Consider the following 72,089-nt stretch of genomic DNA (forward strand, 5'->3'; position numbering starts at 1 on the left):
GCAGGTGAGCTGCACTGTTCACTCTCTGACCCCTCCCCCACAGGCAGCGTGGCATCGCAGCAAGAAGGGTTGCCCCACCCTGGTGAACACCAAAGGCCCTGCCCCCTTACAACTTAACAGGTGCCCTGAACAAAGAAATAGGACCCAAATGAAAGAACAGAGCAAAACCTCAGAAAGAGAGCTAAGTGATGAGGAGAGAGCCAACCTACCTGATGAAGAATATAAAGCCCTGGTAATCAAAACGCTCACGGAACTGATTGAGCTTGGTCGAAAAATGAAAAAACAAGTGAAAGATACCCAAAAATGAAATAAAGTAAAATATTCAGGGAACCAACAGTGACAGGAAGGAAACCAGGAATCAAATCACCAATTTGGAACAAAAGGAATAAATAAACATCCAACCAGAACAGAATGAAGAAACAAGAATTCACAAAAGTGAAGAGATTCTTACAAACCTCTGGGACAACATGAAACATTCCAATATCCGAATTATAGGGGTGCCAGAAGGAGAAGAACAACAGCAAGAAATTGAAAACTTATTTGAACAAATAATGAAGGAAAACTTCCCCAATCTGGCAAAGGAAATAGACTTTCAGGAAGTCCAAGAAGCCCGAAGAGTCCCAAAGAATTTGGATCCAAAGAGGAACACACCAAGGCACATCATCATTAAGTTTCCCAAAATTAAAGACAAAGAGAGAATCTTAAAAGCAGCAAGAGGAAAGGAAAGAGTTACCTACAAAGGAGTGCCCATAAGGCTACCAGCTGATTTCTCAAAAGAAACCTTGCAGGCAAGAAGGGACTGGAAAGAAGTATTTGAAGTCATCAAAAAGACAAGGACCTACATCCAAGAATACTCTATCAAACAAAGCTTTCATTTAGAATGGAAGAGCAGATAAAGTGCTTCCCAGATAAGGTCAAGTTAAAGGAGTTCATCATCACCAAGCCATTGCTATATGAAATGTTAAAGGGACTTATCTAAGAATAGGAGGATCAAAATTATGAACAGTAAAATAACAACAAACTCACAACTATCAACAAATGAACCTAAAAAAATAAAGAAAAACAATGAAAACAAAAACTAAGCAAACAACTAGACAGGAACAGAATCAGATAAATAGACATCACATGGAGTGTTTTCAGTGAGGAGGGGAAGGGGAAGAATAGGGGGGAAAAGTACAGAGAAGAAGAAGCATAACTGGAAGGCATTAAATAGATGGGGAAAGGTCAAAAATGGTATAGGAAACAAAGAACTCAGAGAACTTATATGGACAACCCATGGACATGAACTAAGGGGGGATGCTTGAGGGTTGGGGGGTACAGGTTGGAGGGTGGATAGAGGGGGAAATTAGGGAAAACTATAATAGCATAATCAATAAAATATACTTTAAAACTTTTAAAAATGACTGAGCACGTAGAGCAATGAATCTGCATCAAATTTTGCATTAAGCTTGACCATTCCTCCATGGAAACTATTTGGATGATTCAGAAGGCCACAGCTATGGGCAACTGGTGTTTGGCAGCTTCATCATGACATTGTGCCTGTTCATGCATCATGTCTCATGCAGAGTTTTTTTGACAAAACATCCAATCACCCAGGTGGCTCAGCCCCCTACAGCCCAGATGGGGTGCCTTGCAACTTCTGGCATTTCCCAAAACTAAAATCACTTTTGAAAGAGAAAAAATTTCAGACCATCAAAGAGAGTCAGGAAGATATGAAGGGGCAGCTGATGGTGATTGGGAGAACTGTGCGAGGTCCCAAGGTGCCTACTTTGAAGGGGACTGAGGCATCATTGTCCTATGTACAATGTTTCTTGTATCTTGTATCTTCCTCAATAAATGTCCCTATTTTTCATAGTGCATGGCTGAATATCTTTGAGACAGAACTCGTACTTCTGGAAGTGTTTAAATCAGTATTAACCTACCAACTCATCATTTAAAAAATTATATCCCTCCAAAGTATAATATGGTATAGATGAAGCTCAAAAACATGCTGGTCACCAAATACCCGGAACTGAATAAGTAATCTAGTTTAATTCAAAATTCAAACGAAAACGTCTGTAAACTCCCGATGAGCTAGGCAATCTAGGGGGCGTGAAGGATGTGTGTGCTTTAATGAATTATAGCAAATAACTGGAATACAAAGTGCCAAGAGATTTCACTGAAGTGGAAAGCATTAAAAATCATTAAAAAGGTGAAAGATTTTTTTTGGAATAACAAGAAAAGTGCCATGAAGGATTTGACATTAGAAATAAATCTGGCACAAGGATTTTTCTAGAAATTTGTTTAGCTGGTCAGTTATTTCTCACAATAAATATGAAGAGAAGGTAATGAATATGAAAAAAATAAACTTTTTTGTAGTCCATAAATATTTGGGGCAAAGAGCAGACAAAATCATTCAATTCTTGTACCTGATCTTCCCCTTCCTATATCTCCTACTAATATATCACACATATTGAGTTTTTTTAATCTAGCTGAATATAGTTAAATGGCTAAATATATTTTGATACATTCATACTATAGAATATTATATACTACTTTAAAAACAGATATATTTACATGTATTCAGATGAATAAATTTCTGGAATATATGTTGAATGGAAAGCTGCGTATTATAAGTGGCAAAAACACAGGAGGAGTCATTATAATTGTTGTAATTCTGTTTATCTAAATTCTAAACCCCTAATAATCAATCGACTTGAGCTTCCAGGCAGTAAATACCTTGGAAATCTTGGTATAGACCAACCCAAGGGAGGTATTTTTTAACTGTTTAGGATAGGATTCAACCGCAGGAGTGGTTAAACCTGAGACAGTCTACAACCTCTGTCGGGTGGCAAAGACTCCAGGCCAGGAGTGGTACTAATCTGAGTGTACTATCCAGCAGTGGCCTGGAAGGCAGGCAGTGGTCCCGCTCCACACGGACATTCAGCCCTGCTCCTGCTAACCACTCTACAGGCCATTGGCAATACTCACTGAGGAACCCAGAAAGACAACAAATTTTTGCCTTGAATCCTTCTCCATCTCATTCCCACAACTTGCAAGTACACTATCCATCATGAGTCCAAACTATGTTTTATTAAACAAAATCAAAAGTTACTGACATTGAGCAGCAGGAAAGGAGAATGATTAAAAATGTGCTGATAGACCAGCACTTAACAAATACACTCTACAGAATACTAGCCCTGTAAGCCTGTCTTTGAGAGTCACAATTCACATGCCTACACATTTAAACACACTAAAAGTTCTGAGGAGCCACGCGGCAATAGAATCTGTTGCGCATTGTTTAATTGCTCTCTAAGCTCCACTCCCATCTGCCCGTTCGACACACCCAAAGGCACCTAAGCTTTCATGTATCGAAAACTGAACTTATGGGTTACAGCCCCAAATCTGATCTTCTTTGAAGGACTTCTAAGATATGCAAGTTATTCATCAAATGGTACTTACTGGTCAGAAAACTTGATTCCTCTCTTTCTCTCATGTTACATCAAATCCTGTTTATCATACATACAAAAAGCCTCTCACTTTTGCACGTTTCTCAATTTCTGCCATTCCCTCTACAGAACGTTATAGTACGTACTATTTTATCTCTAATCTCAACTGCTGTGTCCGCCTGCCTATACTTCCATATCCATTCTTGCCATCTGTATTAGTCTGTTGAGGCAGCCTTAACAAATTACCATGGACTGGGTGACCCAAACAACATAAATTTATTTTCTTATGGTTCTGGAGGACAGAGGTCTGTGTTGAAGGTACTGGTAAGTTTGGTTTCTAGTGAGACTTATCTTCCTGGTTTGCAAATGGCCACCTTCTCACTTTGTTCTTCTCTGCACAGCTGAGAAAAAGAGGGTTCTGGTGTCTCTTCCTATTCTCATAAAGACACCAGTCCTATCAGACTAGGGTCCCTCCCTTATCATTTCACTTAACATTTATCACCTCCTTGTAGCACTACCTCCCCATACAGTCTCACTAGGGGTTTAGCGCTTCAACATACAAATTTTCGGAGGGTTACAATTCAGTCCATACTACCTCTTCTACTCTAATCTCCATATTGTAACGCAAGTGTTACTTCGTAAATGAAAAGCTGATTTTGCCACTCTCTTTCAAAAATGATCTAAAAAGTCGTTGGTGCTTTGCTCATCCTGGCCTCTACTTACCTCACCAGCCATTCTGTGTGTGCTTCCTCTCCAATAACCTTCCTTAAATTTCTCAACAGTCATGTTTCTGTTTATTTCATGTCCTTTGTACATGCTGCTCTATTCCTGCATGGCTGACTTCCCTCTGCTCCTGGGAGCCCTTCTCTAGCCCTCAAATACTACAAAACTATATGTGACTTTCTAGGAAGCTGTACCATAATGTCCTATACATTTTATTCACTAAAATTATCTCAGATATTATATATTTGTGTAATTAGTTGATTTTTGTCTTAGTTCATTCAGGCAGCTATAACAAAATAGACTGGGTGGCTTATAAACAATAAAAATTTATTTCTGTCAGTGCTGAAGGCTGGAAGTCCAAGATCAAGGTACCAGCATGGTTGGATGAGGACCCTCTCCCCCGTACATAGCCAGCACCTTCTCGTTGTGCCCTCAGATGGTGGAAGGGGCTAGGAATCTCTGTGGGGTCTCTTTTATAGGAATGCTAACCACATTTATAAGGGCTCTCCCCTCATTACCTAGTCACCTCCTAAAGGCCGCACTTTCTAATTCCATCACATTGGGCATTAGGATGTCAGCATATGAATTTGGGGGCACAAACATTAAGACGATAGCAACTAATGTCTGTTTTCCTTACTAGACCCTAAGCACCATGAGGTAGCGAATCTGTCCACGTTGTCCATCATTATATCTACAGCAGTGTGCATTGGTTCCACCACGTAGTGAGTGAATAGATGCACCCAGAATTCTGTTAATTTACCTGATAATAGATTGTAAGTCCCACTTATAAATATTTTTGTTTAACTAGTATTATGCAGAACATACTTCAGGAAACATTACTAAACTTTTCTGGAATAAAGATAAACCCTGGCAAATGTAGCCATAGGAAATTTTTCTCAAATCTGGAATCCTGAAGGTTACATACCCGTGGACATGAACCAAGAGAAAGCAGAAACCTGATTAGGAGAGTTTTAGACAGGTCCTTGAAAAATGCCAGATGGATTCTGAAAGGACCTCTTTCCCTCTTTTTCTTGCATCAACTGTTAACCCTACGATCAGAATTAAAGTCCTATTTCTCAAATATAAGGACCCATGTGTGTGTGGTTCAAAGTAATTAATGATATATTTGCTTGGCTTTAACAATAAATTATGTTATCATCTGATTGCTATGAATGCACAGGTGTATCATTATAATATATTAAGGTGCATGTGTCTGGCTCCACATATAGAAAACTTTTATCACCCTAGGGGAACTTTACAAACAGGAGATTTCCTGGGAACCATGATTTGTGCCTCAAATAGTGATTTTTATAAGCTAATCTTAAAGGTCCTGTCATCTCTCAGATATTATGATTCTACTTTTCCATGCTTAAAATATAACACTCAGAAAAGATGGGTGATATCTGAGATTATGGAGAAATGTCATCTGGGATGCTTTGGACAACAAAGGTGCTGTAAGATCCACTGATGGAAATGCCAAGAGAAGGAAGGAGCTGCCATTCATATATGTAAATGGGGCTGTCTGATGTCTAATTTCAGAATAGTAATGCAAATTCTATTTTTCAAAATTATCTAAGGATTCATTTAAAAGGTGGTAGAGGAAAATAAAGTTTATGTAATGAAATGTTAATGTAAAACAATGAGTCATTTACACCAACTTATGGTATATTATAGTCCCTGTTGAATCAGGCGGTAGAGAGGTCTGGAACTTTACATCATAAAACCTCATTAATTTGTTTTTCAAACTCAGTATAATTTGTATTCAGTTGATTATAAAGTTTGCTTTTATATAATCCATTATAAAAGAGCTTGCTAAGCAAATGAATATCATACTCAAGATTACAGAGATGTTTATCCTTCTTAAGTCAAACTGTTCAAGTACTTAAAAACCATTTGCATATAAGCAATTAATAGGCTCAATAGAAGAGATACTTATGTATTCATTAAAGCAGTTCCTGTGGGACTTTACTTGGCAAGGTTTTGGGTATGATTAAACATATATTATATTAAAATGGTTGAATACAAGCATCGAGCATTTAGAAAAGTTTTGTTTATTAACCAGTTAATAATAGTGTTTTATTTCATTGTTCTTTCTAATTTCTGCACATGTAGATGCACATTGACCAGTCAGATCACGTACAATACGTCACCTTTATCCTTGAAATTGAAAAATCAAGTTAAGTTTTATCCAAATATCTCTTAGTTCAGAACTTTTAGAAATTCTTACTGGCCTTGCTCCACTTATTTTGAACTAGTCTTTCAAGAAGGCAATCGCCACAGGGGGCTGAGCCCAAGCAAGCACTGCAGGAGCAGCCTGCAGCAACTGGAGGTCCCCCAGCCACCACCTACTCAACCCACAAGCCCATGAGGCCACCTGAGGAGTCAGACAGCTCCAGGTGGGTCCTGCTCGGCAGTGGGGAGACCCAAAAAGTAAGATGTCCCTGGAAAGTGTCATCCATCTTTTCCAAAATGTTGTTTTAAAAGAAAGACCTTAATGCTTAGCGTAACTTAATCTTTAATGATAAATCCTCAGAGTATTCTAATTATAAAAGAGAACAATAGGCATATAAAAATGGCTAAGTTGGAAAAAAATTCAGAATCCGTCTAGAGAGAAAAGCAGAAAGTGGGCCTAAATCAAACTAAACACACGCCAAAGCAAGCTATTGTGCTTTTCAGTCCCCACAGAGATGTGCATTTTGACAAATTAAATGAGAGATATCAATGTCTAAAAGCCTGACAGTCTCACATTTACTTGTTCAAAATTGTCCTCCTCCTGGGCATTAACTTAGAGTGGGTTTTCTGGAAAAACAAAACAAAAACATTTGTTTGTTTAGCATTCCCACTCTTGCCCTTCCTCCTTTCCTTCTTTCCTTCCTCCCTTCTTCCTTCCTTCCTCTCTCCTTCCCTCCCTTCTTCTTGGCTTCCTCCCTCAAAGATATGTGATGTCTCCCTGAAATGGAAATGTGCTTAGGTCTGTAACATCAATAATGATGAATCAGAGCCCCACAAAGATGGGGTTTTATATCAGAAAAATGAAATAGACTCAGTGAAAATTGTGTGTCATAAATAGAATTCATGAAAATGACTTATAAGTTATAAATGCAAACATTATTATTCTCATGCAGGGGTATTCAATAAATCCCTGCTGATGAAGAATACCAAAGTGTTCACTAAATTTTTAATATCTTTCCTGTCAGTTATCACTGGCACATGCCATTGGGCATTTTGTCTAAAAATTAATTTAATAAAGTTAATGCTCATCAAGAAATCAATTAAAATGAAAGCTGCCTGCAGGCCAACTTCTCCCTAGATGGTGGATAGCTTGTTCTCCTCAGATCACGTGTATCTCTCTGTTGATTTAGCAGCTCCAGAAGCTGTGGGTAATTCAGAACACCATCCACGACCACCACAAAACACTAATCAGTCCCCCCAGGCAAAATCCTATCACTTCCCCTTCCCTGAAACATTGGATTAGAAATGACAATGCCGGTGTTTGAAGGGAAAAAGTAATGCCCTGGCCAGTGGGGCTTGGTTGTTTGGAGCATTGTCCTGTAAGAAACTGAAAGGTCACTGGATTGATTCACAGTCAGGGCACATGCCTAGGTTGCGTGTTCGAACCCCAGTTGGGGCACATATGAGAGGCGACTGATCAATGTTTCTCTTTTGCATCAATGTTTCTCTCCCTCTCTCTCTCTCCCTCCCTTCCCCTCTTTCTGAAAATCAATCAGTATGTCCTCGCATGAAGATAAATATAAATAAATAAAAAGAAAAAATAATGTTTTTGTTCTGGTTTTACTATGGAATGATAATCAATGAGTTCATACAAATGATGCCCAGGGGAAAGAGTGAAATACTTGTGTTCTTGGTAAGAATGTTTGTTGCTAATGAACAAAAAATATAAGGGTCTTAGGCAAACACAAGTGTTCTGATGTGAGTGTAAATCATCGCTGCTAGGTTGCAAACCCCTCAACTAATATTTGCATAGCACCTGACCACTTATACATATATATTCTCATATTTGATATCAAAGAAAACCAATAAAGTTGCATTTTGCTATTGTTGCCAATTTATACACAAGGATAGAATCAAAAAATGATATATGACTTTTTCAAGCTCATGGAACCAAGAAGAGGTAAAGCTGGGCTGAAACTCAGTTCCTCTGAATCCAGATAATCTGCTCTCTCCATACATCCAAGTTGTCTCTGTGTAACGGTTCTATAGGACTTTAGAAAATATAAAGTAATTTCAGACCTTGTGCAAGTTCAGTAGTCTTCAGAATGAAGAGTTTAGTGCTCTCAGAATTCTGGGTTGAGAATTTAAAGTGGATCCACTAAGCATGAGAATGTCAGTGTTAAAGCCCTCTCTTTGGGTTTAATTCCTCTGCATGGAAATCTAAGACTGTCAATTTATTTAGAACTCATAACATTTAAAACCTAATTTTTTCAGTGTTCTGCTCCTCTCGGCTTGCTTTAAGTGCTCCACTTGTGGCAATGCAGAATCTTAGACTCCGTCCCAGGCATATTAATTTAGAATCTGCATTTTACAAGGTCCCCAGGTGATCCAGTGCACATTAAAGTTTAAGGCACACAACTCTGGCCTAAAGCTCACTGGAATTTGTATTCCGGTGAACTCAGGGCTCTGCTGCCATTGGAAGTTTAGGACTGTGGACCAAATAGTTCCTACTAGATTGCTGCTGGATTTAGCTTCTCTCTTGGTACTCACATGCATGCCACATGTTTCCCTCTCAAAGGAATGAGGAGAGCACTGTGGTCAGGCAGAGCAAAGAAAAGCAGAGCTGCTGCTGGGTGACGGGGCATTTTCTCCAAGAGAAGACTGAGGAGAGAGCATTAGAGAATTCGCAGAGTGTTCTAATCTATTAGAAGTGTCTTTGCTCAGAAACAATGGTTTCTTGATTAATTATTTCCCTCACTACCAAAGAACTGAAGTACTATGTGTTGGTCCCAGTCCCACACAGCCCTGAAGATTAGCACGAGCTACTCTCTAAGCACCAACGGCATATACCATTTGAGTCATCTGAAAGCTTCAGTGTGTGCTAAAAACTCTGATACTGGAACTTACTTTAAAGATACTTTACATTCAACTATGATATACTTTTTAGATGACGCATATTATTCTGAAATGGTAACTTGCCTACAGAAAACACACAAACTTAGGAACCTACGTCAGGTTCCAAAAGTTTCTGACAGTAATTTTAAGGGTTTGTTCTCAGGATCATACAACAGCGGAGCTGGGAGTGAAGCAGACATCTCACGTTGCAATGCAGCTATGAATAACCAGGTAGAGCATCAAGTCCAGATGTTGCACGCCTCTAGGAATTATAAAATCTGATGTCAGCATTCAGTTGAGCACCAACCAACTGGAAGGTCCAAAAGCCCCACCAGCATCTTAACCTGTTGTCTTAGCAACCACTTAAATCCACTCTGACTATAAAGGTTCACCTTGTAAACAAGGTGGCCCAAACCGAACAAAATCCTGCTTAAATTGTAAAATAAAAGGTCTCTTCAAACACAAAAGGCAGATATGGAAGGACCAAGTCCCACGAAGAAGCCCTGATTGGAAATAAACACTTAGTAAATGCTCGCTTGAAGATTTTGAATGAAAGAATCAGTGACTCAGTGGAGACAGTGATCGCTGCCACTCCCATACCAGGTTTGTACAGTATGGCACCTAGAGTCTTCCTTTCTGATCAAGTTTTGAGGGTATTTTTGCTTCGCTACAATTGCCTCTTACAGCAGTGGTGAGACTCACCAATGTCAGTAACATGAAAATTTATCTTCCAAGCATTCACTTGGAATGGGTAGCATACACAAAATGCACGACTCCTTTATAATTGCAGCCAGTTTTAGTGATCTCAAGTGGAATCAGCAGTGCAGAGAATTTAGAATTGAATTTATAACTGTCACGAAACATCCTCCTGGGCAGCAGAGCATGTGCCCTGAAAGAAAGAAGTAAAGCTTTGTAACTGAAGGAGGGATTGTAAGCTGGGGCACACGAGTGGGTCCTTACACAGTAGGGCGAGGAACGCTGATGAAACTGTGGTCTTTCGGGGCCACAGAGGACACATGGACACACAGTTACCCGGGTCACCAGCCATGCTATTACCTGAGGAAACATGAGGTCCATATCTATGTACATACACACACTCCTAAGCACTGTAAATCTTTCAAGAGCCATCACAAAAGTCAGAATTGGAAAGCTGTTAATATCCAGAAATATTTCCTAAGAACCCGCTAAGTATAAGTCATTCACAGGAATATCACTGGTAAAAATAAGAAGTCTGCATTAGTTATAAAAGCAACCATATTCATAAGTACTTCTTTGTGTCCCCCTTAAATTACTTTTGAAATTATATTTTGTTGGAGAAAATGATCTCCTCACTACCACTTACACATTTTTACATGAATCCAACTGTATCAGTCACAGGGTAGTCCTTGTTAAGTAAAGAATAATTAGTTCCTTTACTAACATGAATGCGATCATTCAAAAGAATAGTAGCCATCATCTCTCAGGGGCAAAAATGAAGTAGCAAAAGTAAAGTGTCTCAGTAAGAACTTCCAACATGTGACATTAGGGATGTGGTGCCCTTCAGTGAGGACTTAGAGTTGAAATGGCAGGTGAAGCTGACCTGAATTTACCAGAAAGAAGAAATCAGAGCACTGGGTGTTCCCATAAGTCCAAGCAGAAATATTATGAAGGTAATAAATTATGATAAAATGTGTAGCTCCAGTACAAGCACATAAAAACATAAAAAATTACTAAATGAGAGTGAGTTTATGATTCACCCAGGACAATATTCAGGCTCTAAAAGTGATAGCTTGTAAATGCACACTGTTATGCTGACAAAGAAAGCAAGGGTCTGTGCACTGTAAATGTATTTCAAGTAAGGGAAATGGTCTTATGGAAACATTACCCCCCAGCGCAGGGTCTTGTGCCACAACAAACATTTTTAGTTACCAGAACTGTAAATAAACTGTTAGTAAACCGAAGGTCTAGAAAATGTACAAACCAGTAGCCATGACGGTTTTTTATAGATTTCATGTTATAGATGTATTACCAAGGCATGGAACGGAAAGACAGAGAGGAGGGGAAGGAAAGGCAGGAGGCGAGTGTGGGGAGAAAGGAGTCATTCATGAATTCACACTGCTCCCTGCATTTCTAAATTAAAATCAAAATAAGTTTCCGAAATAAAGAAATTTAGGCCAACATGAATATTAACAAAAATGAAATAGCCTCTATTATAGAGTCAGGTTACTATTTTGTTTAGTTTAGTTCCATAGCTAAGACGTGCGACCCGAGAGGGCAGAAACGTGAAATGAAAATAATTCATGTATTAGGCGTACGAAGGTGCAGCGCATGACAGCAAGAAATGACGCTGCCGAAAGGGGTCACTCTGGAGTGATAAGGAGAAAGGAACAGGGGAGGAGAAGAAAAGAATCAGAAGAAATGGAGCAGGAATAACATTTTTTCGTGTAAATTAAAATCGAATGTAAAGGGATGACAGGAGCCCTCGTCAGGCTGAGGTATTTGGGTGGCAGACAGTACTACGAGAATTGCAAGTAATTGGCAAACCACGGGTCTCCGGGCATGCACATCTCTCCTCTCTTATGACTGTTAATCAAGTTTTCTTTTTTTTTTCCCCCCAAGGAGAGAAGCAGATTCTGACACATCAGTTTTGTGAGCCCCTGACAAAATCAGGAGCAGTTTGGTCCCTGCCAATGACAGAGAGAGCAAACCGCTCATAAATCAGGCGAGAGCTGCATTGTCTTTGATGGTGCATTGTCATTTGGTAACACCCTTCCTGGAATCCGTCTTTCAGGTATAATGTGACTGCCCCTTTTCCAGTCTGGCTCTCAGGTGTAGCTAACGTCCCCTGTCCCTTCCCTGACCAGGGCGCAGCCCCGATCTGCATTTGCCGCACCACCGCCCTCCTCTGGGTCCTCACGGACAATGGTCTGTGCCCATTATCTCCCCTCGCATAAAAGGAAACACGCGTGTGTGCTGTGCACCGGGCACTCATCAGTATATTAATCCACTCTAAATATTTCATCCTGAAAATAGCCCTATGAGGCTGACACCAGTAAGACCCTCACTTTACAGATGAAGAACCTGAGCCAGAGACAGTAAGGACTTGGCCAAGACTCTGAAGGAGACCAAAGTTTTGCCACCACAAAATGTGCCTGTGGGGATATTGGTTTTAACAGGTTATTCAGAAACAAAAAGACTCACCAAAGAACCTTTATCCCTCCCCTACTGGTCTAAAGGAATTCAGATAGAAAAACCACTTCAGAAAGGGAATCTGTTATAATCATCTCAGCATATTTACCTTAGCACAGGTGAATTAGCACATAGGTGATGGGACAGGAAGAAGTCTCACAAAGCCTGTCCCCCTCTGTGTCCCACTGCTTCTGGATGGCCTGGCAAGAACTTGTTTACCAGTTTGCTCTTTCTCTTACCTGTGAGTTACCTGCTTTCCTGCCCCCCTCTCCTTTGTCCAGCAGGCCATAGAAGCCTCAGCTGCCCGATGTGTTTCAGGTCACATCTTAGTGACCCCTGAATGTACACTTGTTTAATAAACTTTCAACTTTTCCCCTGTTAATCTGCCTCTGCTAATTTATCAGACCAGCTAGAAGAGCTTAGAAGGTGGGATGAAAGTTAATTTTTCACATCCTATATCATACACCCAGGAAGGGATTTGAACTCAGGAAAGTGTGGCCCCATAGTCCTCTCTAACAATGATATCATACGAGGGGGGACCCAAAATTGAATTTATTTATAAAAAAACTGTTCTTATTCTTACATGTTTAAACTTCAGTCACCTTCAAAGTACTCTCCATTTGATGCAAAACACCTACTGAGACACTTTCTCCACTGTTCAAAACAGTTTTTGAACTTGTTGATTTTGATGCTTTTTAGTGTTTCTGCCTTTTTTTTCACCTCTTCCAGATCAGTAAAATGTTTCCCTTTGAGGACTTTTATCATCTAGAGAAACGCACAAACAAAAAGTCGTTTGGGGAAGGGTGGAACATGGGGGTCATGCTGTTTTTGTCCAAAACTGCTGAACGCTCGGCACAGTGCAGGCAGGTGCACTGGTAAATCATCATCATGAAATGGGCAAATGTGGTGAAGGAGTCTTCCAAAAAAATTCACTGAGGCCAAACACAGCCTCTCACAACAGTACCAGCTGGTACACTGATACAGATGGGCTCCTAGAACACGTACCTAGCAGGGGAAGCTTGTACTATAAGAGGCCTACCCTCCAGAAGATAATTCCATTTTGGGGGTCCTCCCCTTGTATAGTACCTGTTTCTTTTCAAGTTTTCATTCATTCAACAGACACTATTTTAGCATTATAATGTGTCAGTTATGCTAGGTGCTAGGGAGCAAGTACATCAATAAGTAAAAGACATACAGCAGTTTTTCTCAGGAGCTAAAGTTAAGTTGGAGTGATAGAGAATGAACAGGTAATCTAGTATATGATCACACTGTAAAAGTGTTCTAAGAAAAAGAAACAAGGTGTGGTTAAAAGTAATAATAAAAATAATAGTAAAGAGCATAATATTTGGCCAAGACCTGAGGGACAAGAAGGAGTCAACCACACAATGGATAGCACAATGCGGAGAATTTCAGAAAGAAGGAAGAGCATGAGTAAAGGCCCTGAGGCAGGAAAAAGCTCCCCATTTCTAAGAACTTAAAGGACAGTTATGTGACTAGAGCAAGGAAGATGAGGAGAAAATGAAATTTGATTAGAAAAAAGTAAATCAGAATTGACAGAATATTACTGTCAATGTAGAGTTTTCTTTTTGTGAAAAGTGTAACAGAAAGCCATTAGCAAGGGTTTTTTAAATAATTTTTATTTTTAATTATAGTTGACCTACTAGGTGCACAACCCAGTGATTAGACATTACATGACTTACGAAGTGATCACCCCCAAAAATCTAGTACTCATCTGACACCATTTAGAATATTATTGACTGTATTCCTTATGCTGTACTTTACTGCCCTGTGACTATTTGTAACTACCAATTTGTGCTTCTTAATTCCTTCACCTTTTTTACCCAACCACCCAAACTCCCTCCCACTCAGCAACTATCAAAATGTTCTCTGTATCTATCAGTCTATTTCTGTTCTGCTTGTTTTAAGCTGTAGGAGGACATGGTCTGTTTTTCATTTTTTATTTTCTATTTTTTATTTTTTATTTCTGTCTTTTATTTTCAACTGTCTTCTTTGTGGAAAATGGATTGGAGGAACAAAAGCAAATGTGGCCAGATAAAGAGAAGGCTATTGTAATAGAAACATCTAGAAGTGATGTTTACATGGCCACGTTGGAGATGCATATTCAGGATGTATTTCAGAAGCTGAGCATACAAGATTTGGCATTGGAGTGAATGCAGAGAATGAAGAAAGGCAGGATTTAAAGATATTCCTATGATAGATGGGGTGCCATTTTCTGAAATGGGAAAGATTAGAAGACAAACAGTTGAAATCAAGAGTTCAATTTTAAGTGTGTTATATGTACTTGGTCTTGAGTCTCCACCTTTGTGTAATCAATACATAATTTGACTATCCCCAGAGTGGGAGATAATAATAGGACCCTCAGAAATATTTAGGAATCTCGGTGAAGAGGAAACATATTCTCTCCCAAGGCAGGGGCTCTGAAGAGAAACTAGATCCTAGAATTCCCAGCACTATGCAGTGCCCCCTGGTATAGCTGCAATAGGACTTTTGTGCTGCAGCAGAGAAATTTTGCAGCCAAAAGAAAGGCAGCCATCCAGGAAGCATGGGAGAGAAGCCCAGTGACCTTGGACCCTGGAATGATACAGAACAGCTGAAAGGGGAACCTTTAAGTATCTTATGGTTGTGACAAGGGACACCCCCGCAACAGAGAGCTTTGCAGCCAGCCACCAGACAGTAACACTGACACCTCCGATGATGGCAGCAGGGGGCAATGGTCAAAGGCCAAAGGCCAGACAGGATGGGTAACATCCCAGTTTGTGGATACCCATATGACACAAAGGACAGCTTGGACCCAGTGCCTTCCTCTGGTGCCAGAACACTGACACCGCTTGGGAGAAAGCAGGAAAGGAGGAAATGTCGGAATTAACTCGGTGTGAATCTAAAATGATAAGGAAAGCATGAAGGTGACTGAGTTTATCTGGAAACTATTACAATGACATGTTTTGCCTTTAGGCAGTATGTGGATGTTGAGTTTTGAAAAGTAGCTATTTCTTTAAACATGTAGCTAAACTTACTTGGAAATTTGCACTGAAAGCAGTAAAAATCTCATTGGTCTTTATCCTTCAGTTGTCTCCACAATCTCTTGGGAGTTTCTGGGAGGTGTTTCACACTGACTCATGAATGACTCTACTGTGGCTGTTGAGCTTATTCAAGGACTGCGCCTGCTTGCATTAATAGGGTTGGATCCTCTTTGAAGGGATCTTGAAGTAGGGCTGCTTGGACTGCAGTATCCCACATTGACTTGAGTCTTACAGCTTTTCACTTTGCATTCTTCAAACCTTTTTGCTAAACACATCCTCCACAGGACTCAGACAAGTGTTTAAGAGGACTTATGATGAGAGACAAACATAAAAAACAGGAAAACAGAGCAGTAGATTGATTCTGATTTCAAATCAGATACATTTTTTCTTGTCTTTGTACTGCAGAAAAAAAAAAGACCTTACCCTCTATGAGTGGACACAGGAAACCATGTGAAGAAAATTTCAGTCACTTTAAGCCTTAGTCCCTTCTTTAGTTCTCAGTCAGAAGCAAAAACAGAAAGGAAAAGTCTGCTAGTATTCATTCAACAGCTGTGAGGAAAATGTAAGTATCAAAATTGAGTATCAGTATTATACTTAAAGATTAATTATAATTTATCATTTTTTCATTATAAATTACATGTAGCACATTTGCATAGTTTATAATTCTCTCATTTGGAGGGAAAATTCTATTTTTTTAAGATTTTATTTATTTATTTTTAGAGAGAGGGAAAGGAAGGGAGAAAGAGAGGGAGAGAAACATCATTGTGGGAGAGAAACAGATTGGTTGGCTCTTGCATGCCCCCAACTGGGGACCCAGCCCCCAACCCAGGCATGTTCCCCAGCTGGGAATTGAACCAGTGACCTTCTGGTTCACAGGTTAGTGCCCAATCCACTGAGCCACACCAGCCAGACCTGGAGGAAAAATTCTCATTTTTCTGTATGACTTTATAAGTTTTTTACTTATAAATCTATAAACTTTTCTTCTCTATGTGTTGTAATTAAGGAAAACCTCTCTGAATAGTGACCCTTAATACTGGGTGGTGTGTGCCTATTTAAGAATCAGGTCATACGCAACAGTTTGGCCTCACAGTGTGAACCAAAATGACTAATCTTTGTACCTGTTTTTGTCACTTGTAAAATTAAAATTAGAGACCTGTAACACAAGGTTGAAAAGGAGGTTAAAAAAAAGACCATATACTCCTACACTCAAACAGTAAGTCTCCATTACTAGATCAAAGTCAAATTCCCTTCAGAACAAATGTTCTCCCAAAGAAGACTCTCAGTCCCCCCTGGAAAGAAACTTCTGGAAAGCCCACCAATTTATCATTTATACTTATCAGTCCAAATCTCACTTTGACACAAGCCAAGATGCCACCTGCACAAATAAGTGACATAGGTCTTTGAAATTTATCTCAGGTGGGAAGCATGTCAGCACCTGGCTAGGCCATTTAGAAAAGGATTTTGATGTACTGGGTTTTATGGTGACTCTCACATTACAGAGTTTTAGGGAAGTCACTGAAGCCGTTATGAAGACCACCTCCTTTGCCAGCAACGGCATGCTTATGTGACCTGGTCTACTGACTCTGGAATAACCAGATGAAACCTAAACTTGTTTCTTTCTTCCTCCTCCATCTTGCCTGTTCAGAGTGCTATAATAAACTACCTTAGAAAGCTTACAAATAGCAGACATTTATTTGTCTCCGTTCTAGAGACCAGAAGTCCAAGATCCAGATTGCCAGTATGGCCGAGCTCCGGTGAGGACCTTTCCTGGACTGCAGACAGCTGACTCCTCATTATATCCTTACGTGGTGAAGTAGAGAAAGAAAGCAGGGGCTCCCATAACTCCTGTAAGGGCCTAATCCCATTCATGAGGGTTCTACCCTCATGACCACATCTAATCCTAATTATTTCCCAAAGTCTCCACCTCCTGATACCATCAAATGAAAAGGAGATGAAGTTCAACACAGGAACTTAGGGGGACACAAACATTTAATCCATAACATCCTATTTTTCCCCCTCCTTCTTTGCCTCAAATTCTTTAAGGTAAAAATCATTTCCTGATTCATGCATTCATTCCAAAAAAATTTATGGAAGGCCTATTATATGCCAAGCCCTGATTCTAGGTTGTTGGTAAAATATCAAACAAGAAAGTGAATGAGGTCATTGAGTTGATATTCTAAAGGAAAGGAGGGGAGGACTGGGGCCATGTGTTGTGGGGGGGGGGGTGAGGGAGAGGGAGTGTGTGTGTAATTAAACAATACAAAAATAAATAATGGTGTAGTATGGTTAAAATAATCCAGGTTTATCTGACAGAGAACAAGTGAGGAATCACCATATCATAGTTCTGTCTTTAGTCTTAGCAGAATCTAACTTCAAAGTTGGAATTGTCCTTATGCCAGAGTTAGTCAATTATTTGCGTCATTCTACAATTTGCACCCTTAGGTGGTTGGATTCATGTGACATTGCAGCATCAGGAACGTTATTTATTTTTAACTCTATTTACACTGGCCACTGCTACGGCACCACTTAGAAAGTATGGTTATATGGGACAGTACAGTGGGGCAGAATGGGCACACGTTTCAAAGTTGGGGAGATGGGGTGTCAACCCCTCATCTACGTCACGCTGGCTCTCCTCCCTTCAGCAAGTCACTTGACCTCATGAAACCTCATCTTATCATCTGCAGTGTCAGCACAGCAACATTTAACTCAAAGCTTTGTGATGCGTGTCAAAATAATACAATTAAATAATATATCTTTACTTGGCTTAAGGTGCCATTGAAGTATAAATCTGGAATTATTTTACATCTTTTCCCAAATAATACCTATCAAATGTTCCTTTTCAACAACCATTTCACCTAAGTACAAGCTTCTGAAAGATCTCTCAGCCCCCCTGATAACCTTTCTTCAGTTTTGGTTGAGATTATCTCATCTCGTACTCACATTTCTCCCTGTTCCACAAAAGGAGGACGCACCACTTCCTGGCTGGAAGTGTTGGGGGTGGGAAGGAAAGGGTGTGGTCTCCAGAGACAGCACCCACATCTAGGCTTCAGCAGCAGTGAGAAGAGGCAAGGAGACATCCGATCACTCTACTGACAACAATGCTTGGTGCCAAGTACACCACTCGTTCTTTTAATTGTTGCTGTTTTTCTGTGGGACACTGACTGCTTGTCAATTCCACGTTGGAAGAGCTATCGAGGGTTGGCTCTCTGCAGAGTCTTAGGAGGGCACTTAGCCCTCTCCCTACATGGTCCCTTGACTGGGAGCCCAGGCTAAAGCCAAGCCTAATCCTTCCCACCTCAATATTAGCCATTCCTCACTCAGAAGTGTATTTGCAACATTACCTACATTTTAGCCACAATTAGTGGCATTTTTCCAACACATAGGAAACTCACGTATCCTTACTTCATGTAGGGAATAGGACTGAACCTCTGTCACTCCATTCATAGCTGTTATCTCTCTCCTGCTTCTTTATCCAAGCTCAGAACTACCAGGTAGTATACTGGCTCAGTGGTTCAGCAGGTTTCAGGAAGGAGAAGGTCATCAGTTGTAGACCTCATAAGAAGGGAAGAACTCAGGCATTCACTCACAACACCCACCCAACACAACCAACTTCAAAGCCCCCCGTGACAACCCACTAAGATTAATGCCAAATCCTCATCAGAAAGGCCCTGCGATCACGGTAAAATCTGACCCAGCCCACCTCTCCAGCTGTATCCCATGCCCCTCCCGTTCCCTCGCTATCTGTGTCCCTGCCCCACCACCTTCTTTAAGCTCGTGGAGCATGCCATGCTACTCCTCACCTCAGTGAAAAGAGAGACAAAGCACTCATGACAGAATCTGAGAAACACCAATGTTTGGTGGTGCATTAAAGGAGGAGAAGGTGGGAAAAGAAACAAGAAATAATGCCTAGTAAGATAAGAAGAAAACCAGAAAATCTGATGTGGCAGAAACCAAGTAAAGAGAGTATTTTTAAGTAAAGTGAGTGGACTCACTTAAATGTTACTTAAATGAAGCCCAAGGATTTGTCTTTGCATCTTATCAGTTGGAGGGGACTGTGATCTTGAAATAAATGCTATAGTAGAGTAGTGAAGACAGAAGCTAGATCAAAGTAGCATACAGGTGAATAGGAAACGAGGACCTGGTTGATCTTTAAGATAGTTGTACTTGGTAGCAGGAACAGTATTTACTAGCACTTACATTATTTTAACTTAAAGTGGACTTACTTCTTGCCAGGCATTCTGCTATTCACTTTGCAAGCATTTTCTCATTAAATACTCACAGTAACACTATTAGGCAAGAAATGTACTAATTAAATTGCCAAAGACATAGCTAGTAAACTGTGGTTGACTGAATAACAGTCCTAAGAATATCAGAGTCATAATCCCCGCAACCTGTAGTGTTACCTTACAGGGCAAAAGGGACTTTGCAGATCTAAGAGTCTTTGCATGGGGATATCAACTTGGGTTATCTGGTGAGGCCCAAATGTGATCAGAATTGTCCCAAAAGAGAAGCCAAGGGAGATTTGACACAGAAGCAAGAAGACAATGTCATAACTTCAGCAGAGAGTGATTTGAAGATGCTACGCTGCTGGCTTTGAAGGAGAGGTCCTTGAATCAAAGAATGTAAGGAATGCAGCTCTAAGCCCAGGAAAAAAGTGTGGAAACAGATTTCCTAGGGAGCACAGCCCTGAAATCAAGACCCTTAATTTCAGCCCAGGAAACTGGTTTCAGACTTCTGACCTCCAAGGCTGTAGGAGAGTACCATATTTTGTCATGCATAATACACACTTTTTGCCCAAATTTTTGAGGGAAAAAGAAAGATGCACATTATACATGGGTATAATGATTACATACCATGGGTATGATAACAGACATAATAATCTTGTGTATAATATGCATAAAACCATGGTTGCCATTATACACGGCAAAATACAGGGAAGTGTATACTGTTTACAACCACCATATTTGCTATAACTGGTTACAGAAGCCATAGGAAACTAATATGGGTGTGATCAAGATTTTTTCCCTAATATAGTACTATAGTACTGGAGAAAATACAGATTAACGGTATCACCTGTGGAAAACATACAGAAAGCATGACAGGGAAGAAAGGAAAAGAAGGGAAAACAGAAGTGAAAGAAGTGGTGTGGGGAAGGGGGAAAGTCAGTAGAATGGAGAGGAAATGAGAGACTTAGACCTCAAATATTCTCAACGCGACACCAAAACTATCCTTTGCGACTTCACCTCCGGGACTGTTTTCCCAACCTCAGTCAGGGTTCACATTTGGCCCGTAGCTGCGCGTTCGCTCTGGAGGGTAAAATCACAGTGCAAAATTACAGGAACCTATAAATCCTGTGGCACCACAGCTACAGAGAAAACAGATTGGTGAAGTCCTAGTTTGGAGATCAAATGGCTCAGCAACTGTTTGGGGGCAGTCAACAGTTAAAGACACAATATTAAATGGTGAGAGATGAAGTTTGAAAAATAACTTGATCCATTTTTTGTACCACCAACTCAAGCATGGCCTTCATTTGGTTTTAAAGATATATTTTGTAAGGTTTTTCTCTTTTTATATCTTAATATTATCTCTATTACTTATTACTGTTTGTCATTTGCTATTATGAAATCATGTTGAGACATCCTCACTGAACATGCTATTAATAATCTGTTTTTAAAACAATGGGGGGAAAACGGGGACAACTGTAATTGAACAACAATAATTTTTTAATAAATAAAAAGCAATTTTATAAATGCATTATTATTTGGACATCCTATTTAATTTCACAATCAAACAATTGTTTGGTATTATAGTAATCAATGGCCACAGCTTTGAAAATTTATCTGTATTCAATATTTAATACAAGTAAGCCAAGTTTAGCAAAAAACCAAACAATTTGTGTGTCTAACACTGCCGCTCAGCTGCCTGAAACTCTCGACAACTTCCGTCCGTTGGCGGGTTCAAGGGCGGATCTGCTCGCAGTCACAATAGCTGAGTCCTTGTCTCTGACTCGCTGTGCCCTCACGGGGCTCTTTTCCTAGGTGAGGTCAGTGTCACGTCACTTTTTTCTAAGGAAATTAGGTATTCCCTTTGAAGTCTCTACAGTTTGGAAGAAATTAGAAGAGAAGCATTTGGAGTCCACATACAGACTCTGAATAGCCATAGTAGACTGCTTTTCCTAACTTGGTAATAAATAGTCTTTACATTATGGGGCTGAAAAGTACATTATAAAGGAGAATTAAGAACTAGTAAGAATAGGGGAAGGTAGTCAGTGGGAGAAATGCTTTTATTTCGGTCTCTCCCTTTAAAAAACAGAAAAGGAAACAGCAACCAAATAACACAACATACGGAGTGTCTGTTTTTCAGTGAAAGTGCCAGGTAAAGAGGTCTTTATATTTAAATCTGCACAGGCAGCATTATCCTCCCCTTCTGAAGATGGTTTCCCCCTGCACACACGCTCCAGAGGGCAAGCTGATTGCTCTCAGTTTGTCACACAAAAGCACGAGTAACAGCGACATCTAGTGGACTATGGCGGTATAGGACAGTGCAACTGAAGGGAATGCTCCGTGAAAGCTGAAAGCAAAACCCTGGAAGAATGGGGCTGCATTTCAAGTGTCCTGATTTATGCGGCAACAAAATTGTATGCTAACAGAATCAGTGAGTTCTGCCTCCCAGCAAATGATACTGCTCTGGGTCAACATTTGGGATACGGAACCATCACTTACTGTTCACTGCTGTGGAATGGGGAAAAGCCTGTGGTCAGATCACACCACCTCGGTCTCGGAATTGGGAATGTGGCGATATTGCTGGAATTTTTTTAAAATATGGCAACATGAGGTTATGCATCTCAGATAAGAGAAAGTTAGCATAATGTACGTCCAAATGCCAACTTTAAAATCTATCCGAAGATAGTAAATTTCACTCTTTTTCATTCGTTTTAAGGTTATTTTCTCTTGTCAGTGGGAGAGGCCAGCCACCTCCCGGCTCTCTGCAGCAACTGAAACTCTGGCACTCAGCCCTTCATGTTAGACCTACAAGCTACACCACTCTGTCCCTGTCTCCCTCAGGTGCCAGCCACAACAGCATCCTTTAGTCTGGTTGCCAAGTCAATAATCTCTCTTGGTATCTGCCTTTTTCACCCCTTCCCCCTCCTCCCCCTCTGTCCAGAAGTCTAATTCCAAGTCAGCAGGCAGAAGGTCAGAAATCTCTGAAAGGCACAATTCCCACCGCCCATGCTCACGTCTTGCTTCTGTATATACTGCCAAATGCCCACCTACTTTCCTCCCTCCTCCCTAGCATCCTGTATCTCTATAAGCCCAGGTTGTCACCTGAATCTTGCCTTCACATCTGTTTCCTTCCAGCAGGGCTGACTTTTATTAGTAACATCCTGCCACGTCTGTCCCAGAGGCTCAGCACATCTTGTCATCTGTCCTGGGATCAGCAGCCTCTTCAGAGTTATCGACTCTGGGAGTTGGCCTTGTCAGAAGTGTCTGGGGCCTGGAGCTGGCCCAGAGCATCTGGGGGAGGAGAGCTGACAGTCTCCTGAATTTCACACCATGGCATCTTTGAAAAGTGGGCCAAGTTAAAGCAAGCGAATGCAGGCTGTTGTGAAAAAAGACAAAGGACAAAGTCACACCCAACCCAAGTAAGTGACAGTTTTGTTTCTTTATACATTGTGAAATGCCATAGTCAGGGCTACTTTAAAATGGTGTTTTGAAAATAATTAAATGTCTTGGTTGCTTTTTCTCACTATGAAAGAATTTTTAAAAACACATGTACTAGGGATTTGCTACCTCTTTTAGTTTTGAAAAGGGGACCATGTCAATGTTTAAATTTAAAACTACAAATTGCACAGAAAATATATTCTAAAAAATATGATTTTCATCTCACTTGTTTATTTTTTTAAGTATATTTTATTGATTGTGCTGTTACAGTTGTCCCAATTTCCCCTTTTGCCCCTCCCTGCCTGGTGCCCCCTTTCCCTTCAGCAATCCCCACCTTAGTTCATGTCTATGGGTCATGCATATACGTTCTTTGGCTTCTCCATTTCCTATACTATTCTTAACCCCCAACCCCCCCCATCTATTTCGTGCCTAACAATTTTGTTTCTTATTCCCTGCACCTTTTCCTCCATCTCCCCACTCCCCCTCCCTGCTGCTGACCCTCCTTGTTATCTCTATTTCTATGATTCTGTTACTGTTCTAGTTGTTTGCTTAGTTTGTTTTTGTTTAGTTTTTTTTTTAGGTTCAGTTGTTGATAGTTGTGAGCTTGTTGTCATTTTACTGTTCATAGTTTCTATCTTCTTTTTATTAGGTAAGTCCCTTTAACATTTCATATAATAAGGGCTTGGTAAGGATGAACTCCTTTAGCTTTACCTTGTCTGGGAAGCACTTTATCTGCCCTTCAATTCTAAAGGATAGCTTTGCTGGATACAGTAATCTTGGATGTAGGTCTTGGCTTTTCATCACTTTGAATACTTCTTGCCAGCCCCTTCTTGCCTGCAAAGTTTCTTTTGAGAAATCAGCTGACAGTCTTATGGGAACTCCTTTGTAGCTCTCTGCTTTTCTCTTGCTGCTTTTAAGATTCTCTCTCTCTAACACCTGACATTTGCATTATGATGTGCCCTGATGTGGTCCTTTTTGCATTCGTCTTGTTTGGGGCTCTCTGCATCCTGGACTTGTAGGTCTATTTCTTTCACCAAATTAGGGAAGTTTTTCTTCATTATATTTTCAAATACATTTTCAATTTCTTGCTCTTCCTCTTCTCCTTCTGACATCCTATGGTTCAGATATTGGCACATTTGGAGATGTCCTAGAGTCTTCTTATTCTCTCCTAGTTTTCTTGAATTCTCATTTCTTCATTGTGTTCTGGTTGATTACTTTTCTTCCTTATGAACCAAATCGTTGATTTCAACCCCAGCTTTCTTCCCTTTATTGTTGGTTCCCTGTGGATTTTTCTTTATTTCACTTAGTGTAGCCTTCATTTCTTCCCTTATGCTTTTGCCATTCTCAGTGAGTTCTCTGAGCATCCTGATGACCAATGTTTTGAACTCTGCATCTAATAGGTTGGCTATCTCTGTTTCATTTAGTTCTTTTTCTGGGGTTTTATTCTGTTCTTTCATTTGGCCATATTTCTTTGCCTCCTTGATTTGGCATCCTCCCTGTGTTTGTTTCTGTGTATAAGGTAGAGCTGCTCTGACTCCCTGTCTTAGCGCACCTGTTAAGTTGAATGGGCAAAGCCTTTAGGTATTCACCTGAGCAGGACAACATGGTTCACTGCCTTTTGGCTCTTGGTGGGGCGGGGGGATGGCTCTGTATATGGGAGAGGGGTCAGAGAGGGGACAATGCCACTGGCTGGCTGCTGAAGGCTTGCTCGTTTCCAGTCACTGCTGGAGGCTCACCCATTTACAGTCATTTCATCCCCTTCCCGTATATGATTGGCACCCCTCTAGCTGCTGCCCCAGTGGTGGTTCCCAGAGTGGATGGGTTTACATTTGCCCTGGGACTGTGCAGGCCCTTTAAACAAACTCTCCCCGGAGACCAGCAGTTTATTCTGCTTCCCAACCACCACTGATTTTAACAGACAGAAGTTATGAGGCTTTATTTTCCCAGTGCTAGAACCCTGGGCTGCACGGTCTGGCCGGGGGCTGGGATTGCTCTCTCCCAAGGTATCCCTCCCAATTTTGTCCACCACACATGAATGTGGGACTACCCATTCCACCAGCCACTGCCACTGCCTCCTTGCTCCTGCCATACCGTGTCCTCTCTGCCCAAGCTCCCCATCTCCACCCCTCCTACCCGTCCGGATGAATTTGGCTTCTTTAAATCCTTGGCTATCGAGCTTCCATACAGTTCAACTTTCTAGCAGTTCTGGGTGTTTTGTTTTGTTTTGTTTTTTGAGGTTAGTTGTGATCATCCTTACAGTTGTGCAAGGAGGCACAGTGTGTCCACCTATGCCACCATCTTGACCAGAAGTCCCCATCTCACTTGTTTCTAACCACTTCCAATGACTCTGCTATCTCTATCAATTCTCCCCCAAAGAGCAAAGTCAGAGCTCCTTGAAGATGGAGAAAATGAGAGTATTAGAAAACTAAAAAAGAGATTAATTGCCTATGGTAAAAATATTCATTGAGTAGAAGCTTACAAAGTGACTTCAAAATAATTCCTTGGCCCCAAACAAAGAATTCATTGAAAGTGGTATAGAAACCACCATAGCCCATCATCCCTGTGCTGAAATCCATTGTTTCCTGGTTATGTGACCGGAAGCTGGGCACTTCACCTCACTGAACCTCAGTTTCAACCTTTAACCTGGAAATAATACATGTGCACAGTCTCTTATGTGATATCCTTGGAAATAAATTTCAGAATCATTTTATTATGTAGAGTAATGTAGTACATAAACTGAATTTTATATAACACACATAATGTCAGGGATGGCACTTAGTAAGAGAACATATTGATATTCCTTCAGAAAAATGTTTTAATAATCCACCTAGTGATTATAACACTATTAATAATTTTATGGCAGTTCAATTCAAGTGTTGTCACCAAAATTACAAAAAGATTTTAAAAGAACTTTCCAATTTAGAGCTTTCTGGGTTTTGGAATTTTAGATACAGATGGGTGACCCACAAATATAGTCATCCTAGAGTAATCGGGAGGAGTAAATGACACTTATGTAAGACTGTGTAGGGTGGATTATAGATGAGAATTCCAGGGATTCCAAAGAAACCAAGTACAAGCAAAGAAAATATTTACTGAGCATAGACTCCCTCGCCTCAGATAAGCAGCATCCTGTTGCCATGTGACCTGAGAGTCACACTGTGAAGGCACATGGATCCCAGTTCTTTCTCCCACTCAATGTTCTTTGTTCAGATCCAAGATCTCCAAGCCCTGCGGAAGCCAGCTTTTCTGCAGCTCGGTGAAGGGAGGCACACATCAACAGTGTTTTCTTTATGCTCTACCTACCCTCTTTTACCTCATTTCCTCCCCTTGCAGGTGCCCAGTGAAGAAGGAAGAGCTTTGTACATTGTTTCTACAGTTTTCAAAGCATTTGCCTCCACTGACTTCTTTAATCATCACACCAGCCAGTGAGGGACAAGTCTTAACCTAATGTTTGCAGTTAGAATCAGGGTCTGGAGTCCATACTTTCTGTACCCCCTCCAGGTGGCTGACATCATCCATGAATTTCTCTGCCTCATACAGATCCTTGGTCCAAGAAGACTTGTCGCTTCTTAGTTCAAAGTGCATGTTCACCTTTCCAAATACCCCAGAGTTTCCTGTTTCTAATCTGAAGAACTCTCCAATCCTGCTCAGTGACTCATTCATACACATCCCACACACATTTCCTCTTCTGTTCTCCTAGAGATCCACCTTTCCCGAGTTCTATTACTATGGATTTTACAACAGAAAATTGCTTTACAGTTTCAGCAGTAATGGCAGCCATTCAGCTACCACAGTGAGCAAAGATTTGTTCTCTCATGGTTCCTACGCCACTTAATAGAAGTCATAGATACAGACAGGCACTATGTCTGCCATTTATATACCCAAAATAACTTCATGGAGATGTAGCTTGATTTGAATCTAAATTCCAATTTTTAAAGCCTTAGCGACACCTACTGAGATAAGGGTGTGGGAAAGAGAACAATTTCCGTGGAAAGGCGACCACCCACACAAACCTTTTAGGACTCAGACATCGTATTTCCTAAACATCTTTTTTAAGACTATAGTAAGTCAGGACAATAGTAATCATTTCAAATATTCCAGTAACTAATAACAGGGTGGTTACAACTGCTATCACTTTTGTTTAAATTCAGAGTTCAACAATTGTGTGTGTACATATATATGTGCATTGTTGTATATTTGCACATATGCACACACATTTGATCCTAAGATGTCCTTGAAAACATTAAAATACAGTCTATCCCTGTATTGTTGGAAGTAGTGCTTTTCCAATGTAGCAGAGTTATCAAAACACTTCCTATGAGAAAAATATTGTTATTATTATTATTATTGGTAACTTAACCACATGCTTATTATTTCATAAGCCATCATTCTGATCTGCCAGCAGCCTGCACCTGTGGTACATGTGGTGCATGTAATTCTTTCTCCCCCAATATATAATGTGGTCCTATATGGCTACTGGGCTTCAAAACACCTGATGGTGAATACTTGGAGAATTTAAGATTCTGTTACCATGGGGACAAGATGTTGGTCCTTTTCGATGCAATCAACACACTTCCTCTTTCAGAAAAACTATTTCCACTGGGAAATAAATAAGCTTAAAAATTGAAGCTTTTAGTTTTAAAAGAATGATTATTTTCTCAACGCTCTATATTTACTAGTGACAGCAGAGATGGGAAAGCAAGGAAAAAATATTTGGGAAGACTGTTTTCAAAAGCACACTTCTGACTTTTTCTTTCTTCACTGACTAGTACTAGGTGGAGAAACAAACTTCAAATACCTCAAGATGTACTTCTCAAATGTTTGTTCTATGTGGTAGATTGCTAGGTAGCCATAAATCACTTCTCTTCCTTTTTGTACATCTGTTTGCACTTGACTTTACAGCTCCTGTCATGAACAGTTAGAATATATTTCCTCACTGCTTGAATGCAGGCTAACATCGTGCCTTGTCTGGCCAATAGAATGTGGCAAGACTGAGAACATACCGGTTTGTCCCAGGTCTTGGGTTCAAGCACTTTGTACCCTTCGACTCTCTTGGGCTACTGCCCACAGTCCATGTGAACAAGCCTGGGCTGTCCTGCTGGAAGATAAAAAACACTTGGCTCAGTCATCTCCACTGTCACCCAGTCCACAGCCAACCAACCCTCAGAAGCAGTGCTGCCTAGGTGACAGGAACTTGACTGCAAAGATGTGACTAAGCCCAGTGAGATCAGAAGACCACTGACCCACAGAATCATGAACAAAATAAACTGCAGTGTCCTGGCCAGTAAATTTTGGAGAGGTTTATGCAAAAAGACAACTATATCCTATATACTTCTTCATTAGTTCAGTTAGTTTTGAAAGACAGATTTGTAAATATGCAGCTGAATTCTTAAAACCAAAGATTAGGTTTGGGTAACATAAATGCCTATTTAAAACACAAAGCAGGTATGCACATGCATAAATAAATTCATTGCCTCACCCAAAGCAAATAGTTTCCTTTCCTATATGAATTCAGATTATTCCTATGCCAGATTCTGTAGAGTTAGAAAGACAAAACAACCCAGTTCAAAAATCTCTACCTCTTGATTGCATATTTATTGAGTGAAATAACACATACTCTCCCAGAATAATTGTACTGCTATGAATTCTATAGAGCACACACACACACACACATACACAGTGAAAAAGAAAATTCCATTAATATGTCCATGCAAAGGAGATGATCATCCTATTTAACTTATCAGTGGTAGGTGAAATTGCCCATAGTAGATAACAAAGAGTTCATTTTAAAATATCTTGGATTTTAAAATATTTATTTCTAATGCAGCTTTTCCTAGAAAAAAATGTTTCAATGTTATTCTCTAAAGCTTCCTTTCCCAACTATGTGTTTGCTCCCTTCCCCTCTCTTTTGCCCACCCACAGGGGACCCAAGGAGCCAGACAGCCAGAGTCACAATGTTCCTCTTACTGGGAACAGCTGCCATGAAGAGTCACCCAGCACCCATTTGTTGCTGTATAAGCAAGAAATAAATCTCTGTGAGCTTTCAGATTTCAGGGTTGCAACCCAGCACAGAAAGCCCTATTGTAATGAAGCATTCGGGTATATGGGTACACGGACAGGAATAACCCTGCAGAAGAGGGAGAAGGGCACTGATGCAGGAAAGCCAGGACATTGTGGAGCCATTTCCTTGAGTAGGTGATGCAGAGCACAAGCAGGGAGCCGCCACATTAAATATATGAGTCATTCATCCATTTTCACAGGTAGGACATCAGAGTATGTGGGCACAGAAGCAAAGCAGTTGGTAGACTTTGTGAGGGAGGAGCAGGCGGTACTTTCTGGTTGCTTCTTTTTCACCCTGAAACAAGAGGCAAATCATTGAGAATGTAGAGGGGAGTGGAAGTATGAAAACCAAGAATATGGCATAAAGCAGTCTTGTCAGAGAAGAGGAGAGAGAATGACAAGAGAAATGTTAAGAGTGAGATGCTGCCACATGTACTGAATGGGTCTTGTTTTCTATGAGCCATGCTCATCTGCTGGGCCACAGGCTTCATCTAAGTAGAGAGAGTTAAATCCAGTCAGGGTAGAAGTTTTGCCCAGGAGGCTTATAACATATAATAGGTAATGGACTGATCAGGAGCTGTAAAAACAAAAGTGTGTAGAAGGCCATAATTATATTATTGAACCATGAAATCTGATCTGAATAAACATGTGAGAAGGCAAGGACATTGGAGGGCTGTATTAGTCCACTTGGGCTGCCATGACAAAAAACATAGACTGGGTGGCTAAACCAACAGAAATTTATTTTCTCATAGTTCTGGAGGCTGAAAGCATAAGATCAAGGCATTTGCAGGGTTGGTCTCTCCTAAGGTTTCTCTCTTGATTTATACCTGGCCTTATTCTCCCTTTGCCTTCATCTGGTCTTCCCTGTATGAGGGTCCATGTCCTAATTTTCTCTTCTTATAAGAATACCACTGATACTGGATTAGGTCCCACCTTAATGGCCTCATTTTAACTTAACCATCTCTGTAAATACTGATTTTTAAAAACAGTCACATTGTGCAGTGCTAGCATTTAGGACTTCCACAGAAGAATTGCAGGGGGAGGTGGGGTTACAACTGAGCTTATAACAAAGAGTTGAAATGGAAAAATAGAAAATGATAGGCAGTAATTGAGATGCTAGAAATTGAAGTTTTGGAGGCAAAGGCCTGGAGTATGATCACCATGTAAAAGGTGAGGGAAAGATAAACATTTTGGCATTAAGAAGTCAAGAACAGGGTGCAGGAAGAATTACCCTTGCAGATACTGGAGTCACTAAGATTGAGGAAAGAAGCCAAAAGGAGTAAAATACAGTAAATCACAGTTGAGAAAGTGATAAAATCTTCCACTAATTGGGGGGTGGGGGAGGTAAGAGAGCAGGGAGGAAGCAACAAGAAGGATGACCCTTGGCTGTAGCAAGGAAGGGCATAAGTCCAGTCAGATGGTAAGTGCTTTAAAGAAATGAGATCTATGGGGGGAGGTGAGGAAAGCAGAAGAGAACCATCTTCTGGAAGAAGAAGGAGGAGCAAAGCATACACTATTCTTCTTACAAGCCCAGGAGAATACGGAGTATAGGAGAAAAAAGAACCGCCGTTTAAGGGCTGCAATGTCCTTCATAAAAAACAGACATTGTTAAGAACAAGAACTTACAGAGAATTAAAGAGAAAATATTGAAGACAGGGTACTTTTTAAATGACAGATTGAGACTGACTTTACTGGTGATCACCAGTGTCATTCCCTGCCCCTTTCAGCCACAAGGAAGACAGGACTTTTCAACTCCATTATAATTAGGCAGGGACATATGAATATTTCTGACAAAGGCATGTGAGAAATGCCGCGTGTTACTTCTGCTCTGAGGCACTGGAAAACTCGAGTGCAATTCTCCCATTTCATTCCTACTTTTCTGAGGCCACCAAGGAGGCTTTGTTTCCAGATGTCTTTGATAAAATATTGCAGAGCCTTTGTCAGCTGTCAGCTTCTTTTCTGAGTGACTATGAAGAGCAGACTCCCTGCCAACCGATGCTAAGTACAGACTGTGAGAAATGAGCCTTTGTTTTGCAAGGGCTGCTGATGCTTTGCAATGGGATATGTATGATTGATTTGTTACCACAGTAAAACCTAGTCTCTCCTAATTTGTACACCTACCATGAGTTCCTGGACATACACTGGCAGAGCATGAGGGAGACAGGGACTCATCAGAGGATACGCACAGCCACACTGAGTAGGTAAGAATAAGGGCCATGGGGATGGAGGATGGGTTTAGAGTCTTGGGCTTCCTGCAGAGACTGAAAAAAAAATGAGGATGCAGGGCTTAATGATATCTTAGGGAAAGATAAATTATTAGGGTCAACTGTGTGCTCTTTCAATGGGCCTCTCAGGCACTCTGTAGTGGAGAGAGGGGAAATGTGGTCAAGAGTGAGCTGTGACTGGTCCCACCACTCCCAATAAACTGCGGCTAGCAAAAGGGAGATATTACTGGGATTATAATTTTTAAGGAGACTTTCATGGTACTATGCTATTTGAAACATACAGTAAAAGACGCAGGTGTAGAAGTGTGTTGGATTAAGCTTCTGTGTGATTTGCTATCTATTAGCCACAGGGATTCATAAAAATGAGAAAACATGAAAACACCATTAGAGATTTGTTTCATGTGTTGAGAAGATTGTTTTCCTGGCGGGTGCTGTCACATGGTAGGACTTTTTCCATCACAAGACTAAAGTTTCCTAAGCAAAAGATAAGCTTCCATTTTACTTATAAATATAAGAAGCAAAGGAAATGGAAGCAGCAGATCACATGAAACCAATTGTCCAATGCCTGGGCCTCGAGGGTGGGCTAAATTATACACTAGAGGGAAGGCAAGTCCCCAAAATGTAAGCAGAGTAGAATATCAGGCAACACAGAGAAAGGAAATGCAGAGTGTACAAGAAAAGGAAATGGATGGTGATGAAGCAGACAAGGCTAAACTCACAAAATGAAGCAGGAGAAGCTGCAGCATGGAACACACAGCAGCAAGGAAGAGGGCAGACAGCCCCCCTCCGTGTATATGCTTAGGAGAGCAATTGCAGAGTACAAAGAAAGAAAATAAGGAGAGAGGCTGGAGAGTTGAGAAATGATAAAGCCATCAAGAAGCTGTAAGCCCTCCCAACTTCTACCCATTACACACACCACATTCAAAAGAAAGATTAGGAGATAGCAGATTAAAAGACAAATGTTGATGGGAACAGGGAGGTGATATGACACAGCAAAAAGACTCAGACATTGGGGACAGGTCAGTTTTCTCTAAACCCCAGTTTTGCCACTGACTAGTCAGACCATCTGAGTTCCTCAGTCTTCTTGCCTGTAAAATGGCCGTGACAATTAAAGTCATTGCCTAGAGCTGTAGTAAGAAGTCAGTGAAACAGCAGCAAAAAGAGTCAGCAAATTGTGTTCTACATAGAAAACATTGAACTGAAGAATAATCTTCATTCCCAGAAAGCAAGACCAAAATGTTGAAGTAGCCTCAATGGCTGGAGAATATTTGCCCGCTCTCAACTAACTGAAACTCAACCTTGTGTATTTTATGTTTCATTTAACTCCATAGTAAATTTAGTTAAAAGTTCACTTACAGCATAAATAGTCTCTTTTGCTGCAAGTCTAAGTAAACACTAAAATTATATTGACAAATAAATACTGGATACCTAAATTCCAGTGGACCGGGCCAAAAAAAAATTTTTTTTTAATTATACCAGCCTACTTCCCTACTTACTAGCAAACTTGAGCATGTGCATTTAGGAAGATCTTCAAAAAAAAAAAAAAAGTGCCATCACTGGTACAGACAAGACTAGACATAAAGAGAGAGGACCTCCTGTTCAGACAGGGCTATCACAACATCTTTTGCCTTGAACCTTTGCTTTTCCAGGATGAACAAACCCAGGCAATGATCTCTCGGAGGGCAGGGCGGATGTCTACTCCTCTGAGTGCAGCCAACCCATAGGAACCACTCTAAGACCTAACCTCTAAATATGTGGTAACTGTTGGTCGACTGAACTTTTTTAATGAATAATAGTTTGTGGATTGTGTATACCCCTCCAAGTTATGCTAACCCTTTTACAAAGACCAACAAGACCCCTTTCCACTTTTTGATTTAAAAACACTTACTGAGAACTTGCTGTATCCCAGGCCATACACTGAGGCCTGGGGATACAAAGATGAGACGACGCTGTATTAGTCTGCAAGGGCTGCCACAACGAAGTACTACAGACTGGTGGCTTCAACAACAAAAACTTATGTTCTTACAGTCGTGTAGGCTAGACATCCAGGATCAAGTGTCTTCAAGTTGGTTCCTTGTAGGGCCAGGAGGGAAGAATCTTTTCCAGGCCTGTCTCCTTGGCTTTTCTCTTGTCTTTGCACAATCTTTCCTCTGTGTGTATCTGTGTCCAAATTTCTTCTTCTGTTGTATTAAACCCTACCCTAATGACCTGATTTCAGCCTAATTCCATCTGTAAAGACTCTATCTCCAAATATGGTCACATTTTAACATTAGGACTTTAACAGAAGAATTCTGGCAGGAATACAATTTAGCCTATAACAAACCTATGTCCTATTTCAGAACACTCATATTTGATTGCTTGATCAGATCCCCCCCACGAAGGCCTAGGAAGGTGAAGATATTGTTGTTATCCAGCACCTGCCTGACAGAGTCCTACTTCTCAGCTCACCATTTTTATATTTAAAGTGCATTCAGAGTAAGTTTCTTGCTAAGCAAACTCTAAGCTCTGCCAGAGAATTAGCCCTTCCACAGAGAATTATGGAGGTACTCTATATTTTCAAAATCCTTGTGGAACTAAAAAATCATTGTGGCTACAGTTTGCCAAAAAATATGCATTCAGGTAGGAGATAAAATAGTAGTGAAGTAACTACATAAGTTCCTTCCTGAAAGAGCAAAATGGTTAGCTGCATACTATCTACACTTGTTTACCTGTATAATTCTCACAATGTGAGTTTATTCATCGCAGGACTCTGTGCTCTGTTCTTTGCTTCCAGTCTAGACTGGGTCACCACAGCCTGGACTTTGAGAACATAAAGTGCACGTGTGTAAGCAAAATTTCTGCTTAAATAAGAAGGCTATAGACCAAAGGCATAAGTACCTCAGAGCAAACCACTTTTAGTCTGCTAATCCAATGACTGATATTTGCACAATGTTATTAAGAACCATTTATCTATCAGTCTGCATTTCCACCAACAGTGCATCAGGGTTCCCTTTTCTCCACATCCTCGTAACCACTTGTCGTTGATTTATTGATTGTAGCCATTGATTCTGGCAGTTGTGAAGTGATACCTCATTGTAATTTTAATTTGCATCTCTCTGATGGCTAGTGATGTTGAGCATCTTTTCACATGTCTATTGGCCATCTGTATGTCCTCTATAAAGAAGTACCTATTCAGGTTCATTTTCCCATTCTTTTAATTGGATTGTTTGTCTTCCTCGTATAGAGTTGTATAAGTTCTTCAAATATTTTGGAAATTAAACCCTTACACAGATGTATCATTGGCAAATATGTTCTCCCATAAAGTGGGAGAACACTGTATTCTTTTCATTTTGTTGATGGTTTATTTTCATGTGAAGAAGATTTATTATTTTGATGTAGTCCCATTTGTTCTTTTCCTTTGTTTCCCTAACCACTATGGAAAACAATATGGAGTTTCCTCAAAAAATTAAAATGGAACTGCCTTTTGATCTAGCAATCCCACTTCTGGAAACGTATCTTAAAAATTCTGCAACACCAATTTAAAAGAATATATGTACTCCTATGTTTATGGCAGTGTTATTTACAATAGCCAAGATCTGGAAACAGCCCAAATGCCCATCAGTAGATGAGTAGATAAAAAAGCTGTGGTACATTTACACAGTGCAATACTGTGAGGCTATAAAAAAAGAAGGAACTCTTCTTACCCTTTGTGACAGCATGGGTGGATCTGGAGATATTTATACTAAGTGAAACAAGCCAGTTGGTAAGAGGCAAATACCATATGATCTCCCTTATATGTGAGAAATCTAATGAATAAAATAAACTGACAAACAAAATAGAAACAAAGGCAAGAATACATGGAAAAAATTGACAGCTGTCAGAGGGGAGGGGGAAGGGGAGACTGGATGAAAGAAGGTAAAGGGATGAGCTTAAGAACACGTATGCATAACCCACAGACACAGACAACAGTGTGGTGATGGCCAGAGGGAAGGGAGGTAACAATGGTGAGGGAGAAAGGGGGATAGGAATATCTGTAATAGTGTAAACAATAAAAATTCAGTAAAAAGAAAATTTAGCTACCAAAAAACATTCCATTGATATACAGCATTCCATTTCAGCCAGACTCATAAAGTTTACTCACTTGTTGCAGATAAGTTGCTCATAAAGTTTTTGGTCAATTTCTATATCTGCATGAGCAAAGTCATAAAAGTAATGGAAGAAAACCTGGAGTCTGGGGAAGGAAGTCAGCCCACTCTTACTTTTCACTTGAAGGAATACATGCGTAAAAGAGAAACTTAAATTCTCTTTATTTTACAATTACAAAGAATAACAGAGTCTTTATAATATTTTGTCCATGAAACCTAAAGTTTGAACTGCTTTCCTAAACACATGGTTAATTTAGCTGGTTGTAGACTATATTCTATGGTCGTCTTGTTATATTCAACATGTCACAGTGGAAAACCCAGATTTATCAACTTGCCTTTTCAGTCTCCTGTCTGGGTTAAAAGAATAAAGACATTCCTAGTTGCCCAAAAGACCTAGCTTGGGACCGTCTTTCTTCTCTCCCCTTTACTTTCCGTTACTACTCAATCTTCAAATTTTGTGATATTCTTATCATAATCAGTCAACCAGAGCACCGGGGAGTCTCCTGCAATGGTCAAGATGGCAGCAGAGGGAGGTTCTTACACTGAGTGTGGCCAGGAGATAAAAATATGAATGGCTAGAACCCGAGCACACCAAAGCTAAAAAGATGAATGGGCAGCACCCAAGCACACTGAAAGTTAGAAAGGTAACTGTAAAGGGGGGGAAAAAAAAAAAACAACCTCCCTCTCTGTCACTATAAGAACAGGAAAAGGAGATGGTTTTCCTTCTCCTTTTGAAAGAAGTCCGCCATTCTTCCAGGTTGTGCAGCACCTGAATAAAACCCCTTTCCTTTCGCACAAGCACCCGCCTCACGTTTGACTTTTTTGGTGGCAGGCAGCCAAACCTCTGTTTTTGTTCAGTTACAGTTTTTGGTGACCTAGATGGGATAATGTGGAACTTGGTAAGTCCCAGAGGGCCTGGGCTAGCTGCCTGTGGAAGGCCGACCCCAGAAGCAGGACTGCAGGGGCTTCCCAGAAGGTGCCAAGAGCTTTTCTGAGGGAAGTTCCCTGCACTCCTTCTTGGGGTGTCAGCTGCCTGAAACACTTGGCTGGTGAAAGGAAATGGGTTTCTGGGCAGCAAAGGGACTCCAAAACTGGGCAAGACAAACCGGCATGCACACCAGGGGTCTTCTATCCCTGCCACTTGGGCTTTGTGCTTCTTGGGTCCAGCTAGGACTATTTTCAGTACTGGTTGTTAGGCTATCCCCACTGCTTAGGCTTTGTGTCACCTGGGCTTTGTACCACGTGGGTCCAGTTAAAACCATTTGCAGCACTGGTTGGTAGGCCACCCCTGCCATTTGGGCTTTATGCCTATTGGTTAGGAATGCTTGTGGTATTGGTTGGCAGGAGACAAGGCGCTAAGACAAGCTTGTGAGCACTTGTTTGGAATAATGGAATTATACATCTAAGTTTTGTCTATATGTTCCCACTTCGTCTGGGGTCTTGCTCTGGTTATGGTTTTGGGTATGTACTTCCGTGCCATCAGTGGTTCTGTCTCAACTCTTGAAGGGAGCCCATTGGGCCGAATTTTAGCAGACTGGTCCATGTACAACTATAATCCAATGACTAAAAAGGAATTGGTTTTCTATTGTAACACTGCTTAGCTTATGTATACTTTAGACTATGGGGGGAAATGGCCCCTAAATTGTTCCCTAAATTACTACACCATCATACAATTGGAATTGTTTTGCCAATGGTCGGACATTATGTCTTTTTTTTTTATCCCCACCTAAGAAAATTTTATTCATTGCTTTTAGAGAGAGGGGAGAGAAGGGAAGGGAGAGAGAGAAATATTGATGCAAGAGAGAAGCATCAATTGGTTGCCTCCTGCACATGTCGAGACTAGGGATCATATGCTCCTGGTCCAGGAATGAAACCTACAACCTAGGCATGAGCCCTGACTGGGAAATGAACTCAAAACCTTTTGGTTATGAGTGCTCCAACCAACTGAGCTACACGAGCCAGGGTCAGGCCTTTTATCTTTACACAGTGAGTATTTGGCAAAGAAAGTGAATAAACTAATGACTCCGAGAAGAGAATTTGCTTCAAAACCCCTCCCTGATAGTAACACACAGGAAGTAAAGGAAAAATGAGGAAATAAGTCTCCTTAATGCCCTGAATCCGGGGATGCAGGATTAGCAGCAGGAAGATTTTCCCAATACCATGCTGGCTGCTAGATACCTCTGATATAGGGCCCAGAGGGGTGACAGTCCCACCCAGTATGAAAAAGGAATGGTCTCCCCATAAAAGATCCAGCAGAGACCCCAGTTTGGCCAGGGAGCATCCCTATCTGGAGCAGGACAATTCCCTTTGAGGCAGTACCCTATAGGTGGAATAAACAAGGCAGGTCGTTCCACTAGCTACTCTTGGGCCCATATTCCATTTCCATTTCAGATTTATTGAATTGAAAGAATTCCAACTCCTCATATAGGGAGAATCCTCATAAGATGGCAGATGTCTTCATCTCCATTTTTGCCACTCACCATCCAAGCTGGGCAGATGTACAGACTCTCCTCCTAATGGCAGAGGCAAGGCAGTTGGTTACAAATAAAGTCAACGAGGAGGCTCATCACCTCCACCAAGAGAATCCCAACAGGACCCCCTACCCAGGCAGGGCAATACCTTGACAGAGCCTAACTGGGACCTGAATAGCAGGGGCCTAACCTCCCTAGAACATTAGAAAAGATGAATATTGGAAAGGCTAAAGAAAGAGGTGCCTGAACAAAAAAGCCTGGATATGATATGTGCCACTCAACAGAAACCAATGAAGATCTTCGGAATTTTTAGAAAGGATCTTTCAGACCTATTGAAAGCCCACTGATGCTGATCCACAGCCACAAGAAAATGTCTGGATGGTAAACATGACTTTAATTGAGAAAAGTGCCCCAGATATTAGAAGGAAACTCCAATATTTAGACAGGGTGTCAGGAATGAATCCTTCCCAGCCATTGAACATAGCCTTTAAAGTTTACCATGCCTGGGAAATAAGGAAATTAAAGCAGGCCACAGTTTTCCTAGAAACAGTGTGGAGAGACCAAAAGGACAGGTGTGTCCCAAAAGGAAGGAGGAAAGACTCACTAGGTGCCAATCAATGAATGTCCCTATTGCAAGGAGGAGGGCCATTGGAGAAAGGACTGCCCAAACTCAAAAGCAAAAAAATAAAAAGAATAGAAATCTTAACTGAGAAATGTTAGAAAGGAGGGCACTGGCTGACTGCAGGGCACATGGGAAAAAATGAAGCTATTTTATTAGGCAACCCAAATGTTGCCTTGCAAACCACCACTACCTTAAATCTGACCACCCTACATACACCTGGACTCAGGGAGGGAGGCTCAGACCTCCAGCATGATTGCTTGGAAATCATTGATCAAATTTATTCTAGCAGACCAGCTGCTAACAGAACCTGACTGGGAATTATATACAGATGGGAGTAGCTTCATGGAGAATATTCAACCACGAGCTGTGTATATGGTAGTCACCATAGACAAAGTAATACAATCCCAAGCTCTTGCCATAGGAATCTTGGTATAGAAGGCTGAACTGATATCCCCCACCAGAGCCTTATAATTATCCCAGGAAAAGAATGTTAACATCTACACTGACTCTAAATATACCTTCATGGCAATCCATAGCCATGGGGCATTATGGAAAGAAAGAGGGCTCTTAACTTTGGGGAATAAGGACATCAAACGTGCAAAAGATTTTAAAATTGCTAGAGGCAGTGAATCTACTAAACAAGATTGCCATAATGCACTTCTCAGGACACAAGAAAGACAGTTCCCAAACAAGCTGGGAAACCAAAGTGCTGATAAAGCAGCAAGACAAGCCACCCAAGGGCTGCCACTACTTGGGGCTTTGATCCCCGGCCTGGGCTTGTCAGAATTTAAACTCCATTAGACAAAACAAGATTAGGAACAAGCCCATGAATGGGTATTTTCTAATACTGACTCTAATTCTATACAGAAGGTCAACACTCATGGTATGATATTACTCCCTGAAGCTCTAGTGCATCTCATCCTCAAACACCTACATGAGGGGATCCTTATGAAAGTGATGCTTTAATGGACCTCATTAGACCACATCTGAAGGGCCCTCATTTACAAAGGACCATTCAGAAGGTTATCTAAACTTGTCAGATACGTGGCAAAAATAATCCTGTGACAGAACGTGCCACAACAGGAAAGGGACCACAATCTAAAGGGATGTATCCATTTGAGGACTGGCAAGCTGACTTTACATAGATGCCTCAAACCATAGGAAACTTTAAATTTTTATTAATTTTTGTAGACACTTTCTCTGGAGGGGTAGAGGCATACCCCAATAGAACTGAGAAGGCAATTGTGGTAGCAAAACTTATACTTAAAGAAATAATCCCTAGGTTTGGACAAAGGACTGTTGTTCACTGCAGAAATCTTCCAGAAGATAAGACAGGCACTACCAATTCAAGGGAAACTACATGCATCTTAGAGACCTCAATCTAGGGAAGACAGAAAATGAACCACACAAGAAAGAAGACCCTGGCAAAAATAAGCCAGAAAACATATTTAGAATGGGACCAGGCACTACATTTTGCCTTGATCTGAATTAGGGTAGCATCCTGAAGTGGGCTTAAATTAAATCCTTTTGAAATAGTTTATGGGAAACAATTCAAGTTTCTGTTTCAGGAACACCCCCTTTAGATTTAAAAAATGAATCAAAAATCAAACAACATGTACAACATCAAGGTCAAACACTAACAATTTTGCACAAGTTTTCTCATTTCATGTATATCCACCTTTCTGACAAGCACTTACACCTGTTTCAGCCATGAGATCAAGTCTTACTAAAGATCTAGAAGACTCAAGGTCCTGAACAGCAGTTAGCCAAGCAATAGACCAGTTCTTATGATGTCCTGCTGACAACACACTCATCCCTAAAGCTCACAGGAATCAAGCCATGGATCCACCAAACATAGATAAAGCAAGTAACACCTGGGGAGAACTCAGGTCTTGCTGCTTCTATTGATACTGCAAGGGAAAGCTTGACCTGCACTCCTGAAGGGAATTTAAAATTCCCCTTTCACAAAAGGACAGTGCCTCTCAAAGCAAACTGACAATTGTACATTTTATTTTATTCTGCATTTCCCAGACAGTGGCTTCCTTAGCAAATTTATTCTGCTATTGGGTTTGCCATTGCTCAGGGTTAGTTTCATGGGGATCCTTTAGTCCCTCCAGTTTCTGATTTCACTACAATTCCCCCTGACTCACTAGGCACACCCTCCACTAAATACTTGATTGCTTATCTGCACAATAGGTCTAACTTTGGAAGCCCATCTGCAACACTGTCTCTTGAAACATGAGTCTGTATACCAGCTTCACTTGTTCAGCAGTGTCATCCTCGAGATACCACATAGGCCTCCCTCACATTAGAAGAGTGCGTGGTCCCACATTTGTGGGTAGATAAATGAGCAGGAACAACTGGGGAGCGAGACAGACACCACAACCCAGGCTTCCAGTTCTGGGAAATAAAGCCTCAAAACCTCTGACTGGAAAAACCTGTGGGGGTTGAGGTGACAAGAGAAACTCCCAGCCTCACAGGAGAGTTCATCGGAGAGACCCACAGGATCCTAGAATGTACATAAACCCACTCACCTGGGAATCAGCACTAGAAGAGCCCAATTTACTTGTGGGTAGCAGAAGAAGTAACTGAAAGCTGGGCATGAGCTGAACAAGCAGCATTGTTCCCTCTTGCACCCCTCCCCCACATACAGTGCCACAACTCAGCAACATGGGTTGCCCCCCTCCCCAGCAAACACCTCAGGTTCCACCACTTACATTGTAACAGATATGCCAAGACAAAAAATATATATAGCCCAAATGAAAGAACAGATCAAAGCTCCAGAAAAAAATATAACTAAGCAATGAAGAGGTAGCCAACCAATCAGATGCAGAGTTCAAAACACTGGTAATCAAGATGCTCACAGAAATGGTTGAGTATGGTCACAAAATAGAGAAAGAAGTGAAGGCTATACAAAGTGAAATAAAGAAAAATGTACAGGGAACCAACAGTGATGGGAAGGAAACTGGGGCTCATATCAATGGTGTGGACCAGAAGGAAGAAATAAACATTCAACCAGAACAGAATGAAGAAACAAGAATTCAAAAAAAATGAGGAGAGTTTCCTTATTAAAGGAACCTCCAGGACAACTTTAAATGTTCCAACATCTAAATCATAGGGGTTCCAGAAGGAGAAGAGGAAGAGTAAGAAATTGAAAACTTATTTGAAAACATAATGAAGGAGAACTTCTCTAGTCTGGTAAAGGAAATAGACTTCCAGGAAGTCCAGGAAGCTCAGAGAGTCCCAAAGAAGGTAGACCCAAGGAAGCATACACCAAGGCACATCATAATTACATTACCCAAGATTAAAGATAAGGAATCTTAAAAGCAGCATGAGAAAAGGAGACAGTTACCTACAAAGGAGTTTCCATAAGACTATCAGCTGATTTCTCAAAATAAATCTTGCAGGCTAGGAGGGACTGAAGAGAAGTATTCAAAGTCATGAAAGGTAAGGACCTGCATCTAAGATTACTGTATCCAGCAAAGCTATCATTTAGAACAGAAGGGCAGATAAAGTGCTTCCCAGATAAGGTCAAGTTAAAGGAGTTCATCATCACCAAGCCCTTATTATATGAAATGATAAAGGGACTTATCTAAGAAAAAGAAGATCAAAACTATGAACAGTAAAATGACAACAAACTAACAACTATCAACAGCCAAACAGAAAAAAACAAAAACAAAAATGAACTAAGCAAACAACTACAACAGGAACAGAATCACAGAACTGGAGATCATATGGAGGGTTATCAGCAGGGAGGGGGAAATGATACAGGGCATAAGAAGCATAAATTGTAGGTACAAAATAGACGGGGGGGAGGGTTAAGAACAGTATGGGAAATGGAAAAGCCAAAGAACTTATATGTATGACACATGGACATGAACTAGGGTGGTGGAATGATGGTGGGAAGGGGGGTACAGGGCGGAGAGGAATAAAGGGGAGAATAAAAAGGGGACAACTATAATAGCATAATCAATAAAATATATATTTTTAAAAACTCAGTCAGAAATGAAGGATACACTAATTGAAATAAAGAACAATTTACAGGGAAACAACAGTAGTGGATGAAGCCAAGAATCAAATCAACAATTTGGAACATAAGGAAGCAGAAAACAACCAATCAGAACAACAAAAAGAAAAATGAATCCAAAAGAATGAGGAGAGTGTAAGCAGCCTCTGGAACAACTTCATGTATTCCAACATATGCATCATAAGGGTTCCAGAAAAAGAAGAGAAAGAGCAAGAAAGTGGAAATCTATTTGAAAAAATAATGAAAGAAAACTTCTTTAATTTGGTGAAGGAATAGACATGCAAGCCCAGGAAGCACCAGAGAGTCCCAAACAAGATGGATGCACAGAGGCCCACTCCAAGACACATCATAATTACAATGTCAAAGTTTAAAGAATCTTAGAAGCAGCAAAAGAAAAGAAGTTAGCTACCAGATGGTTGACAGATGGGAGGAGGCAGGGGGATAATAGGTGAAGAGGTGAGGGGATTGAGAAGTACAAATAGGTAGTTACAGACTAGCCATGAGGATAAAAAGTACACTATAAGAAATGGAGTAGCTAAAGAACTTATCCACATGACCCATGAACATGAACAATGGTGGGGGGATTGCCTGAGGAACTGGGGTGGCTGGGTGGAGGTGGGAAAAGGGCGAAAATCAGGACAACTGTAATAGCATAATCAATAAAATATAATTTATAAAAAAGGAATCAATAGAACTTATTAGGTAAATGTGTAAGAGAAAGAGAAAAACATTTTCTTAAACTATTGTCTCCCTGCTTCCCAACATCAGCTATAAATAAGAGTGAGATACAGTAGGGAAGCAACTGAGTGAGTGTCTAGGGTGCATGAGATGGGAAACCCTGGCACACGTCCTTTCTTGTGATTTAATGAGGGCGTGGGCTGCCATGTTTTGTCCGCGTTTGTCCACCAGTCTTAGCATTCGTTATCTCTGTCACATAATGATGTTCTTTGACCCAGAAAAAAACATGATGATGATGATGATGATAATGATGATGATGATAATTCATTAACATTTTGTAAAGGTGAATAGTTTCCAAGTGGTTAAAAACCAACTGTGAAGTGCATCACCTATGTGTTGGATTCACTCATTGTAAAATTGGCACTTAAATTGTCTGCATGCTTTAAAACACAAGCACAAAGCAAATAGCTTCAGTTCATCTCACCTGATGACACGTGTCAAATGTTTTCCTGCAACGTAAAATGACCTGGTTAAAAGTGTATCCAGTACTCATGAGCTTGCTAGATATTTGTTGCATGAGACCAATGGGATATTTCTTAAATTACTTTTTTCCTGGAACATTTATTTTGCATATGTATGATCATTGATGATAATTGGCTAGTTTTCTCTTTTTGCCTCCTTAAATCTGTCTGCATGCCATGAAAGCCCATTTCATTTATTGTAAGAACCTTCCTTGCCTCTGGTTGTTCAGAGGTCCCATGCACTATACAATTTTCCCACAGAGTTTACAGATTCTACGCCCTTTTTATTGCATGAAATTGCAAGATTCTAAAGAGAGTCTATTCACTTAAAAACAATTAAAAAACACTGTCATGCTGTCAATTCCCAGTTGACAAGTCACAGACTAGAAGAATATATTTGCAAATCACATATATGACAAAGGAATTACCTCCAGAATATATAAAAAAAACTCTATAAAACTCACCCATAACCAAAGAAACAGCCCAAGTGAAATGTGGACAAAAGATTTTATCAAAGAGGATATACACATGGCAAATAAGCATAGGAGAAATATGGTCAACCACCAATGGCTTGATTTTAACTTACTTATTTTTACCTAAATCGTGGTAGAGTTGGTATATTTCTTCTTGGATGCTCATCTGATTAAATTCATGGTTAATGGTGGGAGAACCCCTTGGATGAGTTTAATGTCAACAAAACATTTGGACATTTGCTTAATGGAGGGATCATTCTAGTCTTCATTGCCCCTTATTCCCATAAAAAAGTTCTCCAAGCGGTGGGGAGATGTCTCTTTGTCAGCAGTGACTACCACATTACCAAAACACAAACGCAGCCCTGGCAGTGTGGCTCTCTTGGTTGGAGGATTGTGCCATAGACCCAAAGGTCACAGGTTCAATTCCCAGTCGGAACACGTACGAGATGGCAGCCAAATGATGTCTGTCTCTCATACCGATGTATGTACCTTTCTCTCTCCACCCCCTTCCTCTCTCCCTAAAAGCAGTGACCTATGTCCTCAGGAGGTAAGCCACACTGCCGTGCTGCCATCGTGGTGTCAGTGTGCTCCACAGAGGGGTCCTCACGTGGGCACGCTTCAATAATGCGGGAAATAAGCACTCTTTTTGGCAACTGAGCCATGCCAAATAGATAAATGCCTTTTCAGAAGTATTCATTGCCATGAAGTTAAGCTATATGACTTGAAAAACCTGCCAGTGAGGTGTCTTCCTCCTTTCCACTCGGGTTCAGCCACATGCTGTGAGAACCACCCCACATCAGAAAAGGCCAAGATGGCCGTTCACTGGCCTCCATCTTCCTCCGTGGGGAGGTAGCCACAGTAATTTCCATGTGATTGGTTTTTAATTTAAACAAAGCTTTTATCTGTGATTCTTCCCCCTCCAATAGTATTGTGATCATCTTAATGATATATGTGTAAAATGTGAATAATAGAATTCGTGTGATTCCTCCTTTTGATGTCTTTTGAGGACTTTCTTACACATAACAATATATAGTGCTATTCCCCTATCAACAAAACACCTGTAATCACAGCTGTCCTGTTTATTCCCCCATTTGCCTCATCAATGTCTAGTCAGCAAGGCCCCCAAGATTCCAGTGAGCCAATATCCATAACTTTGTATACAGTTATATTATTGCATATAAAAACACCCTGATGTTAACGTTTTGCCCTTGGCATTGTTAGGTGGTAGCTGATTGTGACCCTCTGTCATAGCTCAGCTGTGGGATGCTCTGTATAGCAAGCGAGAGTTCAGTCAGGGCTATTGCCTGTGGATTTTACCCTGCCATTCACTACGGGAAATGTGTGCAGATTTCATGCTCCACTTACCTCTCAACAGATCATCCTCCTTGACTTTAACAAAACAAATAGTTTCTTTGAGTGCAAAAAGAACATGAAATAGTGTAAAAATGTTTTTTAAAAAATCAGAACATCAATGCCTAAAACTGGCTATTCCAATCAGGAAATTATATTGGTTACTAAAATAGTAATAGAGAAACCATGTTGAACATTGGTTCCCTAGTATAATTGCTAAGATATGAACTTTGGTATAAAACAGATCTTAATTTGGTAAAAAACAGATCTTGATCAAAATGTTTAAAGGTTTAATTTATTTATTTTTAGAAAGAGGGGGAGAGAGAAAGAGGGAGAAGCTGCCTCTTGTATACCCCCAAGTGGGGACTTGGCCCCTGACCCAGGCACATGGGAATCGAACCAGTGATCTTTCCAGTGACCTTTCAGTTCACAGGCCGGCACTCAGCCCACTGAACCACATGAGCCAGGACACATCTTAGTCTAAAATTTTAGCAGTGTAAACTTAAGCTGTTACAGAACCTCACCAAACCTCAGTTTATTCATCAAGCAAATAAGTTTAATAATCATCTCAACCTCTTAGGATGACTGTGAGGAAGAAATGGACTAATGCATATTTTTAGCGTAGCACTAGACACACAGTAAGTAACCAATGAAGAGCAGCTATCCTTATATCAGTGTAGAACTGTTCACCTCTACAATAAACCTGCAGGAGAGGAGAGTCCTGCACTGAGACATCTGGGCCTATTTTTTATTAGTTATTTAACTTTACATAAATTACTTAATATGTCTGACTTTTTATTTCCTCCAGTCAATGGAAACAAACATTCTTGTGCTATTTGTGTAATAAGGTCATTTTTGATATGAGATAACATACGTGAAAGTAACTTGAAGAGTCTAAAGTAATGAATCCATATACAAAATTATGATCTGACCTTAGGACAGTTTACTCCGGGCAGCTCTGGCCACAGAGATGATGAAGAGCTGCAATGCAGAAACTGCCGAAAGAGGAGTGGACTCCCAGGAGCAGTCTGGTCTCTAGCGCTGGATTGCCACTGGTCCGGGACTCAGCGACAGTCTGTTATCTGCTTGGAGCCTCCACTTCCTCGTCAACGATTCAAGGGGGTATATTCCACACCCCTAGACCACCTTACTGCAACTCCCCCAGTCAGACTGCCTTCTTCACTAAGACAGCTTCACGTGTTCAGTATTCCACTTTCCTCTAGGCCAACACACTGCACCGAAATGAAGCAAAGATAGGATTTACTATGGGTCAAGAATCTTTTAACCCAGAGTCAATGCAATCTCACATGATTTAATTTTTCACATGCTTTAATCTGTGATGACAGTCAGAAATGAGCAGATTAAATACAATTAGCCCACCAGAACACAGTTATCAGGCTTCCATCCGAAATGGATTTACACAGCACCTTTGGACTGAAAGACGGTACCTGTGGGAAGAGTCTGATCCAAACCAGAGAAAAAGTAGCTGGTAATAAAACTCAGGGAAGGAAAATTACCATGGGACCCCTGTCTATTTTGTAGTATTTTCCCAAACAAATGTAAAATGGTTATTTGCTATTATTCCCTGGCATTCAAGTTTCATCTCCCTACAATATAATTGTTTCTTTCCATAAGCAATATAATCAGACAGGTTAAAAAATGAAAGGCTAAGTAAGGGTAAATACTGGTATGAGAAAATCATTTTTCTGGATGAATCAGTAGACACTAGACTTTCCCATTATGTTCTAAGGCTCACGAGCCTGAACTTTGAACCCAGTGGAAAACTGCATAGGATTTTATTGCTATTGATATTGAGGTTCATTTTGAGTTATTTCTCTGAATGAAAATAATTGTCCCCAAAAGACCAAATGGCAAAACAGTTCATTTAAAATAGAATTTCTCAACCTTAGCACTGTTGTACTTTGAACCAAATAATTCTTTCTTGTAAGGGGCTGTCCTGTGTCATGTAGTATATTTGGCAGCAACCCAAGCCTCCACCCAGCAGATGCCAGGAGTACTCACCCTCACCCACCCTCAGCCGCAACAATCACTGTTTACAGACTATCCCTGGGGAGACAAACCGCTTCCTTTTGTAAAGCTGGTTTAAAGAAAGCCCATATACACTCGCTTAGTTCCAAATCTGCGTCTCCCCAACCTGTCACTATCACCCTGAGGACATCCTTTATCCAGATAACATGAAACAAGGCAGTGATCAACAAGGAAAGAAATTCGTTTAACGTGACTCCTTCTCAGGAGGAAAGGTCAAATGACAGCTCACCAGGGGAACAGCCAAGACACCACCCATTCCACGAATTCTCATTCACGAAATATCGGCTAGGGGTCTGGGTACTCCGTAGAGGCTATGGAAAGGAGGTTTGGGGTACAAAAGCATATGTGTGTATTAATCTCCATTTCTTATTTTCATTTAAGGAATTTATAGGGCTCTTTTTAAAAATGATCTGTTGTTATGTGTTTTCCCTATATGTCTCTTTAATATTCTCCTCCCCCCAGCCCCCCCCCCCAAAGGACAATCTTTGACGCTAAAATTTGTGATTAAAAAAAATCTGAAAATAAACACAGGAAACTGTTAGAACATTTGCCTCCAGAAAAGGTAGGCTAAGGAGTAGCTGGGATGGGGGGAGGGGGTCAATAGATTGATTTTATTGTATTCTTCTCCACGCTGTCTGAACATTTTAGTATACAGGATAAAGCGGTTTTAAATTAGAAGGCACTTGGTGAGCACTGATTCCCTCTACAGACAAAATAGCAATTATTTGGATCTGTGGTTTGAAAGTCTTTAATATTTTCCTAAATGATAGCATGCCTGTGGAATAAATGATACAGAGGAACGTCAGATGAACTTGAGACTGTTGCATAAAGTAGCATCTCTGGTCAATAACTGGGTTGGGGAATTCTGAATAGCCCATTGAGTAGCCCATTACTATTACACATACCAGGACCAACAAGGCTCTGCGAAGCCTGGCTGTAAAAAAAGCCTGTTTGGTTTCATCTAAACCATTAGTAGCCCGTAGAGTTAAGGAGCAACACATTTAGGAAGCACTGATATAGGAATATAAAGCCAATTAAGATTTGTCAAAAATATCAAAAACTTGATTTTTAAAAATGGAGCAATGCTAAGTAGATAATACAGATACAAAGAGAGATAGAGATAGATGGGTGATAGATAGATAGATAGATAGATAGATAGATAGATAGATAGATAGATGACAGATAGATCGATCGATCTACCCGTAATGATACTTCAAGCTGTTTAAACATTCATCAGTCTGCACACAACAGCCTAATTCCACTAACATGTTAAAGTCTCACCCAGCAACTGGTTTTATAATTCTGATAACTGAAAGGCATTTCTATGATCATGTAGATGTTCTTGTTATTGTAATCATTTTGATACTAGTGTATAATAACACAGTAATATTTACCTTGGCTTAATGAATGGCCATGGAATGTTTTAATGAAACAAATATATTTTATATATTGTTAGATCTTACTTGCTAATAGTTTATCAACGACTTTCATGTCTAGGTTCATATGGGATATTCATCTGTATTTTTCTTATCCTGAAATGTCCTTTTCAGGTTTTGGTATCAGGGATACACTCAAAATTCAAGTTAGGAAGGGTTCTCTTCTCCCTATACATTGAAAAAGTTCATGTACAATTTAGTTGAAATTCTCTTCCTTAGATATTTCATAGAATTCATCAGTGAAGGTATACGGTCAAGAAGTTTTCTTGTGATTTATTTCAAATTCAGATTTTTCCATTGACATAAGGTCATTTAGAGATTGTTTATTCTTATATCAGTTTTGGTAACATGTGTCTATCAAGGAATTTATTCATTTTATTTCAATGGGCAAATTTACTGGCATAAAGTTGCTTCTACAATTCCCTATTATCCTTCTAAAGATGTTCCCTTTTTCACTCCTGGTATTGGTAATTCATGGGAAGCAGGGAATTTTTCCTCTTTTTTCTTTTGAGCTTTCTTACTAGCATTTTATAATTTTCTTAATCTTTTCAAGGAACCAGTTTTTGGTCTTTGTTCCTTTGTTGATGTTCTTTATTATTGGTTCATTTTATAGTTCATTGTTTTTTGCTCTTATCTTTTTTTATCCTCACCCAAAGATATTCTTACCAACTTTAATAGATAGAGGAAGGGAGGATGGGAGAGGGAGAAAGAAAGAGAGAAACATCAATGTGAGAGAAAAACATGGATCAGTTGCCTCCCATATGTACCCTGACTGGGATCAAACCCACAACCTAGGCAGGTGCTCTGACCAGAAATCAAACCTGCAACCTTTTGGTGTATGGCATGATGCTCCACCAACTGAGCCACCAGGCAGGGCTGCTCTTGTCTTTATTAATCACGTTTTTCTTCTTACTTTGGGTTTAATTGCTCTTGTTTTTCTACTTTCTTAAGTGGGAAACTTAGATCCTTAATTTTATATTTTTGTCTTTTCTAGGATAAGCGATTATATTACAAATTTTCCTCTAAGTATCACATTAGCTGCATTCTAAAAATTTTGATATGTTGTATTTTTTTACCATTAAATTTGAAATATTTTCTCCTTTCTTCTTCTTAAAATCATGGCTTATTTATAAATGTATTGTTTAGCATGTTAACTAGTCTACAAGAGCAGGTCCCACCAATTCCTCTCCTCCCAGGGCATGCATGTTACATGTGAAGACAGAGATTATTTATCTTGCCCTAGATCCTGCACTGGCCTTGTTAACTGACTCTGACCAACAGACTGAAACAGAAAGTGGTTCGGTGCCACTTTCAGGCTGAGTCACTCTAACCTGTAGTTGAGCTGGGTCTGGATTCATTGCAGCTTTTTTGAAATTCTAGTCAACAATTGCATCAAATATTCCAAAGGTGGGATCAGGAATTTTCATCTGAACAGCAGCAGTGCTTCACAGGGCTCTCTGCTTTGCAGCTCATTCAGCCTTTAAGGCCTCTGTGGAGTCCCTTTGCTCTCCTGTCCCAAACCATAAAGACATTTCTCCAGCCTGGGTTTCCGCCAGCCTGCAGTGCACTGCTACCTTGTGATCCGTGAATCTCTTGATGCCAGAGGGATTTCTCTCAGTTCTCCTGCTCTGCCTCACGCCTTCTGTGCACTGCAGGTGGGGTATACTTGCCCTTAACTCTGTGAAGATACTCAGGGGAATTTTCTTAGAACTCCTACCACGCCCCCAGCCTTCAGCATGCTGTCTTCACATTCTCAGCGGCAAGACTTGGAAGGCAGATGTGGCTTTGCTCTCTGACTAGGGCTCCCTTGGGGCCTAATTCAACAAACCAACCCATATGCATTGTTAAATGTTCAATTAAACTTCATCTGGTTTCCTCTTACCCTCTCTGAAGTGGGTTGGTGCCTCCTTCTGCCGTTTCATCAGGGAAGAGAATAGTCCTGTGTCCTCTGCTAGAAGGGCTGATCCCTTTCTAGAATTTAACTCACTTGTGATCGTTTATCTCTTTGCTATTTGAGTTTACTGGATTTTTCTCATTCTTATAGTGGGAACAATAAGTTAGTGAGGTAGAAAGTTGCTCTTTCGCAACTTCCATATCATTTTCACTCAACAGATCAGCCAGTCATAAATGATCTCTCAATACCACTCAAACTTCTTTCCCCTTGCTAGTCAGTACAATGATAGAGACGGATGCCCTTATCCTGGTCTAGTTAATAAGCCAGTCCTCATCAGAGCAATAGATAAATCAGCAACCTCAGTGCCTTGCCTACCAGCCTCCGGTTGTATGTACAGGACTGAGGTAGAATCTTTAGTGTTACAGTTTGTTTATGGGACTAGTTTGTTTATGGGATTAGCCAGGTTGACCATACATTAGTATACCGAAAGTTCTCCATACTGCAAGCGCCTCCCATGATACCTATCATATTGTTTCCATTTATATGGCTAATCGTATTTGTTTCCCATATGACCTTTCAATGACATGGTGAAATTAGCACCATGCCCTGAGCTCCACCCTACATGGCCAAAATAGTGATGCTGCCAAAATGCTGCCAACCCCCTAGTCTTCTACCTACTTCTCTCTGTGTCTACCAACAACCAGTCAGCACCATGCTGCTGTAAAAAACAATCTTCCGCAAATATAATACTGTACTCATCTGCTTTTAAGCATTACCACCCACATTTTGCTTCAATATTTAATTCAGAACTTGTGAGTTTTTTAATTCTTGTATGTCCAGCATGGCAGGTGGCACAAAGTATGCATTCAGTAAATGCTCATTATTATTTAGTTATAGAGATTTCAGGTTAAAATTCCTATCTGCACTGAAGGTAGGACAGACATGGCAGACAGATGAAGGAAAGCAGTACGTTAGTATGTCTTACTCACCATGATTAGGGTTGGCCTCACCGATAAAATAACAATAAAGAGTGGATTCCCCTCTCTCCATACTACTCCAAGGCATGGTTTAATGGTTAGACTTCTGGCTTAAATTCTGTTGTTTAGAATTCATATGTGAAATAGGGTGATGTGAGATGATTCTACACAAAATATCAAAATGTCAAGAGCTGAGCTGAGCTACCAGGTGTTGGAGTGGTCAGTTAAGATAACAATTCAAAATGAAAGCGTCAAGCTTTCAATCATTTATTACAATGGTATAAGCAAAAGGTCAAGTAGAAAATGCCAAATCCCTCACTGTCCCACTTTCCCCATGGATCAGCACTGGGTCAGGTGGATCAGCCCAGGTGTGGGGAATCATCTCACTGTGAAGAGTCTCAAACAAAAAGCTCTTGCAGTTTTATGGATAGGGGTTGGGGTAGGAGCAGAACAAGATGAAAAGGGAAGGACTGAGAATAGAAAACTACTAAGTAATGAGTCAGAATACAGAAAAAGTGTCTTTGAGGCTTCCACTCCCCTAGATAAGGAGGTCTCAGCAGAGGCAAGTGAGAAAAGCATCTACCAAAGTCCCTCAATAAAGATGCCTCTGAATGGAGATGCCTGGACAGGGAATGTGTGAGAGCTTGGCTGGCCAGAGGGCTGGACTTCACTGCAAACTCCCTCCAATGCACTGCAATGCATTGGCTGTGCACCAAGTCTGGTGTGGAGAGGGATGCTTCCCCTGTGAGTCTTTGTCATTTCCTGTGGTCAGGGTTTTTATTAAAAAAAAAAATCACATATAGACTTTTGGCCAGGAGCTGGACTCATCAACTACCAATAATAAATAGGAACTAAGGCATATAGAGACACGGAAATTCCAGTTACTCAGCTCTAAGAGCCTGGTCTCCTGGAAGGAGCTGGAGGAAACTCAGCCCTTTCAGAAACTCTTTTGTAGGTAAGTCCCTGCCAACTTCAGTTCTGTCTAGAGAAATTGAGACTAGTGGCCCACTGAAAACATATTCAGGAACTGATCTGGAGCCAAGAGAGAAGTTCTGAGACAGCTTATGAAATTACCTACAAGTCAGTGGGGTCTTCAAGATTAAAAGCACTGGCATTGTCCTGGCTGGTGTAGCTCAGTGGATTGAAAGTGGGCCTGCGAACCAAAAGGTTCCTGGTTCAATTCCCAGTCAGGGCATGTGCCTGGCTTTCGGGCCAGGTCTCCACTAGGGGGTGCACAAAAGGCAACCACACATTGATGTTTCTCTCCCCCTCTCTCTCTTTTCCCCTCTCTCTAAAAATAAATAAAATCTTTATTTTTTAAAAAAGCACTGGTATTGTTACAATTCTCACAATTAATCAGAATTAAATGAAACAAAGTCTTCTTCATTATATTTATTGTCACCTAGTACTTAATATCCATGGATATTAAATGGTATAAACTTAAACAGCACCTTCAAACAATGTGTCTCCTGTCCTGAGACAACTTACATTCTATAGACATGCTTAGACCTGGGGGAAAGGTCTGAGATAATGTACCTGTGCTGGTTAACGCCAATAATAATAAAATAAATGAACGGCATGAACCCCCATTCAAGGCAGTTTAATGTAAAAGTTTAGTTTCTTTTAAAGGCTTAAGAGGCATTCTTTTACAATGATATATACACAAATTTTGGAGAGTAGAGCCTAAGTTTTGTTTGATAGATCAAAAAAGAAAGGTATGGAGTAGTTTATAACATCAGCCTGAACAGTGATTCTGGATAATGTATGGTGTACTTGAGAAAATAAATCACACTTTAATGAGATTTGTAATGAAAAATGCCCTGGAAGCATCATAGTCTAAGGGTCTCTGTCACACTATATAACTAACAGTAGTAATTGTGGTGATTATTTCCAGAGTCAATGCCCTATAAAAGCATGACATGCAGGAAGAAGTGTGCAACCCTGATATTATCCTTGGTATTAGGTTGATATATCCAACATGAATGCTTGACAGAGGGAAGAGCAAGTATGTGAATATTTAGATAGGAAGGAGAAAAAGAAAATTATTCCAGTTTCTAAGCCATCCTTTCCTGCATCTCTTTTCAGAAATCAATATTTATGTTCTATTGCCTGTCCGCATACTGAGTTGCTGTCTGTGGTGGAGAGGGGAGGGAACGGTGCCTTGAAAATGAGCCTCACATAAGTCATATAAGGTGGGCTTGGCTAGAAAAATGAGGGGCTTTTTTTGTTTGGTTTCCTTTCTGTTATTGACAAAAGGAAGTTTTACCTTTCTGACAGTTTCATGGGCAGTGCTTTCTGAAAACATCATCTCTAGCTAGCCCTGGCTTACATTTTACATTCTCTGCAAACCATTTCCACTTCGTCTCACAATCATCAATAAAGGAGTGATGTCTTTTGGATCCACCGTGCAGCAATGCTGTTATATCTAAGGATTCCCACTGAACTGATGGGCTCTCGATGAGTCTCTAGCAGTAGCTCATTAGGGCAGTGAAGCTATTAAACAGATGAGATTTAGACTGAACCAAAAAGCCACAGCACTACAAATCCCACTGAGAGAAAAACCTCCGAGAGGGATCCGTGACCCTCGCTCTGAGTGTCATCCTGCAGAAGGCGGCCTGCAGGTGAGGGTGCTGTTGTAACTGACACCAGGGCAGACACTGGAGTGTTCAGAACTAAGCAAAAGATCTCAATACAAAGTAAAAGCCTTTTGTCAAGATTATATAAAAAACTATTTGTTAAATAATCCAAGTGAATTCTGACTTTTTTCCTCATACCATTTAATAAGACTCGGTATTACAGGGTGGGGCAGTCCCAGCAGTCATCTTGCCGGTGCTTATATAAGCTGTAAACAACAGATTTCTCATAAAGCCTAAATATTCAGCTTAGTGATTTTAGTAATTGCATTGTTCACCCAAAGGAAAATTTCCATTAATTTGTCTTTCTGCATATGTTTGCCCTCCCTGGTGTGCTATAGTTCTGCAGTGAGAACGTTTAGAAACAGCACAATGCACGAGCATTGCAATTAAAAATTAAATTTTGCTTAAAAATGAAAATAAATAAATAATAAAAAGCACATATGGGAAAAAAGTTTACTTTTGCTCACTATTTTTCTTTTTGTTATTTCTCAGTGTATTTCAGATATTTATTTTAATGTTTTTTCACCAGATCCCTTTGAGGGCAAAGGGCAGTCTCTAATTTCCCAGCATTTAGTGATACATTTTGATAAGTGTTAAATTATATTCCTTATTCTAAATAAGCATGTGCGGTGCCTTACATATAATTAAATAGAAAAATCCCACTTTACCTTAATATGAAACTGACATTTTCAACAATTATTTAAAGATTTTAAAAGACCTATCAATCCCCACTGTAGCCACAGACTTTAAATCACAGTCTCATAGAGCATGTATAGAGCTTATTAGAGGACATGTATAGAGTTTATTAGAGTACTAAGTCAGCAAGTGTTCTCAAGAAAGTCCAAAGCGCCTCTTTGTTCTAAGGCAGGAAAGCTCCAAACTGGTTGGGGGCTCAGGACAAGCTCACTGAGAACATTGAATTTGAGATTTGATTTCAATGCAATTGGAAATGGATTCAACATAAATACAATACTTTCCATGTGCTTCATTTTTCTTAATTTATATTGTAAAAATTTCAAATGCCTCATCAAAATATACAGAACAAGAAAGGAGTACTCACAGGTTTACGTGGCCCTCTGTAGACATGTAGCACTCATTAAAATGGGGACAGTAGATTCTGTTTTTCACATAATAGCACAAGGCAAAGAGATAATGTTCATAATTATTGGAAAACAGGTACTACAGAAGGAAAGGTATTACTTTTACCTAAAAATACATTCTGTCAGTGACTTATTGGTTTTCAAGGAACATCCTGCTAATCTTTTATCGATTCCATTGTTCCCAGAAGGAGAAATTTCTGACTAAGGGTGCACCTTACTGAAACGAGCCTGAAATAGAAAGATTTGCATGATGGCCTCAGAGAAGCACAGGCTAGCCGTGGGCCTGTGGAATCTATCATGGTAGCTCTGCCCCCTTTCCTTTCCACTCTCTGCACTCACGCAACTCCAACGTACTGACAACAGCATTTATTTCAGCAAATTTAACATGCCCTTTAAACTCCCACAAGTTAGATGTACAATACAAGATATAAACAACATACACACTAAAAGTATATTATCTCATCCAAGAATGTCATATTCACTTTAAAAACAGTACCTCACGGTTCCTAAGAAGACACAATCAGAAATCAGAGTATGGTACAGCATGCCTTTCCTTCCCCACGTTTTAGCTGAGTAATCTCAACCTAGTCATTCATTCAGCACAGAAATGTACTGAGCACCAGGTATTGTTCCCGGCACTGAAGATACAGCATGAACCAAAAGGACAGAAAACTCCCTCTTGGGGTTTACGTTCCAGTGGGGGAAGCACACAGTACCTTGTGCGTACGTGCACGTGCGCGCTGTGCACAAACACACGGCGCAGCGAGTGCTAGGACGTGCTACAGAAAGAGGTCAACCTGGGCCAGGTGACCAGAGACGCAAGTTATCTGTGGGTGGCAATCGGGCAAGGTCTCACTAATAGCTTCCTTGTGTTCCAAGACTGAAGAAAATGAGAGACTGGGCCTGTATGACTGTGGGGGAGGAGTGCTCCGGCCACAGGAACACACTTTGGTGTGTTCCCGGAGTGGCGAGGAGGCGGGGGTAATTGGAACTAGGTGAGGAGGTAGAGTGAGAGGTGCTAGAAAACAGGGTCAAATAGGAAGCCAACAGAGGTCGCATCCCATTTACATTTTTATTTTGTTATTTTTCATGCACAGGCTCACTAGTGTTACTGTCTTTCAGCCTCTTTTTTATGTGTTTCATTGTTCTCCTTCCTGAGTACAAAGCTTAATTAATCTGTAGTGAATATGAAAGGGTTTGAACTTTTCCAGTGCGAGGGCAGAATTGGTAATGAGATGTGAGGAAACCAGAGCTTTATTCTGTGTCTGCTAAAGCTTTGGACTCTCGGCTGCTCTCCTTTCAGGAGCTCCTTTCACATCCCTGCCTCCAAGGCCCTCCCAAGGCCTCACCTGCTTCGCCTCTTGGTTTTGCAATCCAAAAATGATGTGTCCTCCAACACATGTAGTCCTAAATCAGTGGAAGCCAGCCAGACCAACCAACCCAGGAAATGAAAAAAAGACCTATGCCCCAAACGGCACATATTTCAAAGGGTGGCTGGCCCATAGCAAAGTGGATAAGGAGTTCAAAGACCTCATAGGGATGGTGATCCCACTCTCTGAAAAGGAGCCGCCATCTACAAATTGCCAGCATCCTGCTCTTCTGCTCCTGGCTCAGCAAGAGATCTGTTCCATCCACCTGTAGCCTGGCAGTAAATAGGAATGGTGAAGGGAATTAGAACAATTGTCTTAAATCCACCTCCCTTAAGTGTCATGAAACCTCTATGTAACAGAGATACAGGAGACCTACATATATTTAATAAGGATAGAAATGCAAGTTTTTGTGTTCTATCATTATGTTTGTATTAGACAGAGCAACCCATATGAAGATTTGGTCATATCAGGTCTTCCAGCCAACATAGGGCCTAGGTAGCTACACTTTGTCTCCTCACACAACCAAAAGAAGGACAATAACAAATTTAGAAAAAAAAATAACCAGAACTGCCAAAAAACAAACTATATGGAAGTCTGACAACCAAGGAGTTAAAGGAAAAAACATTCATCCAGACTGGTAGGAGGGGCAGAAAAGAACAGCCAGGGCAGGAAGGACTCATGACAAGGCAGTGGCCAGAGGACCGGGCAGTCCCATATTTGTGCACAGATAATCCAGGAGGAACAACTGGGGAGCAAGACAGACCACACAACCCAGGGTTCTAGTGTGGGCAAATAAAGCCTCAAAACCTCTGGCTATAAAAACCTGTGAGGATTGCAGCAGCAGGAGAAACTCCCAGACTCACAGGAGAGTTCATTGGAGAGACCCACAGAGTCCTACTATGTACATAAAACCACCCACCTGGAAATCAGCACCAGAAGGGCCCAATTTGCTTATAGGTAGCAGGGGAAGTGGTTGAAACCCAGCCGAGAGCCAAGTAAGGGGCATTATTTCCTCTCTGATCCTTCCACCACATACAGTGTCACAATGCAGCGATGTGGGTTGCCCCACCCTGGTGAATAAGTACCAAAATAAAAACATATGGCCCAAATGAAAGAACAAATCAAAGCTCCAAAAATAGACCTAAGCAATGTAGATAGCATACCTATCCGATGCAGAGTTCAAAACACTGGTAATCAGAATGCTTACAGAACTGGCTGAGTATGGCTGCAAAATAGAGGAAGAAGTAAAGACTATGAAAAGTGAAATAAAGGAAAATGTACAGGAAACCAACAGTGATGAGAAGGAAACCAGGAGTCAAATCAATGATTTGGAGCAAGAGGAAGAAATAAACATTTAACCAGAACAGAACAAAGAAACAAGAATTCAAAAAAATGAGGAGAGGTTCCTCATTAAAGGAACCTCTGGGACAACTTGAAATGTTCCAACATCCAAATCATAGTGGTTCCAGAAGGAGAAGAGGAAGAACAAGAAACTGAAAACTTATTTGAAAACATAATGAAGAACTTTCTAATCTGGAAAAAGAAATAGACTTCCAGGAAGTCCAGGAAGCTCAGAGAGTTCTAAAGAAGGTGGACCCAAGGAAGCACACACCAAGGCACATCATAATTACATTACTCAGGATTAAAGAGAAGGAAAGAATCTCAAAAGCAGCATGAGAAAAGGAGACAGTTACCTACCAAGAAGTTCCCATAAGACTATCAGCTGATTTCTGAAAAGAAACCTTACAGGCAAGAAGGAGCTGGAAAGAAGTATTCAACATTATGAAAGGCAAGGAACTACATCCAAGATTACTCTACCCACCAAAGCTATCATTTAGAATGGAAGGGCAGATAAGGTCAAATTAAAGGAGTTCGTCATCACCAAGCCCTTATTCTATGAAATGTTAAAGGGACTTATCTAAGAAAGAAAAGATCAAAAATACAAACAGTAAAATGACAACAAACTCACAACTATCAACAACTGAGCCTAAAAAAACAACAAAATAAAAAAACTAAGCAAACAACTAGAATAGAAACAGAATGACAGAAATGGATATCACATGGAGGGTTATCAGCAAGGAGTGGGAGGGGGAGAATGGGCAAATAAGAAGCATAAATGGTAGGGACAAAGTACACAGAGGGAGGTTAAGAATAGTATGGGAAATGTAGAAGCCAAAGAATTTATATGTATGACCCATGAACATGAACTAAGGTGGAAGAATGCTCATGGGAAAGGGGATGTAGGGTGGAGGGGAATAAAGGGGAGAAAAAAAGGGACAACTGTAATAGCATAATCAATAAAATATGTTTTAAAAAAAGTTTTGGTCATATCACTTCAAACTTGTTTATACAAACATTTGGGTCAAGATTAGAGAAAATACCCCTGTATAAAAACATTTACAAAAAACTGATTACAGATAATGAAAAATCTAAATGCCAAAAAGTGAAACATGATAAAAATACCTACAGAGGAATAGAAATATTAAGGCACTACACTTCCATATTTAGTATGTCAGCAGGAAAACGGCACCAGGTGTTAGACCAGTGGAGTGAAAAGCAAGTGAAAGCAAATCCGTACTTCTAGATGACGACTGTGCTGCTTTCCTGATTGCGGCCACTGGACAGCTCCTGACAAAGCTTTTTGGACAGATCCTCCTTGCATGCCCTGCATGGCTTCTCCTCTCCCTACCAATGACCTGCCAACACCCCCCCACCCCCACCCCCCACCCCCAGCGCACATCTGACCCTGCAGGTGTCAAAGGGTTTGACGTCACACACAGAGCAAGCCCTGGAGAGCTAGAATTAAAACACGATTTTGACTCAAGATTACAGGGAATTGATTAGCTATTTTTTTTTTCCTTTATATTGACCACATATGAATGGCTCGTTCTTCACAGGAAAAAATAAGAGAAAAGGAGCAGTGGGAAGGAGAGGTTGCAAAACTCTACAGATCTGAATCTGGCATTTGGTCGAGTGGAGCCATAGATATACTCCAGATTAGTTAAAGTGCCATGGGGAAATCTGGAAGGAAACCCCTCAAATCAGCCTTGCCGATCTGGGGTGACTATGATGGAATAAAATGGCTGATGGAATGCGTAGACAGACAGAGGGCCTGTCACAGTACCTGACGGGCTCCAGTGCCTAGGTGTGACGTAAAGTAAACCAGAGGCTTCCTTTGTCCCAGAGGGATTAGCTGATGTTGCTGGCTGGTGAGTTCCCCTGTAGGAAGAGCATGTTGTGAGAAGTAACCCCAAGGAAGGGAGCAGAAGGGCCAGCTGTCAAGTTGGAGTTAAATGGGAGTCACAGACAAACTCAGGTATCCAGGGCATCAGAAAAGCACGGGTGGGGAGGGAAGAAATGGCCAAGGGCAGCCCAACAATTCAGAGCCCACTGCACTGTTGGTGCTGTGCGCACAGTAGCAACTCGTCAGGGATAGAGGCAGCAAGGCCGAGTCCCTGCCCACATATAAGCAGGACGAGACACCTTGATGAGAGGACTGGCTGGACAGGAGCCTCCTCCTGCCCCCATCCTTCAATTGTCCCACTCCATTGTGAGAACACAGTCTGCTACAGCTCCAACCTGCCTTCCTGGGAACAAAGAGAGGGGGGAGACACCACTTGAAAGAAAAGAAACAGCCCAGATAGTGAGTTTGAACTTTGAACAAAAGGAATGAATACTTATCTAAAAGAGGCTGATTTAGCCAAAAGAGGCTTAATTATCTGTAATTGTCAAGTTTTTTTCTTACCCCATTAGCACAAAAGGGGTCATAGCACAAGATAAAATCAGTTAAGGAAAAATCTCAAAGCTCCTTTTATTCCTCACATGAGTTGTCCCATATCCTCTACCCCTCCTTCTTACATTTTAGACTTTTAAAAAATAAAGTATAAATGTGAGAGACCCTCTGGCAGCCTACTGAGAAGACTGCTGTGTAAAAGGATGCAGGCATGCAGCTTGCTGCAGCAGCGCCTGGGTGAACATGACCGGTGTGTGTGTGACATGCAGGCCAGAATCAGGGCCTGCAGCCTGCGTTTCGAGGGCTTCGGGCAGGGAACACACAGAAAAGGGGAGACTTGGGCACCCACGTACCTTGAGGAGCCCCTGAACCTTGGCTTCGAGATCATCACTGACAAATTGTTTTCTGGGCTGTGTTACTGAGAGAAGCGTGGAGAATGTAAAAAGAGGACACAAGAAAGATTTTTGACCTTCCTTATTAAAATAACCATATATTTTTTAATGCATCCTTCCATATTTCAAGGGCAACTGGGCATCTTACTTGATTCCCATGCTCCTAGTTTCTTTTTGAATATGTCATTATTGCTATAAGTAGATGCAGATGCTTGTTTATTGTTAATGCCTTAAGGCATTTTTAGGAAGAGCACACAAAGCTTTTAAAATTTACTTTGTGTTACACCTTCAAATGAGGAGAGACATAAATGTGCTAGTGAATTTAGATCTTGCTTTTATCACCAACTGACTTACTAAAATGGGCAAGACACACTCTTGGAATGCTATTTAGGTGCTAACAATTCCTCATTAGTTGGATAAAGAATTACACCTCAACAAAATTGATAAGAAGCTTATAAACTATCTTATTAATCTACAAATAATGATAACTTCTAGGCATATTATGTCTAGTTCATGCCAACAGAAATTCAAATTTCTCTGGAATCATTCCACAAAAATATCTATTCCACTACTTACTTTCTTGGCACAGAATCATGACTGCAATTACCAGCAAAAATTCCCTCAATTCAGGTAACTATGTGTAGCAACACCTGGAGGAGGTTAAACATGTATTTCACAAAGATAAACAAAGATGGAAAATGATTAAATGCACACTACAGATTACAGAAGAATAATTGCCTACAGTTTAAAATTCAGTATATTCACTTGAAACCCAAATGAGACTGGACCTCACTAGGCTTCCTCTCTGTCCTTACAAATGTACTTTTCAAGTAGGGTTGATGCTCCATGTCTCACACACAAACATAACTCCAAACTCATAAAATTCAGCTTTCAATGAAGTGTCTATGTGCAATGGGGTGCAGAGCAGGTGTTCCTAAAAGTGGGAAGAAAACCCGCACAAACCTAGGTTGGGAGAAGGGGGAAGTGGACAGGACAGCTTTTAACATACTTTGCGTAACCATGTCTAGTTGATAGCTGTACTGCTGTCTGGACAAAAGGTGTATGTGACTTTCAGAGCATTCAGGGACCCGTGACATAGCCAGGGGAGCTTATATGGCCACTGTGTGAGAGGCAGAACCCAGATGCCCTGTGTCACTGAAAACTCTTGCTCTGACTAAAGACGGCAGCTGAAAGAAGGTAAAAGATACTGGGGAACTGGCAAAAGTAGCACATCAGAGGAGGGGCTGGATATGAGGTCACATAGGAAGTTCCAGGCCAGGAACTAGGCATAATAGGCCATTGGCATTTAAAATAAGGGTGGCTGTCCTGGCTGGTGTGGCTCAGTGGACTGAGTGCCAGCCTGCGAACCAAAGGGTCGCCAGTGAGATTCCCAGTCAGGACACATGCCTGGGCTGCAAGCCAGGTCCCCAGTAGGGGGCACGTGAGAGGCAACCACACATTGATGTTTCTCGCCCTCTTTCCTTCTCTTTCCCTTTCTCTAAAAATAAATATGTAAAATATTTTTTAAAAATAAATAATAAAATAAAATAAGGGTGGGCTGAAAGAAGAGGAGATTATTCCGCCATGTTGCCAGAGATAGTAAGGAGGGATTCCACCATGTGGCACTGGATACTAAGGAAAGAGGTCATGCAGTCTGGTGTGAGGTCTGAAAGGGTCTAAGGAGAGAGCTGATGGACCTCTGCAGGAGCCTGGCAGAGCTGATAGAGCTGTGCGGGACCTGCCTAACCAAGCACGGATTCGTGAGAGATGCTTAGAGCTGAACTGAGCTGGGACCGGGCATGCTGAGCTACTTCTGCTTCTCTGAAGGACATATGAAGAAGCCACTCTCTTGGGACATGTGCCTCCCTGGACTCCACCATGACCCAGTGTAACAGGGCATATGTTTCCCTACACATGGACGCTGATGACAGAACACCCCAGACCCTGAAGGAGAGAGCTGCTGAGAGAGGATGGCAACTCTGAAACCCACAAGAACACCTTCCAGAGAGGATGGAGACCTGTTTATGCAGCTGACTTAAGAACAGAAAAGGAACTGGGGAACTTCTGGTCATGGTTTTGGCTCATAGCCTCTTGGGGAGCAAGGAAGTGCTGGGTCTTGTGGGAGAACAGGGCTCTGAGCAGGGGTGCTCTCAGCCCCCCTACCCACCCTGCCCCAGGTTGGAGTCCTGTAAACAAAACCTGTTTCCTTCAACACCAATTGTTGGGCCATGCACCAAGGCACCACGTGGACAAGCAAGCCCCAGTTGGCTCGGTTACACATGTGGAAATGAAAAAGAGGGTTCCACTGGGTTCTGCCCAGCAAAACATCAAAGTGCTCATTTTTAATATGCTTCTCTTTCATTCCAAACCTTCTGTCCAACTTCAGGTCCATGGAACTCTTCTCTACATGTGTAGCCTCCTGACTGCTCTCAGAACGACCTTCCCCAAAGTCTCAATCCACTTTCTTTAAATTGAGCAATTTGATTCATCCTTAACTCCTTCGGTTTGTATCCTAATCCATTGTCCACTTCAGCAAAATAAAAGTTCCCCTAAAAGGGTCTACCCTCATTAGAATTCAGGAGCAGCATTAAAGATAAACAAAGCTATCTAAAACTAACCTTTAAGAGTTTATTTGAGCATTTATCATTTGGAATAGGCAATACCAAACCAGAAGTGGCTCAGGACACTCCTCCAACAGGAGCCTGGGGAAAGACATTCAAAGTCTTTTTGTGCAAGCAGAGGAAGGAAATCATTTAACTGGTTATAGGTTGAAACCTAGTTGGTCATTTGTGACTGGCTGTCCTCAGCATTGTGACTTTGGAACCTTGAGACATTTTCAGACTTAAATTTTGGTTTGCTTAGTTAGGTTAGCCACCTCAGCATTAAAGCAACCTCAGCTTAATGGCTCCTTTGTTTGATTAATTTAACCAGATTTTAAAAATTAACAAATGCTTTGTTACTGACAGGGAAGATAAGCTTCACTAACGCTCCAACACACTCACCCTCCCACTCACTCACCTCTCCAGCAGTGCAGGCTGGTCCTGGGCTAAGCATTCTGGGGAATCCAGGAAGCAGAAGGAAATGACTCAGCACTATGCTAATTTTGTTTCTGGTCCCTGCTAGTTATCTAATTCTTTTCATCTGTCTACATTTGACACTATTTAAACCTTCCCACAAATATCTATTGAAATAATTACTTTTTACCAATGTTTTCAATACAATTCAAAAGTAACTTTGGGTCTCTTTATCACAAATCATTTCAACATGGTCTTCCCAAACTGCATCCCTTTATGGTGTTTTCTTCCCTCACACCTTGCAAAATCCTGACGGCGGGCATTTATTATCAGAAAAATTTCTCTCGGACCCTCACAATCTCCACTGTGAGCCTCTGTTTTTCTTTTCTGCTGTATTATGCCCCTTCCCCACCATTAGTCATGCCAGTGAACAGATTTTTTTTTATCTTACTCTTGCTTTGGTAGAATTTTCAGGCTGAATTTATTCAGGAAAAAAAGTTACACCTCTTGATCAGTTAAGATCTCTATGAAATATTCTATTTATGAGAACCAAGATGGCGGCGTAGGTAGACACACTGCGCCTCCTCGCACAACCAGAACTGACAGAGAATTGAACCGGCAAGGGGGACCGACACCAAGGAAATAGAAAATAAACATTCATCCAGACCGGTAGGAGGGGCGGAGACAGGCACCGGGGTGGAGAGAACTCGCGTGGCTGTGGCGGGACTGAGACTGGTGGAATGTGGGACAAACGGCGCAGGCAGTCCGAGCACTAGCAGACCCTGCGGCCCCACATTCCCGCAGATAAACCGAGAGGGCCGGACTCAGAGTGGCGGAGAACGGGGCAGGCAGAGCAGTGGGCAGCACCCCGCGACACCACATTTGCGCACAGATAAACCGGACGAACGGCGGGGAGCGAAGCAGACCACCCAACCCAGGGCTCCAGCACGGGGGAAATAAAGCCTCAAACCTCTGATTGAAAATGCCCGTGGGGGTTGGGGCGGCAGCAGGAGAGACTCCCAGCCTCACAGGAGAGGTCGTTGGAGAGACCCACAGGGGCCTAGAGTGTGCACAGGCCCACCCACTCGGGAACCAGCACCAGAGGGGCCCAGTTTGATTGTGGGTATCGGAGTGAAAGATTGAAAGCTGGAGGAGAGTGAGGCGGGCGCCATTGCTCCCTCTCAGCCCCTCCCCCACGTACAGCGTCACAGCACAGCGACCAGCCTTACCCCACCCTGGGGAACACCTAAGGCTCTGCCCCTTAAAGTAACAGATGCACCAAGACAAAAAAAAAAAAAAAATGGCCCAAATGACAGAACACTTCAAAGCTCCAGAAAAATTACAACTAAGTGAGTAAGTGAGAAAGAGATAGCCAACCTATCGGATGCACAGTTCAAAACACTGGTTATCAAGATGCTCACAGAATTGGTTGAATCTGTTCGAAAACAGATGAAAAAATGAAGCCTACGCTAAGAGAAACAAAGGAAAATGTACAGGGAACCAATAGTGATGAGAAGGAAACTGGGACTCAAATCAATGGTGTGGATCAGAAGGAAGAAAGAAACATCCAACCAGAAAAGAATGAAGAAACAAGAATTCAGAAAAATGAGGAGAGGCTTAGGAACCTCCAGGACACCTTGAAACGTTCCAACATCCGAATTATAGGGGTGCCAGAAGGAAAAGAGGAAGAACAAAAAATTGAAAACTTATTGGAACAAATAATGAAGGAGAACTTCCCTCATCTGGCAAAGGAAATAGACTTCCCGGAAGTCCAGGAAGCTCAGAGAGTCCCAAAGAAGCTGGACCCAAGGAGGAACACACCAAGGCACATCATAATTACATTACCCAAGATTAAACGCAAGGACCTACATCCAAGATTACTGTATCCAGCAAAGCTATCACTCAGAATGGAAGGGAAGATAAAGTGCTTCTCAGATAAGGTCAAGTTAAAGGAGTTCATCATCACCAAGCCCTTATTATATGAAATGTTAAAGGGAGTTACCTAAGAAAAAGAAGATCAAAAATAGGAACAGTAAAAATGACAGCAAACTTACAGTTATTAACGACCACACCTAAAACAAAAATGAGAGCAAACTAGGCAAACAACTAGAACAGGAACAGAACCATAGAGATGGAGATCACATGGAGAGTTGTCAATAGGGGAGTGGGAGGGGGAGAGGGGGGGAAAGGTACAGAGAATAAGTAGCATGGATGATAGGTGGAAAATAGACAGGGGGAGGGTAAAAATAGTGTAGGAAATGTAGAAGCCAAAGAACTTATAAGTATGACCCATGGACATGAACTATAGGGGGGGAATGTGAGAGGGAGGGGGTGGGCAGGATGGATTGGAGTGGGGGGGGAAATGGGACAACTGTAATAGCATAATCAATAAATATATTTTAAAAAACAAAAAAAAAGAGAAATAATCTATTTATCATCATTAACTAATCCCCAGATGTAACCACTAGCAGTTTTCTCTTCATCTCTTTCCTTCACTTCTGTCTGGCATACTGAGGCCTTGGGAGTAACCAATATTTCTGAGATGAGTCAGAGGGGCCCTCCCCCTAGCAGTCCAAGCCCACTGTCCCCAGTAGCCAAGGTTGCCTCAATTTGGTACAAAGCAAGTACACACAGATGGACTGAAACTATAAAACACTGACATTGATCACCCCAAATACAAAATCACTGAGAGAGCTGCTAGGCTAATTACCTTTTAATTATTGCCTAAAACTAATGGGCATTGGTTAGAGACACTCGAAGCTCAGTGTTTTGCTATTGCTCCAGAACCACTAACAGTTTCAAAAGAATTCTTATTATTTTGAAAGTTTATTATTGGCTTATGCCAGAAGTCACAGCAGCTGTGGACCCTCAAGCTCCTTGGAACCCACACTCTCAGACACTCTATAAAGTTAAAACCCTACACTGTAGGACCCAAACAAAAACAGGCTACCCTTTAAAAGTCCATTCAAATTTGTCATTATTTAAGCTATGCCCTGGAGACAAGATAAATTAATTATTATGTCTTTGAGTGCCACTACATTTGTCCAAATCACAATTCTTTTTCACTGTTCAGTCTTCTGTTAACTATCTTCAATCATTCAGTATTTAGGCTTTCTTATAAAGCATTTGAAATTTTAAATAAACCTCAAAATTAAATGATTTTTCTGAACTATTTCACTTACAAACATGGTTCAAATAAAAGTTTCTACAGATACAAAGGAATTTCAGTAGTTCCTGTCTCCAGGGCTTTTAGCTCTTAAATTATAAAGCCACAAAGTTTTCTCTTTAAAAAACTTGCCTGTCGAGTTCCGGCCAAGCTGGAGGCATAGGTAGAAACCATTCACTTCCTTGCACAACCAAAAGGAGGATAACAACCAATCTAAAATCAATAAACAACCAAAAGAGCCAGAAAATCAAACTGATGGAACTCTGACAACCAAGGAATTAAAGAAAAATTCAACCAGAACAAGCACACCGGTAAGGCGGCGGGCCCACTCAGAAAACCTGCGGCAATGCAGCAGCCTTGGGGGTGGGGCTGGGTGCCCTTCTGGGCAGGCTTCCAGGGAGGAGCTGACTTAAGGTAAAAACTGAAATCAGAGCTGATTGTGGACTACGGCTGGGGTTGCTACAGTGGAAGATACTCCCAGCCTCACATGAGAGTCTGTTGAAAAGTGCAAAAGAAACGAGCAGATGAGTCTTGCTGTTCCCTCTCTGGCCCTTCCCCCACAGGCTGCACAGCAGCACAGCAAGGAGGGTTGGTCCACCCTGGTGAATACCTAAGGCCCCACCCCCTTACCACTCAACACATGTGCCGAGACAAAGAAATATGGCCCAAATGAAAGGACAGAGCAAAGCCTCAGAACTAAGCAATGAGGAGATTGCCAACCTATCTGGTGGAGAATTTAAAGCCCTGGTAATCAAAATGCTCACAGATCTGATTGAGCTGGGTCAAAAAATGAAAAAACAAGTGAAGAAATCAAAGTGAAATAAAGCAAAATATTCAGGGAACCAACAGAGACAGGAAGGAAGCCAGGACTTAAAGCAACAGTTTGGAACAAAAGAAAAAAATAAACATCCATCCAGAAGAAAAGGAAGAAACAAGAATCCAAAAAAATGAAGAGAGACTTAGGAACCTCTGGGACAACTTGAAACATTCCAATATCTTAATTATAGGGGTGCCAGAATGAGAAGAACAACAGCAAGAAATTGAAAACTTATTTGAACAAATAATGAAGGAGAACTTCTCCAATCTGGTGAAGGAAATAGACTTCCAGGAAGTCCAGGAAACTCAGAGAGTCCCAAAGAAGTTGGACCCAAGGTGGAACACACCAAGACACATCATAATTACATTACCAAGATTAAAGACAAAGAGAGAGTCCTAAAAGATGCAAGGGGAAAGGAGACAGTTACCTATAAAGGGATGCCCATTAGACTATCAGCTGATTTCTCAAAAGAAACCTTACAGGTAAGAAGGGGCTGGAAAGAAGTATTTGAAGTCATGAAAGGCTAGGACGTACATCCAAGATTGCTCTATCCAGCAAAGCTTTCATTTAGAATAGAAGGTCATATAAAGTGCTTCCCAGATAAGGTCAAGTTAAAGAAGTTCATCATCACCAAGCCATTATTATATGAAATGTTAAAGGACTTATCTAAGAAAAGGAGGATCAAAACTATGAACAGTAAAATAACAACAAACTCACAACTATCAACAAATGAACCTAAAAGAAAAGAAAAACAATGAAAACAAAAACTAAGCAATCAGAACAGGAACAGAATCAGAGAAATGGACATCACACAGAGGAATTTCAGTGGGGAGTGGGAAGGGAGGAATAGGGGGGGAAAGGTACAGGGAAGAAGAAGCATAATTAGTAGGCATAAAATAGATGGGGAGAGATAAAAAATGGTATAGGAAACAGAGGACTCAAAGAATTAAGTGTACAACCTGTGGAAATGAACTAAGGGGGAGAATGCTGGAGGGCTAGGGGGCAGGGTGGAGGGGGAAGGGAGATAAATTGGAAAAAATGTAATAGCATAGTCAATAAAAATACTTAAAAAAACTTGCCTGACAAAACAGTGTGATCCTAAGTCTCCCCTCCCCTGCCCAGGATGAAGTCCTGAAGTATTAAAGGAGCATTCAGTTTACATACATACCATTATGTGGTGAGACAGAATACAGCGCATGAACTACAGGACTTACGGTGAAGCTTGCGGCTGATTTGCAGGTGAATAGAGTTATTTGTCCCAAATCCTTTTTGTTCGTCTCCACGTCAGTTTTGACAGTAGCAGGATCATAATGTGCACTGAATCAGCTAGTCTTGATGAGCAGACGTGTCAGAACTGAGTAACTTATTGAACTCATCTGCTCAAATGTCTAAAAGAGCAGCTTCTTCTATTCCAAGACTTTTGCTTCTTTCCTAGCAGCGAGGACACCTAGCCTAAAGGGAACTAAGATTATACCAGGCCACTGTGTATATATTCAAGTTTCTACCACTAAACAGAATCCTGTTGGAACTTAAAGAAATCAAGAAGTGAGTATTAAAAAATCTTCTGAATTGTTTTTATTCTATGTTTCTATTAAGAATTTGCACTTGAATGAGTTTAGTTAATAATATATGCTAATTTTTGCATAGTTTGTTCACATGAGCACTCATGGAACTGTGAGACAAGGTAGGTACTTTCAGGTGTGGAACACATTGTTTCCACCATCTGCAGGTCGCTTCAGCATAAAATGGAAGATGCATTCACAGCAAACAGTCCAGGATGGAAAAGAGAAACAGAGACATGTTGCTCATTCACAGAAAAAAATTTCTTTTCTCACTTCTTCAGATCACATAAGAATGTTTTATCTTGACTTTCATAATATTTATTACTTAGTTACCAAAGTAATATCATCTGAATCTCCTCAAGATGTTGGTATAAGAGAGCCCGGAACTCATCTCCTCCCACAGACCCACAGAACATGCACCTGCATATAGAGTAAGTCTTCTTAGAGAAGAACTGAGGGACGATTAAACAGCTTCTACACAAAAAACAACAGAGGATACACACAGAGAAGGGTGGGAAGTACTGAGACACAGTAATGACAGAAACCCAACCCCAGATCAGCAGCCTGCAATAGGCAGGAATATCGCTGAGGAGGTTGTACAGAGTCGCCTGCCATTGGACACAGCCAAAAAACAGCAAAGGACACCAAGACTATACAGGACAGAAATCCGTTCACTAACCCTAGAACTCCTGCTAAATGAGCAGGGAACTGCTGGAAGTCTCTCTGGGATTGAAGGCGCCAACAAAAGCCAATTTTAGGTTCTCCTTTTGTCTTGATAGCATGGGCAGGAGCATAGTTCAGGCACTCTAGCCGGCCTTCCAAGGCTGCCCCAGCATGCCCTGGGCCCCTGGCTCACAGCAGGTCCAGCCATCTTTTAAAGGTGACCCTGAGCACTCCAGGACACCCCCAGCCTGTGCCCAATCCAGCCATCCCACCAAGTTGGTCCAGCACAGCATACCCTAGGACCCCCACAGCAATCCATGCTCCAGTTTCAGCCATCCTGACAAAGCAGCCCTTGCACACTGCACCCTGACACCCCAAGCCTGCACAGGCTCCAGCTCCAACCATTCCACCAAAACAGCCTTGGAACAGTACACCCCAGTACCCCAGAGCCTGCATCCACAACAGCTCTAGCTATCCTGCCAAGGAGGCTCTGGCACATATTCCAGATCTCTGTGGCCCGGAATACTGGTCCAGCCATCTGGCCAAGGTGGCACTGGCATGGCATGCCCTAGGATGTCCCAGCCCATGCCTACCTAGCCCCAGTGGTCCCACCAGACAGCTCTGTCATGATGCACTCCAGGACCCTCCTGGCCAGTGCCTGAGCCAACCAACCTGCCAAGGCAGTGCCAGGATCCCCCAGCCCATACCCACTCCAGCTCCACTGGTCCCTCCACAGTAGCCCCAGCATAATATGTCCTGGGAACACCCCCCCTATAGTTCATACTGGTTGCAGCAGTCTGGGCTCAGCACAGTGCACCCTAGGACCCTCACCCAGCCCACACCTGCTTCAGCTCCAACCTGCCTGCTAAAGCCACCCCTCACACACGTTCTGCATAGTGGTTACTCCTACAAATGGCCATTTCTTCAAGACCAGGAAAGGGAGCTGTTTCACCTAATTCATACAAGCAAATACACAAAGTCAAAAAAATAAGGACACAGAAAAAATATGTGCCAAAATAAAAAAACAAAGTAAAACTACAGGAAAAAAGAAACACATGAAACAATGATAAGTAATTCTCCTGATAAAGAGTTCAAAATGGTCATAAAGATTCTCAATGAACTCAGAAGAAAAATGAAGGAACACAGTGAAAATTTCAACAAAGAGTTAGAAAATATAAGCATCAATCTGAGCTAAATATAACTGAAATGAAAATTTCACTAGAGGGAATCAACATCATATTAGATGAGTGACCTGGAAGACAGAATAGTAGAAATTACCCAATCAGAACAGCAATAAGAAGGATATTTAAAATTAAATTAATGGACCTCTGGACACCAATGTATTAACATTCTCATTTTAGGTGTCCCAGAAAGAGAAGAGAAAGAGAATGAAGCAGAAATCTTATTTGAAAAAAATAATATCTGAAAACTTCCCTAACCTGGGTAAGGAAATGGATATGCAGGTCCAGGAAGCACAGAGTCTCAAACAGAATGAACCCAAAGAGATCTACCCCAGACACATTATAATTAAAAATGGCAAAAGATAAAAATATAGAATCCTAAAGAAGCAAGAGAAAAACAAGTAGTCACATGCAAGGAAAACCTCTAAGACTATAAACTGATTTTCAGCAGAAACTTTCC

The 72,089-nt window shown here is 41.1% G+C and overlaps 1 long non-coding RNA gene across 1 annotated transcript; it reads right to left on the bottom strand.

The window, feature by feature from the left end:
- Positions 1-22,764: 22,764 nt before the first annotated feature.
- Positions 22,765-46,856, bottom strand: LOC128780325 (uncharacterized). The gene is made up of 3 exons (XR_008426251.1): positions 46,572-46,856; positions 28,092-28,183; positions 22,765-23,026 (listed from the first exon to the last, which is right to left on the bottom strand). It is a non-coding gene; the product is annotated as an uncharacterized lncRNA (long non-coding RNA).
- Positions 46,857-72,089: the final 25,233 nt, after the last annotated feature.

Source organism: Desmodus rotundus, chromosome 2, assembly GCF_022682495.2.
Source record: "Desmodus rotundus isolate HL8 chromosome 2, HLdesRot8A.1, whole genome shotgun sequence".
Lineage (NCBI taxonomy): Eukaryota > Metazoa > Chordata > Mammalia > Chiroptera > Phyllostomidae > Desmodus > Desmodus rotundus.